General features: G+C 33.6%; 1 pseudogene; it reads left to right on the top strand.

Annotated features, from left to right (window-relative positions):
* Positions 1-55,815: 55,815 nt before the first annotated feature.
* Positions 55,816-65,670, top strand: LOC149578022 (cytosolic sulfotransferase 5-like; annotated as a pseudogene).
* Positions 65,671-72,089: the final 6,419 nt, after the last annotated feature.

Here is a 72,089-nt window from a genome sequence, read left to right as displayed (position 1 = left end):
TTTTCTATTTGGCTTCCAGTTCTTGCTCAGTCAAGCTTGCAATCACTTTTATTTACTTGATCTTTCTCAAGTCTTTTCTTGAGTAATCTTTCCTTATAGACTTTAAGTAGATAAATAATACATTATAGTATCAATGTCTTACTTGGTTTTAGTGCTCCTTTTATTCACCAAATAACTCAACATTTCTCTAGGTGCTCTTGTTATACTCTCTTTTCAAATCCTCTTCATCAATCAACCAAATGATAACACTGAGACCAAAAAGTAATAGTATCACCAACAAGAAGAAAGTTTGACATCATTAACAGAATATTTATTGTTCCATGATAGGTTCCACACTTCAAACAATCTCTTTTGAACAATCTCCCTCTTTAGCATTGATGGAAAACTGACACTGACAACACTACCAAAAAGAAAATTAATACTTTTGAAATTTCTCCCTCTATCATCATGTGTCCTTCCTTTGTATAGGGTAATTTAAGCTTTCTCAATCTCCTTCAATGTATTACCCCCTCTTTCCAATATCTCACTTAACCTTATATCTCCCTTCTTTAGACCATCTATCCCTGTCTATATCTCCCTCTTTGACCAAAATGCCAAAGACTTGTCATCTTTTTGTCCAGATATAATCAATTCAGGTTCTCCCTCTATAACCTTGCATGTGACTATAAATATCCTAATTTAGCTCCTTTATTACCTTAGGCAACTCCTAAAGTAAGATCCGCTGCACCAAATTTTAAAATATGGCATTCAACTTAGTTGATGCATGTCACTACTCTTACTTCTCAAATAGCTTTGGATAGGGGTATCCCCCTTATTTTACCTCTAATACATTCATGAGCATCCTTAGGTAAAGCTTTTGTGAATATATTAGCTATCTTTTCTTTCATATTCACATATCCCATTCTCACTTCTTTGTCTTGAAAAAACTCTCTCAGGTAATGATACTTGATTGCAATGTGTTTTGTCTTTGTATGCATCATAGGGTTCTTTGATATATTTATAGAACTTGTATTCTTACAATAAAGTATTGTAGGTTCATTAATTTCTTCCTTCATTATTTTGAGTGGTTGTTTGATCCATACAATATGTGTACAATTAATTGTAGTAGCCACATAATCCACTTTAGTAATAGATTGAGAAATGCAATTTTGTTTCTCACTAGTCTATGTCAGCAATCTCTTTCTTAAGACAAATTCTCCAACACTTGTACTCTTTCTGTCATCAATGTTTCTAGCCCAATCATAATTTGTGTAGACTCTCAAATCAAACTTATCATTCTTCTTATAGTATAGATAGTAATCTTCTATTTCTTTTAGATAACCCATAATTCTTTTAACTTCAATCAAATGATTCTCCTTAAGATTTTCAAAAATCCTTGCAACAATCCCAACAACTAATGTAATGTCAAGTCTTCTATGTACTACATATTGTAACTTTCCAATCATAAAAATGTACAATGTTTAATTCACTTCTGCAGAATCATCAATTTTTGAAAGTTTGTGACTTGTCACCATAGGGGTGCTAACTAGTTATGAAACCTCCATACAATTTTTTTCAATATTTCCTTAACATAATTAGAGTAAATGATGTAAATATAATATTTTATCTAATATAGTTGCAAACCAACAAAGAACTTTATCTCTTCAAACATAGACATCTCAAATTCTTTCTTATTTACCTCCAAATATGATATCATCAACAAAAATTTCAGCTATTAAAGTACCCTTATATCCTTTTGTCTTCAAGTGTAGATTCATGTTATCATCAATTCTCTCCAAACCAATCTTCACAAGATACTTATGAAGCCTCTCAAACAATGCTCATGGGGCTTGATTTAAACCATATAAAGCTTTGTGTAATCTACATACCATGCTCTTGTTGTTTGGATCAACAAATCCTTCTAGTTGTTCAATGTAAACTTCTTCTTCTAGTATACCATTCAAAAATGCTGACTTCACATCCATTTGATAAATTTTGAAGCCTTTGTATGTAGATTAAGAAAGAAATGTTCTCACTCCTTCCAATCTTGTAACTAGAGAAAATGTCGATCAATAAACAATTCCTTTTTATTTTGCATACTACTTGCAAACTAATCTTGTCTTATTCCTTACAACTTCACCATTCTCATACAATTTATTTTCGTAAACCTAATTTTTTCTAATCACATTCTAATGCATTCTTCATTGAATTAGGCACATCCATACTCAACAAACATGTATTACTTCTCAACTTATTTCATGTCATTTGTCTAGCTTCCTTATCTCTGATAATTTGTTCAGTAGGGTGATGTCTTCTGACATACTTTGACAATCTTGATTCTTCTCTTCATTCTTCAATGCATCTATCAACTTTAGAATCATTGTGTACTTCTCTATTAGGTAAATCAGCATTCCTTTCATTTACATTAATCTTAGAATCACAATGTACCTTGGGATCTATCTACAAATTTACTCCTTAATGCAACTTGGTTCCTAAATGCAACTTGACATTCATTGTATGTGACTTGGCAGTCACTGAAACTTGTTGTTATTAATTTACAACTTGGTTCATATCTCCATCATCAGCAAGCATATTTTCATAAAAGTACATAAAGGATTTTTATTATTTAGTTTCCTTCATAGGTTCAACTTCATATACCTCTATATATTCATCAAACTTCACATTTTCACTTCTCACAATTTTGTTAGCATTAGTATTTAAACACTTATAAGCTTTACTTATTATGGAATAGCCTAAGAATATACCTTCTTTACTTTTAGCAGTAAGCTTACCATTCTTAAGGTCCTTAAGAATGTAACACTTACTTCCAAATACCTTAAAATATTTTATATTGGGTGAGTATACATACCTTAGTTCAAAAGGTGTGGAATGTGCACCTTTCTTGACTTATACTTGGTTGCAAGGTATAGACAGCTATGCTTACAACTTCTCTCAAGTATTTCAAAGAAACATTCTTCTCCATCATCATTGTTCTAGCATAGTTTATTACTGATATGTTCCTCCTTTTACCAACCCATTTTGTGGAGGGGTCCTAGGTGCAGAAGTATACCTTTTGATTCCTCTATCATTAAATAATATCTCAAACTTATTTGATGTAAATTATCCATCTCTGTCAGATCTCAAACATTTCATGTCGTTTCTAGTCTACTTTTCAACTCTTTCCAAGTACCACTTAAATAATTGAAAATCATCATATTTTTTTTCAGAGCCATAATTGTCATCATCCTAGAATAATCATAAAAAAAGAGATAATGTACTTGTCACCTTTTTAGCTTTGCACATTAATTGGTCCACACAAATCACTATGAACTAATTCCATAATTTCTTTTGATGAATGACTCTTTCTTTTAAACCTAGATTTTGTCATTTTTTCTAATTGCCATTGTTTGCAAATCACATTATCAAGTTTCTTTAGTTTAGGAAAACCCATAACTCTTTTCATGTTAGTGATACTAACTAATTTATCAAAGTTAACATGACATAATCTCTTGTGCCATAGCCACCCATCATCAGATTTGATAACAAGACAAGTAGCATCATTCATGTCAAGATAAACTAGATTACTTCCAGTCTTATCTCAATTTCCAATTAGTTTTCCATCATTCATAGATATTTGTTTTCCAATTCTCAAATTTTAATTTGCAGCCTCAACCACTCAATTATTATTCAAATTAGATTGAAAATATCATTGTTGAGAGAGATTGTTGAACTAGATTGAAATAGTAAGGTTGTTGAAGAAGATTAGGCATTTTAGTTATTGTTTTGTCATTGATGTCAAACCTATTATTTTCTAGTAAGATAACTGCTTATAAATTTTAAGTACTATCACTTATTTGATTGATGAAGAGAATTTGATCAAAATATGTAACAACCTAGAGGAACGGTTGAGTTATGATTATGAAATGATGTACAAGAATCAATTAAGATAGTGATGACATAATGTATTAAAAATCTACTCAAGGTTACAAAGGTTGGTTACACTAAGAAAGTTTAAAAGAAAATGCTACACAAAGTTTGTCTACCAAGCTTGATTGAGTGGATAGTAGGTGCTAAGAAAAGTTAGTACAAGCTGAGTAGAAAATTAGTTGGAGCTAAGTAAAATTTTATTCTAGTGTATGTTGAGTAGAATAGTGGATGCTAAGTAAAGTTTACTTGATGACGAGCACTAGTAAACTTTAGTTCATGCTAAGTAATTTCACAATGGATGTCAAGAAATGCAATATGTGATGAGCATCTAGAGCTTGATCATGCTGAGTTTTTGTGTTATTTAAAAGATCATGGATTTGATGAATCTAAGCTAACAAGTTTGTTTTCTTAGATTGTGTAAACCAGGTGAAAGATAAGGTTGATGAGATGGTGGCAAAAAATTCAAGGTTAACCATTTTTAGGAAAATTTAAAGTAGATTCTAGGAGAAGTTTCTAAAAGAGATATGAGATATGAGGTAGATACATTATATTTTACCTAATCCATCCAAACCCTAAATTGAATGATGGAGAATGAGCAATAAAATATCTTAATTTCCAATTTATAGGAATGGTTCGTCATTAAACAATCTTTTCATGTGTGAGAACTTAATGAATACAATGATTCAAGGGTATTTTCTTCATCAAGTGACCTAAGAGAAGAGTCTACAATGGCATCTTAAGCAAGAAGGCTTAAGGAGATGGATTCTTGAAGGGTGAACAAGCTAACAGAGCTGCAAAGTATCAAGGAAAAGTAGATTTGAAGACTAAACAATGATCTATAATCTACAAATAAAGTTTTAAATTGTATCATGTCAAACCCTAATTGTTACTCTCTAACAATTGTATCAGTCTAGGGTAAATTCTATGGATTAAGATTGACTTAACAATCATTTGTAAATCCTTTAACTTCATGAAATTCTAAGTGAATGGTCTAAATTTTTCTAACAAGGGTCACTCCTAATAGGGTCACATTTAATAGTGTGTAGCGTAACCTTTAGTAGGGTTGGCCTTTCATAGGACATCACTTGAAAAGAGTGAAAAGAGTAGCATGTTACTGGTGGTTTTTTTCAAATTAGGTTTGCACAATAATCATTATGTCAAGTGTGTTGATGAATATGTTATGTTTCATGTTTTACATTTTTGCAAGTTGATTTGATAGTAACCTAAAAGTTTTTAGTGATTGCATAATCTTATGGATGCATGCATCAGTATAAATGTTTTATGGGTTCACTAATATATGAAATTTTTTATTTATACATCTCAACCTTGGATAACTAATTCTCTCTTAGTTATTCTAAAGTATTTCAATAATTTGTTTCAAAGACATCTGCTTAAGAGGAGTATTTTGAAGGTACTAGAAGTACAGATATCAAAATGTCAAAAAGAGAAATACCCAAGCTCAATAGAGATAAGTTTCTTACATGGAAAGGTTTGATGAAGCTACACCTTAGAGGACTTGGAGATCATGCACAGTCTACCATTTCTATAGAGAATGTTGATCCTGTTGGTGCCCCAGTTGCTAAGAATATGAGGAAGAAGAAAGAAAACAACTAGGCAATGCTAGACATTGCCTCTACCCTAAGTTATGCCACATTTTATGCTATCAAAGTTCTTGTCAGTACAAAGGAAATGTGGGATGCCCTAACCACTGTCTATGGATGAGATGCAAATGTCCTCAGAGCCAAACCTGAAAGTCTTAGAGGTAAATTTGATGATATGAGAATAAAATAAGGTGAGAATATTGCTCAATATGTTGAAAGGATAAAAGAAGTTGTGAATGGAATAAGAGGAGCTATTGGTAAATTAAATGATGATACCATGCTAAATAAAGCTTTAAGAATACTATTGCATATTTATGCTATTAGAGTTTCTACAATTCAAGTACTAAGATGTATTCTAGTGAATAAACTATCACTTAAAGGTTTGGTAGGTAGACTCACTACTTTTGAGCTATCTAACTTTGACAATTATAAACCTAAAAAGATTGAATTTGCTTTCAAAGCTACAGTATCATTAAAGGAACCTGATGAGAAGAAGAAAAAGAAAAAGAAGTATGTGTCTAGTGATAGTGATACAGATGAGGAGGATGTTGAACAACTTGAAGCACTACTGGCAAGAAGATTCCATAAAGGTAGAGGAAAGTTCAAAGGTAAGTTACCCCATTATTTGTTTCAATTGCAATGAATTTGCTTCTAGATGTCCAAAGAAGAAGAGCTATAGAGGTTATGACAAATGCAAAAGTAGAAGAGGTCAAGACAACAAAGATTAAAAAGACAAAGGAAAAAAGTCTAGCTACATTTTTGAAGAGGAAAAAAATGATGATTCTAATGAACATGATGATGAAGTGGTGTATGTTCCAATGGAGGATGACTCTAATGAGGATGAGGCAATTGCACTTGTGACTTGTGTTAACAAGAATGATACATGGATCATTAACATTGGATGTCCACTTCACATGATTGGAGACAAAAGTAAGTTCATTACCCTAAATTGTTATGATGGAAATAGTGTAAGATTTGGCAATGATGCACCATTTTTGATAAAAGGAAAAGGTTCTATCAAACTCATAGATAAGATTTTATGTTATAGTGCTTACTATGTTGAAGGAATTAACTATAACTTATTGAATATGTCACAACTAAATAATTTAGGATGTCATGTTGAGTTTGAAAACAACATTGCTAACATATATGACACAAATGGGAAACTAATTGGAAAGGGTGATCAAACTAGAAGTAATCTATTCTATCTTGATGTAGAGAATGCTACTTGACTTGTTGTAAAATTTGATGATGTATGGCTATGGTACAATAGTTTATGTCATGTTAACTTTGATAACTTGGTTTGTATTAGAAACATGAAGAAAGAGGTTTCCCTAAATTGAAGAAGCCTAATAATGTAATGTGCAAGCAATGTTAGCTACGTAAAATAATAAAGTCAAGTTTTAAGAGTAAAATTTATACCTCTAAATGAATACTATATATTGTTCACACTAACTTGTGTAGACAAATTGATGTGTAGAGCTACAAACAAGATAAGTACATTATGCTACTTGTTGATGATTATTCTAGAATGATGATAGTAATATTTTTTGAAATGGAAATTTGATGCTTTTCAAATGTTTAAGTGGTACTTAGTAAGAGTTGAGAAAGAAATAGGTAAAAATTTGAAATGTTTGAGATTTGACAAAGGAGGAGAATTCACATCAAATGAGTTTGAGATGTTTTGTAATTATAGAGGAATAAAAAGCTAAACATCTGCCCCTAGAACACCTCCACAAAATTAAATAGCTAAAATGAGGAACAAATCTATAATGGAGTATGCTAGAACACTCATGATGGAGTAGAATGTCACTTTGAAATACTAGAGAGAAGTTGTAAGTATAGTTGTCTATACCTTGAACCTGTCAGAAGTTTTTAGAATAACTTGGGGGGCGGGGGGGGGGGGGGGGGGGACGTGGGGGGGGGGGGGGGGGGGGGGGGGGTGAATCAATTATCCAAGGTCTAAATGCCCTAATAATACTTTTTCTCAAATTATAGTGAGCACATAAACTTTGTACCCATCCAAGCTTAAATCAATCATCTTAGCAAGTTACAAAAAATCAATATGTAGGGATAAAACATGCAAGATCAACACATGACATAGTGATTTACGTGGAAACCCAATTTGAGAAAAACCACCAGTAACATGCTACTTAATTCTCACTCTTCTAAAGTGATGCCCTATTAAAAGCCTACCTTGTTAAAGGCTTTCAACACACTATTAAATGTGCCCTTGTTAGAGGATTTTACCATACTATTAGGAATGGGCCTAGTCAAAGGACTTTAGAACATTCTCTTAGAATGTCACCTTGTTAAAGGATTTACAACATGGCTATTAAACCAAACTAAGTCCATAGGATTTAAACTAACTGTTACAATTGCTAGAGAGTAACAATAATATCATTTTGATCTGATACAACTTACAACATATCTTGTAGATTTTAGATCACACTTCAGTTCAATCCTTTGCTTGGCTTTTAATCACTTTAGCTCTAATAGCTTGTCATCTCAAGCTTCGTCTCCTTGAGTCTTCTTACTCATCATACCAATGCAACCATATCTATGGTCATCTATTGAAGTAGAGTAACTATATTCTCTTACTACTTAGCACCTCTTTCAGAACTTTATGCTTTCATGCTTGACCTCCTCCTATTTTTTCTTCGTAGCCTTATGACTCCTTAAATAGAAATCTAGATTTCCTTACTATTGGGTGATGCAATGTACTCCCCTACCCATAGGTGGTTAATTATGTGGTGTTCCATGTTCACTAACAGTCATGAATTTTGGTGCAATGACAAATGGGCCCAACAATTGGTATTATTATATTGTGGTGACTGATTAGGAAAGTACTATACATACTTCATAATTAGTGGGGTTCAGGGCATCGCCCCGAAAAAAAAAATTGTACTATTCGCCATTCGTAGATTCACCACTAAAGTTATGGCTAATTATGGCCAACATGTTATAACCCTAAAGCAATTTAATACTTGTATAAAAGGGTTTAGGGTTGGGTTTTTTTCATTATGTTGTGATGCAAAATTGGTTCTTGCGGTGGTATTGAGTTTTAAGGGATGATAGATTGTAATCAAGTTGTAATCACTAGATTGTAATAAGAATGGACTTGCTATTTGGTGGACATAGCCCAAGGATTGGGTGAACCATGTTAAATCTTGGTGCCTTGTGTTCATTTCTGTGTGATCTATTATTTTTTGTTATTGGTTATATTTGCATGTAGTTTTTATTTATGTCTATGGTTTATCCTAACACTTACCCGCTTGATTCTCCCTCTCCAACTTTAGGGTTTCAAATAGATTAGGTAGGATACAATCTATCCACCCCATATCTTTCTCTTATCTAGAGACTTCATCTAAATTCCAATTGTATTCTCCAAAAATGTTTTACATGGTGTTCTGTGCCACTAGCTCATTACTCTTATCTTCTATTTGATTCACAGAATTCTAGATAGCAACCTTGTCGTCTCAGATCTGGCAAATCTTCGATCTTTGAAATAATGTAGCAACTCGGCATTATTGGTTTACTGATGCTTGGCACCTTCTTTGTTACTCAACACTTGAATCCTTCTCAGCATCTGATCTTCACTTGGCACTTTCTTGACTCGACACTTGTTTCTTTACTTAGCACACACTGAAGTTGAACTTTCTCGGCTTCAACTAAGAATCTATTCGTCACTAAGTAGCTTTCTCGACTCTCTCTCTAATAAATTTAGTTAGGCTTTAAAATGACTTAGCTAAAATCTTACATCTTTGATGTGTTTTAGTGTGCCCATTCTCTGTGTCTTAGAGTATGTCATCAATACACTATTTTGTCAATGGCTTAGCTAATCTTTGTACTTCATTGCAACATCATAACTTCAACCTTTCTCTAGGTGTTCTAGTTACATCTTATTGATTGCCTCCTTCTTGTCAATCAACCAATTAATAGTATTTGGATCACTAAAGCAATTATCATTCCTACAAGTAGCAAGTTTGACATCAATGACAAAACAATGATTGAGAAAATTCTTTACCAATTCCATTACTTTTTATGTATGATCTCTTCAATAATTTCCAACAATCTCCCTCATGATATTTTCAATAATTTCCAATAGTCTCCCTCTTTGGCATTTATGGAAAACCAAACTGATCAATTCATCAACTTAGTTACCACCAAAATTATATATTTTTTCTACTTCTTTCTTGACTATTGCATTCTATCTACTAATCTCATATATGTCCCTCTTTCGTATATATCTCCCTCTTTCTTTGTATTGATCAGTTTTTGCATATATCTCCCTCTTTGACATAAATGCCAAAGATGTAGCATCTTTATCATGCAAAATATAAGCTTTGGCTCTAATGTCTTCTCCCTCTGTCACCATGTTTTTGACTGATTTGGAGTTTCTACTCCTATTGTCATCATTTGCATCATTCTTCTGATATTTCAATGATTTGTTCCTGTTGATATAGGGCAACTTCCTTTTTTCTTTACACTACTTGAGTTAGGGGCATTACTCCCAACTTGCCTCTAAGACATTCATAAGAATCCTTGGGCAATGTTTTGGTGAAGATATCTGCAGTTTGTTCCTTTGTATGAATGTATGCCAATTTCACTTGTTTGTCTTCTACCAATTCTCTGACATAGTGATACTTGATTGCAATATGCTTGGTTTTTGCATTCATTACTAGATTCTTGGATATGTTTATAGAACTTGTATTATCACAATTCAATATCACAGGTTTCATTACCTCTTCTTTAATTTCTTTCAATAGATGTGCGAGCCACACAATGTTTGTGCAATTGACTGCTACTACCACATATTCTGATTCTATAGTGGACTAGGATGTGCATGTTTGTTTTTTGCTAGTTCAAGTAACTAGCCTTTTACTTAAAAATAATGCACCTCCACTTGTGCTTTTTCTGTCATCAATGTTGCCTCCCTAATCTGTATCTATATATGCATTGAGGTCAAACTTCTCATTCTTTTTCTAATATAAACCAAAGTTATCAGTTCCCTTAAGATAGCTCATTATTATTTTTACTACTATGAGATTATTTTTCTTAGGATTAGCAAAGAATCTAGCCACTATTCCAACTGCTAATGCTATGTCTGGTCTACTATGTACAACATATTGTAGTTTTCCAATCATGGATCTATACATTGTTTGATTGACTTCAGCTGATACATCACTTTTGGATAGCTTATTTCCTATTGCCATTGGTGTGCTAACTAGTTTGGATTCCTCCAATCCAAATGTTTTAAGTATCTCTTTGATGTATTTTGATTGTGTCACAAATATACATGATTTAGTTAATGTACTTGCAATCCAAAAAAAAATTGATCTCTGCAAACATAGACATCTCAAACTCATGTTTCATTTTGTCAGCAAAGCCTTTGCAAAGCACTTCCTTTCCTCCAAAAACTATGTCATCCACAAAGATTTTAGATACAATAATATCCTTACCTTCTTCTGATTTGATGTACATGTTGTTGTTATCCTCAGTTCTTTCAAATCTTATTTGCACTAGATATTTGTGAAGTCTCTCATACCATGCTCTGGGTGCTTGTTTCAAACCATAGAGTGCTTTATGTAATTTACAAACCATATCCCTATTGTTATCATCAACAAATCCCTCTGGTTGTTCAATATAGATTTCCTCTTCCAATATACAATTTGAAAAAGAAGACTTTACATCCATCTAATAGACTTTAAAACCTTTATATGTAGCATATGCAAGTAAAGTTCTTACTCCTTTCATTCTAGCAACAGGAGCGAATGTTTCCCCATAGTCTAATCCTTCTTCTTGAGCATAACCCTTGCATACTAGTTTAGCTTTGTTTCTAGTAATCTCGCCATTCTCATCTAGCTTGTTTCTAAATACCCACTTGGTGCCAATCACATTCTTGTCAACTGGTCTGGTAACCAAACTCCAAGTTTTGTTCTTCTTTATTTGATCAATCTCTTCTTCCATAGCTTTATACCAGTCATCGTCTTGTAATGCACCATATACTATCTTACATTCAAATTTTTTGATCATACATGATTCATGTCTTAGTCTATTCCTTGCCATTGGTCTTGCATCTTTGTTACCAATTATCTGTTTAGTAGGGTGATGTCTTTTTACATATTTGGACAATTTTGGTTCTATCCTTGTTTCCATATTTTATCTTTCAGATTCAGGGTCACTATGCACTAATTTTTCAGGTTGTTCTTTATCTCTTTCATGTGTACTAACTCCAGGACCAGATTGTGCATTTTCTTCATTCTACAATTGAGCTTCTGAATGTAACTCAGCATTCACTAGTTGTGATTCGGCTGAAACTAAAATTTGTTGTTGAATCCCAATTTGATTGATAGCATCCTCATCAATAGGCATTCCTTCATAAGAATACACAAAGGTTTTGTATTCATTCATTCTCTTTGGTTCTTCAACTTGGACTTCTGTATGCTCATCAAAGTTTACATTTGCGCTTTCCACAATTTTGTTAGTGTTAGTATTCAAACACTTATATGCTTTACTTCTAGTGGAGTAACCAAAGAATATGCCTTCATCACTTTTTGCATCAAATTTTCCATTTCTAACATCTTTAAGCATACCATTATTCAAAAGGTGTTGTATTTGTACCTTTCTTGACTTGTAGTCAGTTCAGTGTATGAACAACTACACTTACAGCTTCTCTCCAGTATTTTAAAGTGACAGTCCTTTCCATCATTAATGTTTTGGCATAGTCAATCATAGATTTGTTTCTTCTTTCAACAATTCCATTATATGGGGGAGTTCTAGGAGCTGACATTTTTCTCTTAATTCCTTTGTCATTACAAAATATCTCAAATTTATTTGATGTGAATTCAACACCTCTGTCTGATCTCAGGCATTTCAAACTCTTTCCTATTTCCTTTTCAACTCTAGCCACATACCACATAAACATTTGAAAAGCATCAGATTTTTGCTTTAAGGACATAATAGTCATCATCCTGGAGTAGTCATCAACAAACAACATTATATATTTATCTCCTTTATAGCTTTGCACTTCCATTGGACCACATAAGTCAGTATGGACTAACTCAAGTACTTCTTTAGATGTATAGTTTTTACTTTTGAAACTTGACTTTGTTATCTTTCCTAGCTGACATTGTTTTCACATAATATTGTTAGGCTTCTTCAATTTAGGTAAACCTCTGACTTTCTTCATTTTATTGATATTGACCAGATTGTCAAAGTTGACATGTCATAGTCTTCTTTGCCATAACTATTCATCATCAAATTTTGCAACAAAACAAGAAACATCATCCATATTAAGGTAAAACAGGTTACTTCTTGTTTGATCTCCTTTTCCTATCAATTTACCATCAATATCATAGATTTTTGCAATTTTGTTTCCAAATTCTACTTTGCATCCTACATTGTCTAACTGTGAGACACTCAGCAAATTGTAGTTTAATCCTTCAACATATTATGCATTATCACATAAAATTTGCTCTGTAAGCTTAATGGAGCCTTTTCCTTTTATTTGACATGGAGCATCATTACCAAATCTAACACTATTTCCATCGTACTGTGTAAAGTTAACAAACTTACTTTTGTCTCCTATTATGTGATGTCAACATCCATTGTCTATGATCCATCTGTCATTCTTGTTCATACAGGTTACCAGTGCTATAGGTTCTTCTTCATTAGATTTTTCCTTCATGGCTACATAAACAACTTCATCATCATTATCATCAGAGTTCTCTTCAACAATATAACACTTCTTGCCTTTGTCTTTGTAATCTATCTTATCATCTTCTCTTCTACATTTGTACTTGTTGCCTTCCTTGTAATCCTTTTTCTGTATACATCTACCAGCAATATGTCCTACTTCATTAAAATTGAAACAAATTATAGGCATCTTACCTTTAAATTTCCCTTTGCCTCTATGAAATCTTATAGCTAGTAATGCTTCCAATTGTTCCACACCTTCCTCATCAGTGCTACTGTCACTGGATACATGTTTCATTTTTCTTCCTTTCTTTGATTTCACCTATTCAGCATCTTCCAATGATAGCTTGGCCTTGAAAGTAGATTCAACATTCTCAAGTTTGTAGTTGTCAAAGTTAGATAACTCAAATGCAGTGAGTCTACCCACTATACCTTCAAAACTTAGATTATTTCCTGGTACACATCTTAGTTCTTGTATTGCTAATACTCTAATAGCATAGATAGGGAGCAAGGTTCTTAAGAACTTACTATTAATAGTATCTACATCCAATTGACCACTCAAACATCTTATTGCACTTACCACTTCCTTTATTCTAGTGCTATACTAAGCAGCATTCTCACTTTCCTCCATTTTCATAACATCAAACTTTCCTCTGAGGCTTTCTCTTTTTGCTCTTTGGACATTCCGATATCCTCCATAGATGTCTGATAGGGCTTTTCACATATTGAATGCAGTGTCACATCCTTTGATATCATCAAATTTAGCATAGTTGAGTATTGAAGCAATCTGCAACATTGTCTGATTGTGTTTCTATTTGCTTTTCAAATCTTCTGCAGTAAGAGTACCAGTTGGATCAACATGTTTAGTAACAATTGAATTTTGGGCATAACCTTCTATGGATCCAAGATGTACCTTCATCAAACTTTTCCATGCAATAAAGTTTTCTTTGTTGAGCTTGGGAATTTCTCTCTTAGGTATTTTGATCTTTTTTTACTTCTAGCTCCTTTAAACTAAATCAGCAGCAAAGCTCTGATACCAATTGTTAGAATTCTTTAGAATAACTAAGAAGGGGGAGGCGCGGTGAATTAGTTATCCAAGGTCTAAATGCCCTAATAATACTTTTTCTCAAATTACAGTGAGCACATAAACTTCTCATCCATCCAAGCTTAAATCAATCATCTTAGCAAGTTACAGCAAATCAACATGCAGGGATAAAACATGCAAGATCAACACATGACACAGTGATTTATGTGAAAACCCAATTTGGGAAAAACCACCAGTAACATGCTACTTAATTCTCACTCTTCTAAAGTGATGCCATGTTAAAAGCCTGCCCCGTTAAAGGCTTACAACACACTGTTAAATGTGACCTTGTTAGAGGATTTCACCATACTATTAGGAATGGGCCTGGTCAAAGGACTTGAGAACATTCTCTTGGAATGTCACCTTGTTAAAGGATTTACAACATGGCTATTAAACCAACCTAAGTCCATAGGATTTAAACTAAATGTTATAATTGCTAGAGAGTAACAATAATATCTTTTTGATTTGATACAACTTACAACATATCTTGCAAATTTCAGATCACACTTCAATTCAATCCTTTGCTTGGCTTTTAATCACTTCAGCTTTGACAGCTTGTCATCTCAAGCTTCATCTCCTTGAGTCTTCTTACTCATCATACCAATGCAACCATATCTATGGTCATCTATTGAAGCAGAGTAACTATGCTCTCTTACTCCTTAGCACCTCTTTCAGTACTTTATGCTTTCATGCTTGACCTCCTCTTATTTTTGCTTCGTAGCCTTATGACTCCTTAAATAGAAATCTGGATTGCCTTACCCACTAGATTCTCCCTCTCTAACTTTAGGAATTCAAATAGATTAGGTAGGATACAATGTATCCACCCCATATCTTGCTCTTATATAGAGAATTCGTCTAAAGTCCAGTTGTATTCTCCAAAAATGTTTTACATGGTGTTTTGTGCCACCATCTCATTACTCTTATCTTATATTTGATTCACAAAATTCTAGATAACAACCTTGTCAGCTCAGATCTGGTGAATCTTTGATCTGTGAAATAATGCAGCAACTCAGCATTATTGGTTTACTAATGCTCGGCACCTTCTGTGTTACTCGGCACTTGAATCCTACTCAACATCTGATCTTCACTCGACATTTCTATGTTACTCGTCATACGATCTTCACTCAGCACTTTCTTGACTCGGAACTTGTTTGTTTACTCGGCACACACTGAAGTTGAACTTGCTTGGCTTCAACTAGGAATCTATTTGTCACTAACTAGCTTGCTCGTCTCTCTCTGTAATAAACTTAGTTAGGCTTTACAAATGACTTAGCTAAAATCTTACATCTTTGATGAGTTTTAGTGTGCCGATTCTCTATGTCTTAGAGTATGTCATCAATACACTATTTCATCAATAGCTTAGCTGATCTTTGTACTTCATTGCAACATCATAACTTCAACCTTTCTCTAGGTATTCTAGTTACATCTTATTGATTGCCTCCTTCTTGTCAATCAACCAATTGATAGTATTTGGATCACTAAAGAAAATGTCATTCCTACAAGTAGCAAGTTTGACATCAATGACAAAACAATGATTAAGAACATTCTTTACCAGTTCCATTACTTTTTATGTATGATCTCTTCAATCATTTCCAACAATCTTCCTCATGATCTTTTCAATCATTTCTAACAGAACTCTGTGCAAATAAAGAAAGGTACTCATTCAACACCTTTTGAACTATGGTATGGATAATCACCCAATGTAAAATACTTTAAGGTATTTGGAAGTAAGTGTTACATTCTTAAAGATGCCAGCAATGGTAAACTTGATGCAAAAAAGTCAAGAAGGTATATTCCTAGGATATTCCACAAGAAGTGAAGCTTATAATTGTTTTAATATTAACACTAACAAAATTGTGGAAATCACAATTTTAAATTTTGATGAATATATAGAAGTATATGAGGGTGAACCTATGAAAGAACTAGAAGAATACAAATCATTTGTATAATTTTATGAAGGTATGCCTATTGAAGAAGATGTTGTGAATCAAGCTACAAATGAACAAAAAGTTTTAGTGACTCCCAAGTCACACCCTATGAATGGCAAGTTGCATTTAGGAACTAAGATACATTTAGATGCTAAGTTACAAAATGAATTGGATGCATATTATAACTTTGAGATTAGTGAATAGGAAAGAAATGCTAAGCTACCTGACAAAGATATACATAGTGATTCTGAAGTTGAAAGAAAAAATAAAGAAACTAGAGCTGAAAATGAAGAAATTTTGACTATGCAAGCTAGTGAAAAGGCATGACTTAGGAAATGAATATGAAGTGGAGTTTCCTGCTAAGTTCAATATTTCACTAGTATTTAACATTTCAGATTTGATAGATTATTATGAAGGAGGTGATGGAGATGAAGTTGTAGAAGCACAGTGGAGTATTCTAGCAGCTAGTTCAACTATAAAGGAGATTGAGGAGATATTAGATGGTTGTGTTGGAAAAAGGTTAAGGAACATAACTCATGAAGAATACCTAGTCAAATAGAAAGGGATGCCAGTAGAAGATTCATCATGGTTAGAAAGGGAGGAGGTTAGCCATCTTGGTTTTCCTTTAAACACCTAAAATGTGATAGGCTCACTTCTCAAATTATGCCGAGTGTCTAATGCAGGAGCATCCTATGTGTAAGAGAAGGGAAAAAGTACAAAGTTTTGTCACCTTTTAGGCTGACTTATCAGAATGAACAAATTTGAGTATTTCTATCCAAAAATCAATTTTTCTCAAACATATGATCTAGATAAATTAATTCTAGCTATGTTATATATGGTCTCACACTTTTCCTATTGGAGATGTCTATTAAATGCATGTTTTATACTAGTTTATATTCAATTACTAAAAAAATAAAATTATTTTAGAAAATTGGCATTTCAATAACTCTTACTATTTTTTACTATATATTTTTAGTAAAATATAAAAACCCTTTTATAGATCTCAAAGTCAAGAATATTTTCATATAGAGTTTAGAGTATTTTACTTAGATATAGTATATTGTAATTAAAAAATTCTCTAAGTACATATTTTAACTCTTGAAAAGATGTAAATTTTGGGAAACAAAAAAATATTAAACCATATAAAAAAAAAAATTATTAGACATTCTAGAGGAGATAGGCCTCTTTTAGAATGTATAATTTTTCTTCTTGCTAGAGTATATTTGTTTTGAAAAATGTGGTGGGAGATGACAACTATTGATTTTAGGTGAGTTGAAATATGAATCACTATAAAAGAGAAAATATAGGTCTAAAGTAAATTTTTGTTTAGTGCAAGTTCAAATAAAAATAAGTTTATTTCCATATCATTTTTTGGTGGGAACTAAACCCCTAATTTTTAGTTTTTTTCAACAACTAAAAATTTTTCTATAAAATTAGGAAAATATATCATTTCTTATTCTAAATAATTAGAAAAATTATAATCTTAAACTTCAACCATTTATATGCATTTTGTTAATTTACTTCATTTTAAAATTCTCAATAATACTACTAGTTTTATGTCATTGAAGATGAATATTTATACTTTTGTTAGCCTTTTCCTTTACTAAAGGTTTGTGCTTTTACCCAGAAATCTTACATCACCCAAAAATATTTCCTTTTTTATTTCTTGAATAAGGGTTATCTTAGTGTAAAGTTATTTTTCTAGAGGCTTGGTACTTAGTAAGTTAGTCATACGAGCTCAAAGTCTTCTAATTTTAGAGATGGACATTCATCTTAGATATATAATCCTACTAGTTGAGTCTCAGTGCCATATCATGAGTGTTCATGTATTTATTGTACATTTTTATGTGCAATTTTGGTATAGAAACTTTAATCTCACCATTAGAGGCCTAAATGTCTAAATGTTCTTAGATGAGGCACAAAAACTTGACAAATGGGAAAATACATTGACTTGAGCTTGTAGATCAAGTACCAAGAATTCAAAAAAATGGAAAAGTTATGGCCTTCCAAAGTTGGGTTGAACAAAAAATCCAAAATAAATGTCAAAAATATATTTTCCCAACTCTATATGTATTTTTAGGACCTGTCATCCCTAGGTATTATGTTTGAGTGTCTAGAACCATCCCGAGCAGCATAAAATTTCCTATTTAAGAAATGCTTGTAGATTGTGTAGAAGAACTCTAGTGATAGTTTGTAGCTTTGTCTTGTAGGTTACTATAATGTAGGCACCCATGTTGATTAGCATAGTATAATTCTAAATTCTCTAATTCGACATTCATGAGGATAATAAGAAGTATATATTTTGTTTTCACAAATTGTTGTTATTTCTTTTTTTCTACTATGTATTTATTATATTAAGGGGAGCACCCTTCACTGATGCCAAGGAATTACCCCAAAGAAAACTCTTCAAATTGGAGGAGGACCATTAGGTTGGGAGGGAATAAGACTTTCCTTCTTTTTCTAGGATGCAAGAAGAGCATTGATAGTACCATTTTCCTCTTCTATTACTTTTTCTGTCCACACCTATTTTGGAAGAGACATTGATGAAGGAGGAATTGATGAGGAAGGATCCCCTATTGGGCTACTTTCTTCTTCTTTTATGATAGTTTCTTATCCAATGATTAGCTTTGTTATAAAAAAAAATAGGAGAAAGGAAAAAATTCAAACTCCACTTCCTACCTAAAAATACCTAAGTTTCAATTAATTTCTATAACTGAGGGAAGGTTCTCTAGTTTGCCAATATTCACATAAACCCTATAAAAAAATGTCTAGATTTAGTAGACATTCTTAGATCTACTAGAAGAAGCTCCCCAAATAACTTGCCAAACCTTTTAGAAATTTTAGATTTATAAATTCTAAAGGAACTCTTAGAAACTTAAGCTTCACTGGAACAATAGAGAAGAAAGAGTCATGATATAAGTTCTACTTGATTCAAATCATTTCCAAAAGAAAATAGCCATCTCTCCAAACATCCATGCACCATCACACACAACATAGTCATAGTCTACTTTATTAGCAAACTTAGAGGAAACAAAACCCTTAGGAGGGGTAGAAATCATAACATGACCTTTAAATTGTCATTTCCTTTTCACGATACTATGATTAGCTTCAATATTCAAGCGAGGATCATAGCATTTGATCCATGGCTTCTACCTTGATTGGAGAATTCCTGGGGCCTAGACCAAATATAGATGTTGTGAGGACTTTTATAAAGAAGAAAAGGGCTCTTAAATGTCATGTCTCAGTCACGACCATGGGAAAGGGCTTTCTATCTTGTGAATTCACATACATGGAAGACCTTTCTTCCATTCTTAGTGAAGGTCAATGGGCTATTGGTCATTCCACTTTGGTCCTCTAGAAGTGGACTTCCAAGCTAAATCTGAATAACACTTTTAATGGTCAAGCCCCTATGTGCATTAGACTACTCGAATTGCCTTTAGAATTCTAAAACGAAGACATCCTTGTGGGGCTAGCTAGTTCTTTTGGAGAAATTTTTTCTATTGATCCAATCATTGCCTCCATAAGATGACTCAACTATGCTCGCATTTGCATAGGGGTTAGAGAAGGAATAGACATGCCAAAAACTATGGCTTTTCACTCAAAACTCAGGGTGCTTATCCAAAAACTGATCTATGAAACATTTCATTATGCCTACTTCCTTTTCTTGAAGGTTGGCCATAAGGAAAATCAATGCCCAAGGGTTGAAAAGCAAAAAAGTTAGAAAAGTCAGGTTCCTATTAAATCAAACAAAGCAAAGAAGAAATTCAAGCCCACTAGAACCTCTGTTGAGGGAAAGAAAAAACTCATCTGGAGACATAAACTTGCTAAGAAACCCAAGAAACAGGTTGGCAAGTGGCCAAGGGTAACATTGCTAGTCAAGATGGAGTCCAAGGTGATAATTGTGGTAATAGTCCACACCTCCCTGACTCTATTATATAGGAAAATCTCTAAGGTAGTTCTCCAAAGGAGCCCTTAATGGATATCCCAATTTTTGTGGCATTAGCTATTGTAGAAGATAATGTGATCTCTGAGAAGGAGCAGAATGTAGGAAGGCAAGAGACCCCTTAGGTTGTGATTTCAAGGGTGTCTAACTCAGATCCCTCGAATAATGGTGTTGATGATTCTTCAAGGGTAGTGGATCACAATCAATGTGATGAAGTGGATAGTGATGGGTTTGGTTAGGTGGGAAGCCTTGATCTTCTAATGAACATGGTAGCATCCAATAGTCTAGAGACTAAGATCAGAGAGCTTATTAACAACTCTTCCCTAAAAATGATCTCATAATGGGAACATTGGATTGACATCTATTCTCAAGATAGTATCAATGGTTGGAGTCTTGTTAGAAAAAAAAAGAAGTGCCATGACCACCCTCCTCTACCACCAAGAATGACCAGAAGTAGGTTTAAGGCTGATGTCAAGGGTAAACTCAAGACTCCAAGAAGGAAAAACATGAACCAACTACTACAGGAAGAGACCAAAAAGAACTTGGTATATAGGAGCTAGAGAACCATTAAGGAATACTCTAGAAGTAATAAATGAAGATCATTTCTTGGAATATAAGGGGCCTAAATGGGGCTTTTCAAATAGGAGTTAGTTAGGAACATGATCAAAGACCAAAGACTATATTTTTTATTGATTTAGGAAACCAAAATGATAAAAGATGTGGTAGGCAAGATCTCCTTCAACAAAAACATGAGCAGTGAGGCCATAGACTCAGAGGGAGCTACATGAGGGGTGTTGATTCTCTATAATAACAAGGCTTATTAGATATTTACTATGTATAATGCAAGTAATGCCCTCCTATGCAAGGTGTCCCATATTCATAGTGATGAATCCTAGTTTATTTTAAACCTTTATGCTCCCAAATCCAAAAGGGAGAGAAGGGTATTTTGGGCTAAGCTAATAGAGGTTATTAACTCTAACAATATAAACAGAGGGATTATTATGGGGGACTTCAACTCCCCCCTATTCGATGATAATAAAAGTGGAGGGCTTGCCCCAAATAAGGAGAGTAAGTTAAACCTCTCAAACTTCATCAACTTTTCCTTAATGAATGTTGATCTCACGGGGGGTAGATTCACTTGGTCTAATAGGAGACTAGAGGGGGATTGTATCCAAGTCCATCTTGAAAGAGCCCCTATTTACCCGGTTTGGTTACAAATTCATTCCTATAGGCTTTGCTTCTTCCTAGAATGGGATCAGACCACTCCCCCATATCTCTTTCTATTTTTACTCTTATGTTCAAAAGGTCCTTCCCTTTCCATTTTGAGAAAATGTAGATTTCTGACTTAGCTTTGGAAACCAAGATTTCCTGATGGTGGAACATTGAGGTGGAAGGTACTGTAATGTTTAGGGTAGCTAAAAAATTTAAGAATGTGAAAAGAAATATTAAAATCTAAAATTAAAAAAAGTTTGGCCACATTTTCTAGGATAAAGATGAGAGGACTAATCTGCTCCACAAAATCCAAGAAGAGATTCAACAAGATCGATATAATGATCAAAATTGGTTGGAAGGAAAGGTCTATTCTCTCTCACCTTCATCGCATCATGTCAAGGGAAGAACACTTTTGGAAATAGAGATCAAGAGTTAATTGGCATAAAGAAGGGGAGCAGAACACCATGTTCTTCCACTTATCTACTTTAATACATACGGCCACTAATAGGATTTCTAGCATCAAAAAGGGTCATATTTTATTATCTAAAGAGAATGATAGTGGATGAAGTAGTGCATTTTTTCTCCTCTCCCCTCTCTAAGGATCACCCTCTCTTGATGCTTGATCAAAAGGACATTCTATCTACTCTTCCTTCTATTCTACAAGCCCACCACAACTCTATGTTGAAAGCTATCCTAATGCTAGAGGAAATTTTTCAAGCTCTCACTTCCCTTTTAGGTGATAAGGCCCTTGGCCTAGATGGTTTTCTGACTTTCCTTTTCCAAGTCTATAGAGAAGTGGACAAAGGGGACATTGTGAAGGCTATGTAGGAATTCTTTGGGGAAGAAAACCTTTTGAAAGAACTCAATGCCACCTTTTTGGTTCTCATTCTGAGAATCTTGTGGGCAGATTTGATGGATATGTTTAGGCCTATCAATCTTTGCAATTACTTTTACAAAATCATTTCCAAAGTCCTTACCTCTAGGCTTCTAAGAGTTCTTCATTTGATTATCTCCCCTCAACAAATTGGCTTTGTCCCAGGGAGACAAATTCTAGACTCTATCATCATAGTGCATGAGGTGATTCACTCTCTTGAACCTGGCAAGAGGGAAGGTTTCCTAGTCAAGCTTGATATGTCTAAAGCTTATGATAGGGTGGATTGAAATTTCTTGATTGTGGTCCTCTAAGCTTTTGGCTTTGATCCCCAAGTTTATAAAATTATTTTCTAGCTTATATCTTCCCCTTTCTTGTCTATTTTGATTAATGGTTCCCCTTCAAATTTACTTTTTTCTTCAAGAGGGCTTAGATAGGGCAATCCCCTATCCCCTGTTCTCTTCATCATTTTTGCTGACTGTTTGGGAAGGCTTATTTTAAGAAAAAAGATAGGATAGGAGTTTGCAAGGCCTCAGGCCTTCATCTAGTAATCTTTCTTTTACCCACTAGCAATTTGTGGACGCTATTATTCTAGGGGGTGAGGCCATGGTCTATGAGGCCAGAGTGTTTAAGGGCTTGCTGAATATTTATACTAGGGGTTCTAGCCAATCTATTAACTAGGAAAAGAGTTTAGTCTACTTCATCAATACTCCACTGAAGAGACAAAGGTCGTATTTTGGGAAGTGGCATTAGTACCCTTCCTACTAGTTATCTTGGTATGCCTTTGGGGTCCAAACCCCTAGAATCTTTTTTTAACAGTATCATTAATAGATTCAACAAGAAATTAGCTAGCTAGAAAGGTGCAACTCTCAACTAGGTTGGCAAATGTACTTTCATGAAATCAATTTTCCAAAACCTCCCCACATATGCCTTAAGCCTCTTTGGGATCCTATCTAAGCAAGGTGACAAAATGGAGAAGATTCAAAGGGACTTTCTATGGACTGGGATTGAAGAGCACAAAAGAAATCATCTTGTAGCCTGGGACCATGTTTTCCTTCCCTAATGCTATGGGGGCCTAGGTATTAGAAAAATCAGACATCTCAATAATTCCCTCTTAACCAAATAGATCTGCATCTTTTAGAGTTCACAAGAATGGAGAGAAATTATGATTGAAAAGTACCTAAGAAGGCATTCACTTAGCCTTTTGCTTCATGAGACTAAGATTCCTCGAGGATTTTAAATATGGAATGGGATCCTAAAGGCTAAGGCCTTAGTTAAGTCAAAAGCTAAATGGAAAATCAGTAAAGGTGTGAATATATTATTTTGGGAGGATGGCTGGATGATCTAGGGAACTCTTATTGACCACCCCATTTATGGTTTGAGAGTCAGTGATTATAGAACAAGCATTGCATGGTAGGACTTATCTATGATTTCCCCAGAACTTAATTCTTTGATGATTCACTTGAATGCTATCATTATGAATATCAAGGGGGATGAAGTCATCTAGGGAGGCAAATCGAATGGCCATTACTCTATTGCCTCAGGGTACTTTTCTTTCTTGAATAGAATGGAGAAACCCATTTGGGCTAAGGCATGGATCTCTGGCCTTACCCCAAAAATCAATACATTCTTCTTGGTTTTTCTCCAAGACAAAATCCTTACTCTGGATTTTTCTCCAAGACAACATCATTACTCAAGAAAATTTAGCTAAGAGAGGCTGGACTATCCCCAACATGTGTATTTTATGCAAGCATGCTTTGGAGATGGATAATCACTTATTTATTCATTGGTCCTACTCCTCCAAGGTTTGGAATCTCCTAACTAGGGACTTTGGCATCAGCTAGTGCCCCCTAGTCAACATTTAGGAATTATTTAGCCAATGGAGGAGTTCACACAAAGGTTTAATCACCCAACTAATTTTCTCCTAGTCCCTACCGCATTTCTACTGGGGTATTTGGCAAGAGTGGAATAGTCAAATTTTCAGAGACAGGGAATCCCCTGAGTTTGTCATTGTTGAGAAAATTGAAAGATTAATGAAGGATAACTTTCCCACCATAAAGGAAGGAAATATTGAAAAAGGTAGGAGCAACAGACAAAGGAAATTGGACAGGGAGATGAAAAGACAAGAGGCCAGGTGGTTTTTTTCCCCTAAAAATTGGAACAAGGCCAATTTTGATGGGGCTAATAAATAGAACCTAGGACCTACAAGCAATGGTGGCATCATTAGAAATAGCTATGGTGGTGGAGTGGCAGCTTTTTCCTTCCCACTCAGACACAAGATGAACCATTTTGATGAATTGAGTGCTACCAGTCACATTGCTAAATTGGCCTTGGCTTCTGGGATAAAGAACTTGTGGCTGGAGGGGGACTCACTAAACATCATAAATTGTCTCAAATATTTCTCTACACCCTCTTTGACCATTGCAATTATTATCAAGGAATTGAAATCTGACCTGGGAAAGTTCAACAAGACCTATATTAGCCACGTGTATAGGGAAGCCAATTCAGTAGCTGATTAGTTTGCTAACTAAATAGTCATCAATAATGTAGAGATGACATGGCATGTTGGTGACATATTTCCAATGGTAGTGGATCATTTAATCCTACAAGATCATATCCAAGGAAGTACTAGAAAAATCCAAAATTAATAATAGGAAGATTTGCTAGATTGCATGTTGGAGTGGGAGTTAATAAAAATCATGTGAAACTCTTTTCAAAATATAATAGTGTGTACATATGACATGCTTTAAGGGCTATTTTGAATACTACCATTAATACTAGTATTTTTGAAAATGTCTTCAAGTTCCACAGTTTGAAGGAGGCCTAGATCTATAAGAATTATGTGAGTAGAAGAGGGCAAATTGTATCAAAGAAAACCATGGTGGGGGAAAGAAGCAAGAGGGAGCCATCGGGAGAGGCAGACAACTAGAACAAGAAACTGAAGGTTTGGCATAAATTGGAAAAGGTTGAAATCACTAGATTCCTAGAGAAGCTACATGGATTTGATGTGGGGATCACCAAGATTATGGTGGATTCCTAGATAAATGGGAGAGTCAAAATTGATGGGGTCACCCGCCATGTCAATGTGGATTTGATAGCTCAGGTTGCAAAAATCCCTCTGGAAGGGAGTAATTTCTTCAGAGATAAGAAAATGTTGACGAATGTTGTCAAAGCTTTTGTGAAGGATGAAAAGGAGCTGAATAAGCTCGTCAAGGTGGAGACGTATTACGAGATGGAATCAATTAAAAAGCTATGGAGGTATGTTCTCAAGATTATCATTGAATATATTTCCCTAGACCCCAAATTTGAGAGGATAAGAATGCATCATTTTGTCTTGCTTAATCACTTTAGGCTTGGTACCAAAATTTCTTTTCCTTTTTATCTCTTCACCTCCATGAGCAAGGGCATCAAGAGTTTCAAGAAGAAACCAACTACTAACCTAGCTCTCCACAAGGGATTAATCCTCCTAGTTTATGAGTATCTAAAGTCCAAACTAGGGGAAAATCCCATGGTGATTCTAGGTGTGCATCTGAGGAAATGGTGACCTCAAACTTTGAGGATGTGCAAAGCATTAAATCAAAAGAAGAGGACATTGTTTCCTCTAAACCCAAGGAAGAAAGGAAACCTTCTACCTACATTCCCTGTGGAAAGTGTCCTAGAGGTCTTCCCCCCATCACCCTTAAGCTTGAGCCTTATTTGGAGGAGGAGGATAATGATGATAATGAGGATACGAACTTGGAGGAAGAGGAGAAGGGGGAGGAGGATTAGGAGGAGTATTTAGTTGACGTGTCAAGGAATCCTAAAAAAAGGAAAGCAGATGAGGCTTTCGAAACCAAAGACTAGATTCCTCAAATTCCTAGCCCTGGCCCCATTTCCTCCCCATTTGTTTTGGGTAAAGAGAGTGGTGAAGTGATAACAAAAAATAGGAGGTCTTGGAGGAATATTAACTCAAATGTAGTCAAATTAGAGATTGTCAAGGAGTCATTGAATATTCAAGTGATGGAGGACGTTGATGGAAATACCCACTATGATGATCTCATTGATCATGGTCTGGTCATGATCTCTGATAATGTGAGGGAAATAGGACTTAACCTATTGAACTCTAAGAACAACATAATAGACAAATTTCAATCTATCAAATGGTTATTCCATGAAACATAATAACTTAAGGGGAGAAGAAGCAAGGATGCAAACCAAAATATAAACCACAACTAGGGGCACAGTGAAGAGGATAGAATCCATGATGGAATCCAATAGCTCTTCAACATCCAAGAACACAGGATAGACCAGGAGGATAGAATCACCAAGGTTGAACAAAAAGTCCAAAGGATGGAATTCTTTCATCAGAACCTAGAAAGTTAGATTATCACCACTTTGAATACTCTAAATGAGAACATTAACAATCTAGGTGAATCATCGATTAGTGTTGGATTTTGTGGGGATAATATGGAGAAGACCAACTTTTGATATTGGGTAGGTAGAGGATGATTCGAAAGGAACTAGGGACTGGGTGGAGACTCAGAACCAAGACCAAGAGGATGTAGACACTAGGAAGATCAATGAAGCTATAAAGACCCTATAGGTTCTTGACAAAGAGAATTGATAGTTAGTGCTTTTTGGTTATCTTGTACTTTCCTTTTGTAACTAGTTTTTTCATGTTCTAGTTTAGCTAATTTTTTGTCCTAGTCGTGGGCCTGTTATTTAGGGTTGGCTTTTTCTAAGAAGTTTCACTTATGTTAGACTTTTCTAAATATTTCTATTTTTGATATGCTGTAAAAACTTTTAGATTGTAGGATCCCTGTAAAACCTATTTTACATAATCAAAAACATTACAATTTGAATTTTTTTGGGCAGATGAGGGTTTTCCTATTTGAATACATGTATTAAGGAATCAATCTTGAATTTTAGATGTAAATGTATGTTAAGGAAATAATATAAATATAAACCTTTCTTTTAAAAATCATTTTCAATAAGGACTTATGTTCCTTCCATGTTGTAAATGTTTAATTTTCTATGTATAATGTAGGATATCTCAAAAATTGTAATGGATCCACAAAAACAACATGATGGAGCTATTGATGTAAATGTTCATTGATGAAGAATATAATGCATGATTCATTATAGATCTCATCCCTTGATGGATAAAAAAATTAAATATCTTGGAAAGGAAATGCACACACATTTTCCTTGATATTTGAGTGCCTTGAATATTTCATAAAAAGATGCTTCTTGAATGCTTAAATTCCTTAAGTATGCATGAATCTCTCTTGATTTCATGATGTCAAAATAAGTCTATTCTAATCCCCCCTTTATAGTTTTCCATGTTGCTTGTGTTGTATTAATGAACTTAGGTATAGTGTGTAAGAATAAGTACATAATTAGTGATCCAAATCTAAAAGGTTTCTATGCATCATGCATAATCCTTTTAATGTTCTCTAGAAGCTACTATCTTAGACCCTATAGAAATTAATTGGCTCTCTTTCAATGAACATCCTATAGGCTATATGTATGAATCCTACTAACATGTATTCATGTATTGAAGTGTACTTCATCTTGTATCCAATAACTTTACTGATTAGTCTTACACCAATTTGCCTAATATTAGATGGGTGTATTTGTCTTCTATCCTATTTATCACTTGTTAGGATTTCAACTTCTTTCTTAACAAGTTATGTTGCCACATATATAGTTCTAATTTTAGTTTACTCTAGTCACTTTATCAATAATTTATTATTATTATTATTATTATTGGTTGATTTCCCATCCAAAACATGTTTTCATGTACTCTTCTCATATCCATCATAATTCAATATTGTTCCTAAAACTCCTCATAGATCATGAATTATAAAACATTTAGGTCTCCTAGATTTTAAATCTTAGCCTTAATGAGTTGTAATCCTAATAAAAAAAAATTAGGTCTCCATCAATGTCCCTATCTCTAATTGGCTCAAATTTTCATTATATGTACACTCTAATATGCTCTACATGAAATAATCCTTAAGGGATTTGCTAAAAAGAACCCATAGGATCAAATTCCATTTAAATAAAATAGTTTTTCTTAAACAAATACTGAGGCCCCTCATTGTCATTGCATATAGTCGAGTTTCTATAGAAAACGATCTTTCAAATAACTCAAATTCAAACATTTAGACTATCTCACATAAATGATAAATATCTTTAATCAACTCATTTTAGGGCATCAATTAATCCATTCTAAAACTCTCCAATTTTTCTTCAAATTTTTCTAATAGTTGTTTTCACAATCTCTTTTCTCGAATGGTGAGTGAAATGACTAATTTGCATCCTTAGAACTTTTCCAAAATGAATCTTCGCTTAACATTTTTAGTGAAGTATAAGAAAATATGATATTACTTATAGAATTCATGAGATCCTTAGAAACCTTCCATATGTCTCTATGAGCTTAAATTACAAACTTATATTTAACTTCAATGATGCATGTTGATACTAAATCTGACTAAGTAGAACTTAATTAAACAATTAAGGGTCAAGTTATTTACCAAATGGATTTCTCCTATTTACACTAAAAGGTGGACAATTATCAATGATGTAGAATGTTTAGTGTTGGCCATTACTTCCAATTCGTTCACTATGACTTTCTTAGACTTATGCTTCCACACTTACATGTATACTAAAGATCCTTCCCTCATAAATGCTTTGTCAATATTATCTACTTTTTTCATGTTCACATTCTAATTTTTTCTTCTATTTTCTATGTTCCTTCTTATATTAGATTCTCTCATGTTGTTATTGTATCCATTAAGTATACAAAATATTTATATATGACCTAATTTGTTTACAACTATAACATGAAATTTTTATAATTATTTAGAATAACTGAGAGGGGTGGTGGTGGAGGGTTGAATCAAGTATCCTCAAGTATATATTGACCAATTCAAATTTTCTTGACTTCACAAAACTCAATCAATCTCAAAAATAACTTGGTCCTTATAGCATATCATCAATAAATCAAAATTTCATGTAATTACTTAACTCTATATCTCCTATATGATTTTAATGCCTATAAATAAGCTACTATAAAATATATCACGTATAACAATAACATCCACACATAAAAATATTACTTTGACACTAGGACTTAATGTGGAAACCCAATTTGGGAAAAACAACCAAGTAACATGTTGCCAATTTTTCACTCTTCTAAAGAGAGTTTAGTTAAGATTCAACCCAATTAAATATTATATAAAACACTCTTTAATGTGACCCTATTAAGGGATTTAATCACCATATTAGGTGTGGCCTTGTTAGAGGACTTTAGATCATTCCATTAGAATGTCACCTTGTTAAAGGATTTACAAAATGACTGTTATGTCAGCTTTGATTAAAGGGTTTTGAATGATACAATAGTTCAAATGTAAAATAAATTTGATCTATAAAATAAAACTCACTTTATAAATTTAGATGTTCATTCGCTTATTTTTTGATTTATTAACTAGCCTCCATCCATATCTCCATCACTAATCTACTTGGTATATCCTCAAGGAATCACTCTTCACACTTCACTTCTTTTAATTTGTTCTTCACAACTTCTCCTTAATATCACCAATCAACTCTATTCACCATCCTTAGAGAAAATATCTTATGCGTCCTTAAATAGTAAATCTTGATCTTTTGTTTCTTAAACATCACCATTGATATAAGGGTTATGCCTCCATTATTTTGTTCTTCTTATTCTTGTAAAAATTTCTAATCAAATCCTTTCATTTGATTGCATAAAAAATTCTCCTCATGAATTAAATATGTGATCTCATCACTCCTTATCTTCCATTCTCTTTAAATAACTCAAAATTCCAACTATGTGAACCTCATATTTAGTTCTTTCTCAAACTATAACTTGTCTTGTCACTCAATAATCATTGTGTTCTTTGGCTTGCTCATCACTATGTAGGTCAACATACACTATAATATCTCACTTGACATCAATAGGATTACTTGGCCTTTACTATGTTTGGTTGATGTTAACACTTCACCATACATTTTTGCACCAATAACTAACACTTGGCTTGAATTTTTTTGTTTAGTGTTATCTTAAGTTCCTTAATATCCTACTTGATTGTCCTCATTGACCATCCAATATTGATACTTGTTCAAGCTTATCCTTTAGAGTTATTTTAACTCTAAGATTCATCGAATTTACTTCTCCACTTCATGTACTAATTTAACAACACATTATCTTGTCAAGAACTAACTTATCAAGTGTTCATTGTATTTCCATGATAAAGAACTTCTCATCACTCATAAATACCACTAGCTCACCTTGTTATCTCTTCTTTCCAAATGCTCTTCATTCGTAAAATAATATGGCACTCCATACTATTAGTAAATGTTCCTGAACTAGATTTTACATTTTTTCTTACCAATAGGTTTTTCATCAATTAAAACATAACAATTGTAGTTTAAAAAAAGCTCCCTCTTTGGCCATCATAACATGACACAAACTTCACTACTCACCAAGAAATACAAAATCTGCAATACTTGTACTATCAACTCTCTTTGTGTTTGTTTTCTCTCCTTCTTAGTTTCATTTTGATTCTCATCCATGCAAGATTTTTATGCTTCCTCTATCAATTTAATATATTCTCTTTCTCTTTACAAATACCTCAACATATACTTTTGTTCTTAACAATAATTACTTCATATATAATTTCCCACTCTTACTAATAGGTTGATAATCTTCTTTCCCTTTACATGTGTACTTCTATGGTAGCCTTACCATTATAATCTCTCCCTCTTTGAAAATAATGCCAAAGAAATTAGTCATTCACACACATCATCATATCACTACTCTAAGTGATATAGAAATGTCACATCAACATTAACTCTTTATAGCTTTAACTACTCAAATTTTAGTGTCTTTCTTTTCACATATTTAGGCAAGTCCAAAGGTGTGAACTCCTACATCAATACATAAAATATTCTTCTCATAATAATTGATGCAATGTAACATCTTTATTTTTTTTATTTAGGTAGGGGAATGACCCCTAACTTACCTATTGGATACTCAACATAATCCTTAGGTAGTGCCTTTGTGAATATGTCATCTAACTATTCTTTTGTGTTCAAATATTTCAATCTTACTTCTTTTTCTTGTATGAGCTCTCTCAACTAATGATACTTGATCAAAATATACTTAGTCTTTCTATAAATCACATGATTCTTTGATGTGTTTATAGAACTTATGTTAGCACACTATATCACAGTAGGTTCAATGATCTCTTCAATGTACACTTTTCCCTATAGAATTCTATTTAGTAATGCATATTTTACATCTATTTGGAAAAATTTGAATCCTTTGTAAGAATAATATATCTAGGAAATGTTCTCACTCCTTCCAACCTTGAAGCCGGGGTAGAAGTTTCACCATAGTCAATCCATCTTCCTGTGCATATCCCTTACAAACAAGTCTTTCCTTGTTACTTATGACTTCCCCTTTCCGATTCATCTTATTTCTAAACAACCACTTAGTTCTAATCACACTCTTCTCCTTTGGTCTTGGAACCAATGTCCAAGTCTTGTTCTTCTCAATTTTCTTAATTTCTTCATTAATTTCCTTGATCCAATCTCCATTTTCCAATACATCTTTAATAGATTAGGTTCAAAATCACATAATAGGCATGTATCATTTATCAACTTTCTTCTTATGATGACTCCTAAATATTTATCTCCAATGATTTGATCTGGTGCACAATGTCTTCTCACATACTTTGTCAATACATGTTCAAAACTTCTTTCTTCTTATTGTTGTTGATTGGATTCAGTATGTTCTTCTTCTTCAATTTTCTCAAGATGCAACTCAACTACCACAATCTAATGGTTGGCAATCTCTATCTATGACTCGACTCCTATGGCATGATGCTTGATAGTCTATTAATTCTAAGAAAAAATCTATTATAGAACCTTGGAAGTACCTAGTTGCAAATGCTTGATAGAAAAATTTCCTCATTCAAGAAAGGTGTTGGGTTCACCCTTCATAGATATATACAAAATTTCTATAGTGTTCAAGTTCTTTCTTGAATTTTTTTTTTTAACTTTTTTTAAAAAAACTAAAAATTCATCAACTCTAACATTTCCACTTTCCACAATCTTGTTAGTGCTAGAACTCAAACACTTATAAGTTTTTCTCTTAGTGGAATGACCTAGAAATATACTTTGATCACTTTTTTCGTCAAGTTTACATTTTCTTACATCTTTCAATATGTAACACTTGCTTCCAAAGACTTTAAAATAATTCACCTTTGGTTCATGTCAATACCAAAGTTCAAAAGGTGTTTCATTTGTTCCTTTCTTCACTTGAATTAGTTTAGAGTGTCAGCTACAATATTTCTAATTTCTCTCCATTAGTTCTAAGAAACATCCTTCTCCATCATCAAAGTTTTTGTACAATCTATAATTGATCTATTTCTTCTCTTTGGCTATAAAATTCCATGTGGAGTCCTTGGTGTACTTATTTGCTTCTTTATTCCTTTTTCTTTGCAAAATATGTTAAAATCATATGATATGAATTCACCACCTCTATCTAATCTCAATTGTTTCTAACTCTTTCCTATTTCTTTTTCAACTCTAGCAAGATACCACTTAAACTTTTGAAATGCATTAGATTTTTCCTAAAGAAAAATCACAATCATTATTCTAGAAAAATCATTAAAAAAAAGAATGAAATATTTGTCACCATAATAGATTTTTTCTCCAATAGGACCACATAGGTTAGTATGAACCAACTCCAAAATATTATTAGAATAATAGGTCTTTCTCTTAAAACTAGACTTTTTCATTTTACCCATTTTGACATTGTTGTCACATCACTTTAATAGGTGTTCTTAGTCTTGGTAACTATCTAACTCTTTTCATCTTAATAATGCCTATGAAATTCTCAAACTTCATATGACATGGCCTCTTATTCCAAAGCCACACATCTTCATATTGTGCAAATAGACAAGTATCTTTAGATAGGTCTAGATAGAACAAGTTACCTTTTGTTTGTTCTCCACTTCCAACTAGTTCACTAGTAATATCATAGATCTTTTCCTTCTTGCTCTGGAAGTCAACTCTATAGCTTGAACTTATCAATTATTTTAACAAGTTATATTTCAAAACATCAACCCAATATGCTTTATTGCATTTGATCTTATCATTTAGTTTAATTGATCCTTTACCTTTCACGTAATATGGTGCATCATTACCAAACTTAACACTACTTCCATTATAATGTTCTAGCTTTTCAAACTTACTTTTATAATTAGTCATATGATGTGAGAAACCACTATCAATTATTTATCTATTATTCTTACTCACATGTGAAATCAATGTAGTTTTCTCATCTTAATCAAAATCATCTTTCATTGCAAAATAAACATCTTCTTTATCATGATCATTGGAATTACTATCACAACTATCTTCTTAAGCAATATAACAAGATTTTTTACCATAATCTTTGTATTCTTTGTTACCTTTTTTTCCTTTATCATCTATCCTTCATTTTTACTTGAAGGATTTTCTTTACTCTTTCTCATCTCTATTAGGACATTTAGCAATAATATGACCAATTTTGTTACATGTAAACTAGATAATAGAAAGTTTACCTTTGTATTTTCCTTTTCCTTTAGGAAGTCTTCTTGTCAACAATGCTTCAATCTCATCAAGTTCATCATCAAATTTAGTGCCACTTTCCGCATACCTTCTTTTCCTCCTTTTCTTAGATCCATCAAGGGTTAGTTGTGATTTGAATGAAAATTTAATAGTAGTAAGGGTATAATTATAAAAAATTGATAATTCAAATGTAGTAAGTCTACCTATTAGACTATCCAAGGCCAAATCATTACCAGGTGTACATATCAATTCTTCAATTATAGATACTCTAATTACATAGATAGGAAATAAATTCCCCATACCTTACTTATCATAGTCTCATAGGTTATGTCTCCTTTAGCTCCTCTGATAGCACTCACTACTTCTTTGATTTTACCACAATACTATGCAACAGTTTCACCTTCTTTCATTTTAAGTTATCAAAGTTTCCTCCCAAGATTTATGCCTTGAATCTCAACACATTTTTGTCTCCTCCATGTATTTTTGCCAAAATTCCCCATATTTTCTTAGCAGTAGTACATTTCTTCACATCATTGAATCATACATAACTTGGGGCAAGTTCAATCATCATCTGGTTGTGCTCCTTCTTCTCTTTCATTTTTTCAATAATCATAGGTTTAGGCATCTCAATGTATTGATTGTCCAAGTAGTGTTATATAGAATCTCCAATACTAGCTAAGTCCAATCTCATTAACCTTTTCCATGCTTGGAAATTCTACTTATTTATCTTAGGTATCTATCTCTTGTACATCTTGATCTTTGGCTTGAGTCCTTCAAACTTTTCTTACAAGTGCCTATGCTCTAATACCAATTGTTATATTGATTTAGAATAATTAAGAGTAGTGTTCAATTAGTTATCTATAGGTTTAGATGTGTCTATATAGCATAAAACAACTGGTCTATATAGCATATCATCAGCAAATCAACTTTTCACGTAATTACTTAACTCTACATCTCCTATATGTGTTGACTACTAGTAAAAAGACTACTATAAATATAGCATGCACAACAATAACATCCACACATGAAAATAATACTTTGACACTAGGAGTCAACATGGAAAACAAATTTCAAAAAAAATACCAAGTAACATGCTACCATTTTTTATCTTCTAAACTAAACTTGGTTAAGAGCCAACCCTACTAAAGGTTATATAACACACTATTAAATGTGACCCTATTAGAGGATTTAATCACCCTGTTAGGACTAGCCTTCTTAGAGGACATTGAATCATTCTATTAGAATGTAACCTTGATTAAAGGATTTTGACAAATAAAAAAGTTAGAATCTAATAGTTTTTTTAAATCTAGAAAGTATAACTCACATAACTCAATCAATCTCAAAAAATTACTTGCTCTTTGTAGCATATCATCAACAAATTATTTTTTCATGTAATTACTTAACTCCTTGTCTCTTATATGTGTTGACTTGCAATAAATAAACTACTTTAAAACATATCATTCATAACAATCAGATCCACACATGAAAATAACATTTTGAGAAAAGGATTTAATGTGGAAATCCAATTTGGGAAAATCCACCACCATTTTTTCACTCTTCTGAAATGAGTTCAGTTAAGAGTAAACCATATTAAAGGTTATACAACACACTGTTAAATGTGACCCTGTTAAAGGATTTAATCACCCTATTAGGAGTGGACTTTTAAGAAGACTTTGGATCATTCCATTAGAATGTTAGCTTGATTAAATGATTTACAAAATGGCTATTAGGTAAAATTTGATTAAAGGGTTTTGATTAATACAATGGTTAAAATGTATCAATAGGTTTGATCTAGAAAGTAAAACTAACATTATAAATTCATATCTCCATTTTCTCATCTATTGATTCATTAACTAGCCTCCATTCATATCTTCATCACTAATATTCCTAGCATATACTCAAGAAATCACTCGTCACCAAACTCTTCACACTTCAATTGTTCTAGTTTTCTCTTCACAAATTCTGCTTATATTGCCAATCAACCATAAATTAATGTTAGAAAATATCTCCCATGCCTCCTTACATAGTTAATTTTGATCTTTTATCACTTAAACTAGTTACATTATAGTCATGTTTGTTATTAGTGACATACACTTATTCAAATTGTATGTATCTACCAAGCATTTTAGCTGCTGCCTAGTCCAAGGGACAATTTTCAATTTGTGCCAAGTAGTTGATCAGCAATATTAACTAAGCATCTTAGTGTATGTCGAGTTTGTTAGTGCAAACTGAGTTGTGCAGTGCTTAGGAAATTTGCAGTTAATGTGATGAGAGTCTAGTGTTAACTAAGCAGCTTAATGTTAACCAAGTGACTCATTTTATATTGAGCTCATAATAATAGCATTGAACAAGCTATGTAGTGTGAATCAAGTGATGCATTTTATATGCTGAGTTTCATAGTATTTTCCAAGTCACCAGTGTAGACTAAGTTCAAGAGTACTTGGAAGTGATTAGTATGGACCAAGCTTCTATGTCTACTGAGTGCATGATAATGTCGAGCATTGATAGTGGATGCAAAGTATCAGAACCTCATCAAGCTAGTCTTCAAAACTCAATTTCTTACAGTTGGGTTAAATTTGTGTTTTTGTGTAAACTTTTATTGTGGCTAACTTTGTAATTAGAATTCAATTATTATATATTTAATGTATTATATCACATCCAATATGATGATATGATGTAATGTAATAAGTAGAGAAGAGCATAAGAGTGAATTACAAAGGTTATAGTAGTATAAGGAGCAACAATGATTAATCTATCATAGCAAGGTGATTACTATACTCAAAGGAATCTCATTTAGCAAACCAAGTTGTAGATAAAAGATCAGCTACTATTTCATCTTAGTAGGTGAATCAGTCAAATCATTTCACAAGGTGGACTCAACAGTCTTATGTAAATCTCTTTAACGAGTGCATACTTCATTGTATATTTTTAAATCCTTTTACAAGGTGGACCTAGCAATCCTTATTGCTCCTAACAGGGCATATCATTAGAAGTGATCATTGTAAGCCTTAATAGTCAAACTTTATACAATAGTACTAAAGCTTGTGGGTATCATCCCCCTAGTTTTACTTTCTATTCGGATGGTTTTTGTGTCACCAAATTGTGTGTCAAAGTGTTATGAATGAATTAATGCTTTTAGTTTCTCATGCATGCAGTTAGATCAGAATACACATGAAGAATTAATTGCTAATTAAGGATTGAGTTTTATACATTATTGATTCACCCCTCCCCTCTCAGTAACTTAACCTATCATAATATTTCCAACAATTAGTATCAGAACATTTTTGTTCTGAGGAGAAAATTTTAATAGCTTGAGCAAAGATCAAAGACTATGGAGCTATTCAGACTTGACAAGGCTATTGATAATGAGAAACTAGATTTGGAATTGACTATTGGACAACTCAAGAAAGCAAAAGAGCAACTCTCTCAATTCCTAAAAAGAAGAAAAGATATTGCAGTCTAGATGAATGACCAACTCTACATTAAAGAAAGAATCAAAGACATCCATTCAAGAAATTCAAATGAAGCTAATGAAGCAATCAAAGAACTACTTGAAAAGAATATTACTCTTCAAGAAGAATAAAAATGAGAAGAGAGTAAGAAATTCAATCAATAAGATTGTGTGAAGTCATGGAAGAGAAAATTAAGATAAAAGAGGAGATAGAAGGAAAGAACAAAAAAATTCAACACCTATCCCTTTAATAGACAGACTTCATTAATCAACTCACCAATGCAAATGAAGAAATCATGAATCTATGATTAGAGAATGAAAGACTGCAAAATGATCTAAAAATTAAAAGGAAAACCAATAAGAGGATGATGAAATCTCAAGCAGATGTGAATCAATTAAATGGTCAAAGCCATTATGAAAAAAAAGTAAAAGCAAGAGTTGGATATACAGAAGAAGGTAAATCATCCAAGCAAAGAGCTCAAAAGAATCAAAGACCTACTTGTATTCACAATGGTAAGATAGGCCATACATCAAAAAAATGTTGGAGCAATGGAAAAGGTAAATACAATGTAAAGTGCTACAATTGCAATCACCATGGTCATAGGGAAAATGAATGCAAAGAGAAACCTAAGTTTGAGGGAAAATGTCATAAATTTAAGAAGCATGGGTAAAAATCCTTAGAATGCAAAACTTAGATATTGAATCTGGAAAAATAGACTGTGAAAGCTATATTTGGTTGGGACTATAACACTTGTTGTAGATGTCATTATCGTATAGAATTTGGACACATTGGAATAAATTGTGTGAAACATCACATGAGGACAATAGACACTACCAAAAGATGTTTTATTTATATACAACTTTGTCATCTTTCCAAGAACTATATGAATACTAGAAGAATTGAAGATGAAAACAAGGCAAAAGCTAATAACATCAGAAAGCAAATGAGACAGAAATAGATTCAAAAATCTTCTGAGAATACAAGTCTGAGCACTGATGACAATGTCACTCAAGAATTGGGTAACTCCACCATTTCCACCTAATCTCTCATAGGAGAATTGAAACTAGGATTCTAAATAGAATATCTAACATCAGTTCTAGTTAGCAAAACAAAAGATCCAAATCAGCATTCAAAATGCAAATGGATCACTAAGTAAAGATGCAATAATTACTAAGCATGTTTAGGTTACAAATATTACAAAGTGAGGTCGGGTTGCGAACCCTTCCAAGCAAGGTCAGGAGATTTTTTTTTTTTGTGTGGTTACTAAGTCATGGAAGACTTTGTCGAACATTCAATTGAAGTGACATGGATGATAGTGTTTCATTTGAGCAAAAAATTATACTAGGCATTTATGGAAAATTTTGATGAAAAAAATAAGGGCAAAATCAAAGTCATTTCTCACTGTGAATTTTTTACCGCTATCTATGCAAGGTGATTTTTAGAGCTTTCAAGTGATTTGAGTGAATTATTATTGAAGACTTTCATATTCTATCAAACCCTACCAAGTGAAGATGGCATCCACCAGCAGCAAGTCAAAGAAAGGTTTAGACATGTTAGTTCAAGGCATGGAGTGGAGGGTAGTAGACTTTAAGCTAAGTCCAATAGTTGCTCAAACCCTAGATTTGAGTGGAGTGCAATCGTAAATTCCACCAAAGGTACTATTAATCAATGATATCAATTTGCATTTTAGATTTTCTATTCACGATATTAGAACATTGGAGATGCATGAACCATTGAAGGAATTATGCATTAATGGTTTGTTGAAACTAGAACATCAACATCTTGAAACAAAAGTTTTAACTCACAATTCCACTTATGCCACAAGAAGTTCAAATAAAATGGATAAGGTATATTCTCAATCATGTACACAATGGTTAGCTATGGTTGGAACAACCTATTTTGAGAACTAAGAAGATGATCCATAGGATTATTGGTCTTCCCATGTTAACAAAAGTGAAAATGACCAAAACCCTAAGTTAGTTTCAACTGGAAAAGAAAACCCTTGCCAAGTGGGATGGAAGGGGAATGAAGATAAACTATGTTACTAAGATTGAACTCAAGTTTAGGATACATGTCATCACTGACAAGATTTATAGCATGATCAGATTGAATAGTGTGTCATGTGAAGTAGTGGATTTAGCATACAAAATGGTCAAGAACAATCTATCACTTGACCTTGCTAAGTTGATGTTGAATCAGTTCAAAAAGAACATGGAGATTATAAGAACTTCCAAGAAAAATCCATGTAGGTTTGGTTCTCTTTTGACTTGTCTATTTTTCTATGAGAAAAAGTTCTTCCCATCTAAAGGTACAATAGTTTGGAAAAAGGATGTACCTATGCTTTATTAGATTAATGAGTATATATTTGAAATAGAAGAGAACTATGTAAGTATTATGGATAACTAATTTGATGCATTCAAAGAGAAGATGGTTAATAGATTTAAGATTCCTAAGAAAATAGTTGAATATTACAAATGTGATGCTTTTTTCATGGTTGATAGTGACAAAGTATATGTTCAAGTAGTTAAACCAAGGATAGTATGGGTAAAACCTCTTGGTTATGAGGTAAATATAGATGAAACCAAGGACATTATTGAGGCATTGATTAATGAGCATGTTGACCCTAAAGCTACATACTTTGGCACTTATGATGAGGCAAAGGCATGAATAGAATTTGAAATCAAACTCCCTTATGCAGTCAACAAAGGAAAGAAGAGAATTGCTGAATTGAAAACTAGTTCTATTATTCTATTTAATGAAGGCAAAGGAGATGATATTGAAGATGAAGAAGAAAAAGATGAAGAAAAATTAGAGGATGAAGAGCTGCTGAAGAAGAAAGGTAAGGTAATTATTACCAAGCCTACCAAGGCATCTACTATTGTGTTTACAAAAGGATCATCTAGGAAGAAAGTAGATAAAGAAGGAGGAGATGTAATCTTTAAGAGGCCTCCACCTACTTTTAAGGAAAGACTGAAAGATATTGAATCAAGATTAGGAATTCAAAATTTCAAGGCATTAAAGTGTGAGACTAGGACTACAAATGAGAAAAGGAAAATAGAAGATGTGCTAATGACTCAAATGGGTAAATGGAAGTATTCCCTATACCAGCTTTCTCAATAGCTTCTGAGTGATCTAATGGAGAAGATCAAGCCAAGATGGGACAATACCATGAAAACTCCATTAGACATATATGAGAAGACCTTGAGGCAACTCATGTTGAGTTTAGATGACAAGGAGGTCAAGGAATCTCTAAAGAAACATGAAGAAAAGCTTACTTTTAGATTCAACACTTGTCTTATATTGTTGAATGACATTGAAAATGTGGTAAGGAATGCTAAATATGCATGGAAGAACATTTATCTTCTTCACAAGCCAAGTGATTTTTTTGTCAATGTTAGTGACAATGATAAAGTTGATGATGAATAAGAAAAAGATTAGAACATTGGCAATGAAGAAGCTACTCATTATGACAATGTAGATGACGATGAAGAGGAATAGGGGCAAGAAGCTATTGAGGAAGATCAACTAGATGTACAAGATATAGAGGAGACTGACCTAGTGAAAATTGTTGCAGCAGTCATAGCCTCACTTCCTCATTCTCCAAGCAAACCACTAAAAACATCAAGCCAAGAGAAAGCCTCAGGAGGATTGATTGTGACAAACATAGTTAGCACAAGCACTCAATCAATTTTTGCACCCATCCAACTTAGTACTTCATTAACTGAAGTGACAAGGACTTCATCTACGGAGCAGCCAACACTTCCCTCTACATCAATTTTTGTAAATATAGGTATTTCTACTATAGGTATTTTTGTAGTAAGTATAGTATCTATAGCTAGTCCTACCATGGATCTCAGGGATAGGTCAAATTCATTGAATCCTTCCATTATTTTTTCCTCATTCTTATAGAAAATTTTGATCAAATCCTTTCCTTTGATCACATAAAAAACTCTCCTCATGCATTAAATATGCCAAACATCATTTCTTATCTTCCATGCACTTTGACTAACTCAAAATTCCAACCATACCAACCTTGGACTCAATTATATCTCAAAAAATAACTCTTTTTGTCACTCTACAATCACTATATTCTTCTTCTCGGTCATCACTTTATAGATTAACATACACTATCTTGTCTCACTCTACATCAACAAGTTCACTTAGCAATTACTATTCTCACTTTCTACTAAAACTTCTTCATACTTTTGTTTGGTAGTAACTAATTCTAGGATTGAACAATTTTTTTTGGCTTCTACATAAGCTCATTAATCTCCTACTTCATCTCCTTCATTGACCAACAAATACTAATACCAAAGCAATCTTATCGTTTAAAATTGTTTCAACTCTAACCTTTATTTAACTATCTTCTCTACTTGATATATTGATTGAACAACACATTATCTTGTCAACAAATAAATTATCAAGTGCCCACTAAATTTCCATGATAAACAACTTCTCATGACTAATCAACACATCTAGCTCACCTTTTTGTCTCTTCATTTCAAGTCATCTTTATTAATCAAATGATATTGCACTCTACACTATTAGTTAATATCTCTTTAGTAGGTTTGAAATTATGTCTTACCAATAGGTTTGCAATTAATGACAACATTATAATTATTCCAAATGTAGTTTCTAATATAAATAACTCCATTCCATACCTTGGTCCAAATTGATTGATGTATAATCTATAATCCCTTTCAATATGTCCTTTTTTTTTGCATGCATAAAAGATGACTCTAGTGTTGATAACATTTTTCCTTTCCAAACATCAATTATCCATCATGTTAGACATTTCCTTCATCCTCATATTTGACCTTTGAATAGACATATTGCATTCATGTGATTTATGTCCATAAATAAAGCAATCATAATAATAAGTAAATGGCTTAGTATTTAGGTTACCTTTTTCAATTTGTTTGTATGTGTCTAAACTTGTTGCATGCAAAGTATTTACCATTGAATTATCTTTTATAATCTCTAGGTTTGTATAAATCATTTTGTTGTCTCATTAGCTTCCTTTTTAATTTCATTTTTAGTTGCTATTTCTAATTCCTTTGATGATTCTCCTTCAATGTAACCAATATTTCTAATATATCCATTTGGATTTTGTTCTATGATTTTCTCATTAAAAAAATTTATGCTTGAAAATAACTTCTTATGGTGTTTCATTTCCTATACAAGTTCTCCTTTCACTATGCAATTATACTTCTCAAGTTTAGAAAACAATAATATAGTTTTCTTAAATTTGATATTAGCCTCATATTTTGTGATTTTAGATTTGTCTTCTCAATCTTTAGATCTCCTTCTTCTCAGTGTTCATCTATCATCACACTAATCTTTAGTGATGTGATTTCAAGTCCATGCCCTACCATCTCATTTTCCTTTTTGAATTTGGTAGCTAGTTTGTAACCCTTTATTGTTCAACTTGTTCCTTTCTCTTGGAATTTGAATTCTAAATATTTTGTTTAATATTTTCAATAAAATCTTGTGAATCTCTCACCTTGATCTTTAATTTTTACCATAGCATAAAGTTCTCCAAATCAAATCATAAAGCTCCAGATAAAATAAAGAATAGTTCTTCTTATTTTGATTTGTATTTTTAATAAAGAAGGTTAAAGGTCCTCCTGACTTAGTACTACTCCAATAGAATCTCCACTAGCATATTCAATTGTAAATACCTTGTTCAAGTAAGGAAATCAAAAGATTGGGACTTTACCCCCTTTTGTTTGAGATATTGAAAACTTCTTTGTGCTTCATTAGTCCAGACAAACCTTACATTCCTATCTCCTTATATGGTCTCCAATATAGGAGTACAAACATCACTAAAATTATTGAAAAAAATCTTATTAAATTTTGCAAAGCCATGGAAGCTTCTAACCTCACTTGTAGTCCTAGGGTTTTTCCAATTATGTATGAGTTCCACCTTAGAAGGATCCAGTTGAAAGTCCCTTTTAGAAATCACCAACCCTAGACTTGTTAACTCTTGCTCCATCAACTCACTTTTTTCAATGTTTACTAACAACTTCTACTCTTGCAACATCCTCATTCACTCTTTAAGGTACTCAAGATTCTTTTAATTAGTCTTATTGTGTATTCTAATTTCATCAAGCTATACAAGCACAAACATCCTTATAAAATCCTAGAAAACATCATTCATCAACCTCATCAAGGTGCTAGGGACATTAGATAAGAAAATAAGGTATTACTAACCACTCATAGAGTCCCTCATTACTTCTTAAAGTTATCTTTCCCACAACCCCCTCTTTGATTCTAATTTGGTGGTACCTACTTTTCATATAAAGTTTTGAGAAATAAAATTCTCACTCCAAGTAGTCCATTTAGTCTTCTATTCTAGGGATAGGAATCCTTTACCTAATGGTTTTTCCATTGATGGCCCTAGAGTTAGTACATAACTTCTATTTCCAATACTTCTTAGTGGCTAAAATTATGGATGCAATACAAGAACTTGGACTTTTCCTTATCAAACCATTTTCAAGCCATTTATGCACCCATTTGGAACCATTTTCATTTTATTGTTAGGTTAAATTTAAATTAGCACCTTTATAAGCAAGTATTGATCATAGTATGAGGCATATTCGGTGGCTTATGTTAATAACTGGGGATATAGATTTGAATATATATCCTTCTATGGAATCTCTATAGTTCATAACCAAGTCCTTTACCTCTTAGAACCCATAGCAATGATTTTTCTTTTCCTACCTTCCTTAGCCATCAAGACTAAGGCATACCCAAAACCTTCCTCTATCAAAGTATCCAGGAACCCTTTACTTACATCACACTATAACCCATTTTTTTAGAATTTTCATCTTCTTACAATGACTAAACCTTATAGGTTGTTCCATTATTTTGAAATGTAGAGATTTATCTCACCATCTAGATGTTCCTTTCTATCAAATTGCCAAGCCCTACCAAGTGACAAGTAGAAAGCATCCATAGGGAGTATGTCACACAAAATCCTATCCTAATACCTTCCAATATTGAATTCGACACAAGCTTTCTCATTTTAAACTACATGTTGTCCACTATTGAGAAAAGATACCTTGTATAGATATTCATGAGGTAGGTTTTCCAAGATCAACTTATTTGTAGCTTTTGAAGAAACAATTTTATTAGTAAAAAGAGAATATATGATAACCTTTCATAACTCTCCCTCAATCTTCCAATTGATTTTGAATAATGCCTCCTCTTTGATAAATCTATCCTCATGGGTTCTTTCAATAGGGTTATTCTCATCACCAAATTTCCACCTTATTATGAATCCAATGGGATGTTAGCATAATTTTCTTTCCTTGCATTAGCATGTACCAATACATTCCTCCTATCATTTTCTTGAGAATTTTAGGCCTTTTGTGGACACCTAAATGCAGGGTCTCCAATCCATTAACTCTTGTAACACTTAAAGCTAGATAACTTGGATCCTCTCCTAATCCATTTGACATACCTCCACCATTGTTTTGTCTTCCATGATAGGCTCATCTTCTACTTGAGTTCCCCACTATCTCTCTAGCCATAAACTTTCCTTGAGACCCTTGGCCTTTTCATCCATGTCCGTAGATACCTCTTCCTTTGGAACTTCTTCCACCTCTAGCTTTGCTATTTTCCTTACTCTTCCACCTCAATTTATAATCCTTCCTAATTACCATTTTAAAAACTTCTACAATGTCTTAGGAGCTAGGTGAATAATATTGTACTGGATATTCATTGCTAGGTCATTAAGGTATCCTTCTACGTACCTCTTTTTCTTATTTCTTAGATCCAAGAGTCAATTATGGAACTATCGTGTATGTGAGATTATATCTTAATACCCTATCTATTAAATTCTACAACTTCTAATACATTTGGACCTCATAATCGAAGGAAAAGAATTGGGCCTTTATGTTGGACTTCATTTACTCTAATGAAGCTATCATCTCCTTACCTTCTTTGATCCTTTCTCCTTAAATATAATTCCACCATGATAGATATTATACCTTCAAATTTACTTTTTACATCCTAACTCTATCCTTCGTTTGCACATGGTTCACTTCAAAGTAATTTGAAATGGCCCCTACCCACTCAATAAGCACCTATACTTTTATGATATCTCAATAACTTGTTATTTTTTCAGTCCCATCTCCCTTCATTGCTTGTATAGAATATACAAATAGCTTTTACTCTTCTTGTGTGGGAGTGATTGCCTCATCCTCAAGTTCAGGATTGTCTTCCTCTTCTTCATTTTCTTCTCCTTTGGTGACACTCTTCTCCATATCATTTAATTCATCTTTAAATTTCTACAAATCCTCTCTTGAAATTTTTTTATTTTATTCCTAATGTTTTACCTTCTTCAAAAGTTCTACATTGATCACCATATTCCATGTTTATCATTCATACTCTTCAAGTGGTATAATCATCTCCTTCTACTAATCCCACATTCAATTGTTCTCTAATTCCACTATGGTGGGGACATAACTAGAATATTTCCTAAATACTTTTCTTATAGGTTATAATGAGTCCAAATAAACAAAAAACCACCTTCCCTTATGATGTGGATGGAACAAGTTTCAAGAGTGACATCAAGTTAGATTCTAGATGCCCAATGTGATTGTTTTGAAACTCCTAAGGATCCCTAACTCTTCCAACCTATTAATTGTCCTTGTAACTATACATTTACCTTAAGGTTTTGTTGAGCTATCATTTTGCATGATGTTGACTAACAAAGATCCTTTCTAATCTCTCTCTTGAAAACTTGATCAATGGCCAACTCCAAGGTTCTGAGTGGGTGCTTTTCAACCTACTAGGTAGCTCAATTGAAGATAATTATGTGTATTTTCATGAAGAGGCCTTTGTTGGTTCTAACAAATTTGCACAACCTATTGCTATTTATAAAGTAACCACAAAAGAGATATTTTATATATTTTTTAATGATGAATGTGGTCTATTAATGTAACTATATGAATTTCACTTTTAACCAAGTGTTTCAAAAGAAAATAATAGAGACAAAGTAACAAGAGATTTTAAGCAAATTGCTGAAAGTAAAATTCCTAACAGACATAAGCCAAAGTAACAACATGTCTAAGAATTAAATTACTAAAAGTATCTTGGTAGGGAACCAATAAAATTAGGAGCACCACTTCCTTAACCCTACTGATGTAATTGTACATGGGAAATTCAATCATAACTGAAAGATGTTTCACATTGCATCAAATTGTGAGGCTACAGAAAGTGAACTCATGCAAGAAAAAATGCTATTAAAAAAAAAAAGATGATCCTTTCCAAAATTTGTCACAACAATAGAATTCACTAACACAAGGAAAATACTAGAACTAAAAGATCACAGAACCATAGAAACACAATAATACCATTGGTTCCATTATTATTCATGAACATGCATTCACAAAAAAAAAAAAAAAACTCCTAGCAAGAATGTCTACACTTAGAATTAGAGCATGAATAGCATATATTATTGCATCAAAATAGAAGACTTGTGAACATATTAAATCCATGTATTTAAAAGAAATCATTTCTGTATTTTTGTTAGGAGTAAGAGCTCTTTAAATGCAAATTTATGCTGAAAACAAATAATATAAATCTAATTATATACAAACTAACTCTCTAAATGGTGCTAAGTAGGTCTCCACGATTTTTTATATCCATTAATAGTTGCATGATCATTTACATGACTTAAAAGAATAAAAGAATGAGTACAGGCAAGAAGAAGGAAGTTGAGAGATGGTCTAGAAGTCTCTAGATACTCTAAGATTAGAAGCTTGGCCTTCTTTAGGCATTTCCAAGAGTTGAACTGCCAGCAAAATGTATTTTTGGTGCATAGAATGATCTTAAAATAGAAACTAGAAGATAAATGTCAATGCATTTCTTCTTCTTTATAATTGGTGGCACACCTAGACACCTTGGTGACAGGATCCAAAAAGTCAAAAAAATCTTCTAATTGTCAAAACTAAATTTTTAGCATCTTGGTTTTCTTTTTCTTTATACCAAAATGATCTTTAGATGTTTATTCTTGAATTTCTCTATTATCTCTATCACTTCACTAGCTTTAGGTTAATCTAATGCATCATACAAGTATTATTTACTATTTGTTGGTAGTTGCTAAATTCTATCCTCATCTCTACAAAATCCTCAAGCTTGGTGTTGAGTTCTAACAACACCTCTTCAATTTTAAATGTTTGTCATACATCATCTTCTAATGACAGATTTTTTAAGGTATCTCTAAATTATTGAACTACTAATAGCACCAAAAAAATATTGGTCTTTGACTCATCTTCAAAAATCTCAAGGCTGGTAGTGTTATAGTACCTTTCTACTTCCAAAAATTGCTCTTGAGCTTTGTCATTTATTTTTCGGATTCCCTCATGTAATCCCTCCATAACTTTATTTCTTGAGGATATCTTCTCTATCCAATAATCTAGGTTATCTAGCTCTTTCGCTGAATTACTCCCATTAGAAACTAGTACCTTTGACCCTTTATCAATCTAAGTACTTGTAAATCATTGGCCTCGGTACATACTTCATCCATCATCCCAAAATCTTGATTTACAATAGAAACCAACTTGTTAGTATTTGATTGAATGATGTGAAATAGGTTCAAATTACCCTATATTAGCTATACTCCTCTTTCCTAAAAAATATCATGCCATTGGTTACATGCATCCAAAAATGAGTCCATAAATGGACTCATCTATTTCCTTCCTAATGCTACTCCAAGAGAAATCTATAGATTTTTTAGGTCAATGGGTCCCACTACTCTATTTAAGTAGCATCTAAGTAGCTAAGTCTACTTTTGCAGTGTTATCAATTTTGACTCATCATGATCCATGTGTTGAAATACTTCTTTTAGGCCTGTAGTAATCTACACTTTAGTTGTGTCCAATGTGGGCCTTCCCAATATGACCTACTTCATTTGGCAATCTTTAGGAGTTAGTACTTTAGCATCGACAGAAGGAGGAGGAATGGTGATATAGTCTAGAAGGTCCTGACCTTGATTCTTCATGATGAAGGAAAGTGTTCTAGCATCACCCTAAGGTGGCTCAAGATTCATTATTACTTTTATTATTTCCTTCATTTCCATCTTCTTCTCTTATCTCCAATTTTTTCTTCTATCAAAAGATGACCTCCTTCTTCAACCATGATGGTGTGGTCCCCATAAGTGACATATGCTTGGAAGAGGAAGTTTGTTTTGAAGCAAGCTCCTTTCCCTTATTAGTCATCTCCAAAGTCTTCTCATGATGAGGAAGATCTTATGGAGTTTATGTACTTTTCTAGGCTAAGGATCTAGCCTCCATATCTATGGGAGTTTGTTGAGTTTCTTCTAATATTTTTCCCTCTTTAGATACTTCATTGACATGAATTTTTTGATATTATCCTTCTTTAGTTTCCTTACTTTCTAGTTATTCTTATACTATTGGAGGAGGTGGAGCTATTGACCCTTTATCTAATATGGTTTCCATATCTTGTGGTGGTGGTGGTGGTGGTGGTGGAATCCCGAGAGGTGCTTGAGGAAGAGAAGGAAATTGATTATAATCCTCCCCTAATGACTTGTTCATGGGACTATCTCTTATCTTCTCGCCCACCATCTCAATTCCCAATAGCATAAAATCAAGGCAAAAAAACTGGTCCCCTCACTCTACATCTTAGTTATCTATTTTTTTTGTTCATCTTCTAAAGTTTCTACTTTGATAGGCTCCCTTGGAGAAAATGCAGGTGTTCGAGTAGAGCTTCTACTCCTCTCTTCATCTACTTCTATGGTCAAGTGGGTTTTGTGACTTAAGGGGATAAATTCTACGTGTTACCCTTCTTCCTCATTCTCTACTTCAAGGATGGTCTCTAGAACCTTTGTTGAGGGAGTACTTTTCTTCTTCAATCTCCTCCTTCAGACAGCTACCACAATTGTTTATTTTCTAGCTCTCTTTGGAATTGAAGGGAAGGCTTCTTCTTCTTCTTGTTACTATGGTTATGGATCTTGTGGTTTCTCTTTCTCATCTTGAGGCTTGTCAATTGGTACTAGTTATTGCCAGTCTTGTGTTGTTTTCTTCTTCCTTTTACCTTTTTCCTTTCCTGCCTCAAAATAGTCAACCTCCCACTCATGTTGATGCAACATTTCCTCCCTTAGTAGTGATTTAGTGGGGTAGGTTGATATGGTGACCTTAGCACCTTTTCCTTTTTGAGGCCTACTCATAGCTTGTAGAGGCAAGACCTAGGGAAATAGATCTATCAAAAATGGCTTCTAGATCCATTCCTATGCGAGTCATACTACATGTCTAGCCTGATGATCTAAGTCATCATTCTCCTGACATGCTATCTAGGAATTCATAGTTGGCCTATCATAGGTTTTATCCCTATTATACAAAGGATCCATAACTTCTGGGACATCCTTTTCTATGGCCTTTAGGAGAATCTTCATTTTTAGCACATTTTCTTCTAGATATAGAAACATCCTACAATAGTCCCTAATGAAAACATCATAGCCATCAATCACATTCATCCAATAATCTTCAAGGGCATTCTCATAGAAAAATGGTTTCCCCACAAGATGTTTTAGCCATCCCAATATTTTTAAAATATGCATGAGGAGCCTTATATTCTTCTAGAGGATATTGATAACATTTTGACTCAAAAGTATCAATATCTTTCTTTTTCTTTACCTTAAACAAACCATTGCTGATTGGCCAAACCTAGGCTTTCTTATGTTTTTTCCTCACACTATCATATGCAAAAGTGAGTTGGCAAGCTATCTCCAAAAGTATCAGCTCATCTGAAGGGTACTTTGGGAGCTTTTCATGGCACAAAAGAGTACCAACTACCAGGAGATATGTGAATGTCTTAAACTAAATGTAGTAGGCTCCTACTTAAGTTATTCTTTTGATTACCTCTATTGGCATTTGTTTAGCATAATTTCCTTCAATGAACCCAATGATGGAAATAATGAATCCATCATTGACTACCTTATATTCCACACTTTGTAGTGGGAGCTTCTTCTTTACACATTGTGGGTATAGCACATAAGGCCAATCATTTTCATCTTGCATGCTTGCTATCTTGTATAGGCCTTGGTCATTTGTGGTTTTGCCTACTAGTAGGTACACTATGCATGGTGTCATATAGAAGTGAGGGTATGTCTTGACATTGAATAACTACTCATCCAAGTAGTCAGTTGGGATGGTGGCTCAATCAATAAACATCTTTGTAGTCAAATGATGGTCTTAATCATATAATCCATCCATGTTTGTGAGTGACCTATTGTAAAGAGGCCCATTATTTTGCTAAGGAGAAAAATTCAATATTCAATGCCATCCTTTATGAACTCTTGGGTCATGTCTACCTTGCCTATCTTCAACCCATAGATGTCCTATCAATCAAAAATGAGGTTTGCACTAGTTACCTTTCCTCTTTCTCATTTTCCCTATAGCACCTATCTGCACCATAATAGGATATTTGGAGGTACTCTTCTTCTATTAGGAGGTGGAAAAATTTTTGTATGTTATGAGGTCAGAGGTCTTGGACTATGTCTCATGTGACACTCTTCATGACTTTCTCCTCTATGACATAGTGTTCTGCCAGTGTCATTATCAATTTAGAGGATTAAACTAATGTTGGGTGTGATGCAATATTCACCAACCCACTCTATAAAAAAGATGATATCATTGGTGAAATCTCCTTTGGTTTTTTTCATATTTTCAAGAAAGTGTTCCAATCGATGTGGCCAAGTTTGATAACTTGAATCTCTTTATGTCTGTATTGGAATCTAGATTTCTTGAGAGCTCCTTGGTATTTGAATGCAATGAGTTTAGCTATCATTTTCTCTACCACACAAGATAATGATTATGCCATTTTATTTGCACAAAAGAAGAAAACATTATTCCACTTATGTTGAAAGACCCAAACAAAACTCAATTAGGACTAGACTAACAATATAATTGGGTCAAAACCAATTATAACTACAAAAAATGTGGATCCCCTCAATATCAAGTTTTGTGCACTAGCATACCTAATGCACCTAAGCAGGTGCATTAGTGTACACCTTTTGCCTTAGAAATGTCTTAGTGAACATTTGCACACTAGTGCACCTACACACCTTCTCGAGGTGCATAGGTGTGCATGTGCACATCTTCCATTATGCTTTGATTGGGGGGACTTGACCTTAGTTGTCTTAAGTTTTGTGTTTTTGTATGGACATACACACATCTTGGTGTTTTCTTTACCTTAGAGTCTAGTGGGGAGGGAATTCAGAGTGTCACATTTGTGGAGCTCTTGGATATGCGGAGGTGAAATTGTAGATAGAGGTGAGAGATAAGTGAGGGAAGGCAGGGGAGGTTGGGGTCTATTTATAGACCCCAACAAACATACACCACATGAGGGGTGCACATGTGCACACCTTTGAGGGTGCACAAGTGTTCATCTCTGGAGGGTGTGCAATTGTACACCTCCAAAGGGTGTGAAACTCTTAAAGTTGCAGAAGTGTGCACCTAACTTGGAGATGTACATCTTTCCCCCTAAAAAATTGATTTTTAGCCTTCTGCTCCTAGTTGACAATGCCTAATTGAAGGTTGGGTACCCTACCTAGACTCAAGGGAGGGTCCTAAGTAATTGATGCTTTAGACTAGATGCCTCATAGACAATTATGAAACTAGGGGGTCCCCATTTTGAGTTAGAAAATGGGGAGTACATTGTGAGATCATAATAGGTTCAAGTCTGCATAAGCATGTAAATCCTACTTGATGGGATTATACCACTTAACATGGGTGAAATGGACCTCTTAAATCTTATTTATAGTAACTTTATCAATTTGGATGAGTTCTACTCATTATACTTCCTTAAACTCAAGCTATATATGGAAAACCTAGTTAGGAGGCCTAGTTCCTATTAGGTTTCTCCACTCTATTTTTGGGAACTATCTCCATTTTTATCCACACAACCACACAAAATAATTTAATTTTTAGATGCCCTTTTGGTATTTCTTTTTAGTGTCAAAAATATTAATCTCTAATTCTCCCAACAGATTACATAATGCTCATAGGGCTAGTTTGAGGATTAGACCTAATTACACCAAATTTCCAAAGAAAGTACTAGGTTTTCTACAACCAAAAATTGGTCAACATTTCAGATACTTTGAAGCATAAATACAAACACCAAACTCAACATTATATAAACCATAACCATTCCACACTTTCAACTAATAATCAATTTTGTGTACATTAATAACCTGTGCACATTGAGATGTACAGCCAGGGCATCATTTTTCTTGCAAATGTCCTGATATTTCTATCAAAAACCACTTTATTCATATGTTTCACTCTCATATATTTAATTCCACCTAAGGGCATATATTTCCTAGGGTGAGAATTCAAACTAGAGACACTTCTTAATGAAACCTTAGATTATATTGGTTGATTAGTCTACTAAATGAAATAAATTTGTAACTTCCTTCAAACTATTCAAAATGAATTCAATCCAAGTTAAAATGAGTGTTACACCATTCTAATTTCTAACCATGCCCCTTAGAGTATCATCTCATTCCAAATTTCACACATTTTCAAATTGACAAGAAAATCAAAATAATTTATTTCTTCCTTCACTTCAAAATCCTCTAACAACAAGCCTCATGCATTAAATGGACATATATGAAACTTTTACAACTAACCCAACCATATTGAACCAAATTTGTTGGTTACCCATTGGAGACATGTTATTTTAAAAGTTGTAACTTTTATGAAAATGTTTCACAACAATATTCTTGGCAATTAGCAATATTTTACAATTTTGGAAAACTAACAAATCTACTCAAAAGATTACAAATAGCAACATTAGGCCATATTAAATCATTTTAGGTCTCCTAGCATGATTACATCAATTGCAACTTTACACTTGGATCAATTTGAAGAATAGGGTCGTAAATGTTTGTAATAGCCATTTAGGTTCAACAACTTGATGCTTATCTTATCTTTCATATTACATGATTACAAGAGATGAACCATAGGGCCATATAGAGTCAATTGACACAAATCTAGAACATGCGTTACATTTTTCTTTATTGATGATTCTAGGTGCTCTTATACCACATTTTTATGTAATTTTTTGAATTATTAGATCATGACAAAAGGAAAATATCACATGTCATAAAATTCTCTAATCCATAGATATAAAACTTACATCTTTTTAATAAAGATAATAAAACTTATCACTTCACATATTTTAATAAAATACTTGAAGATGAATCAAATTCAAATTTGATTGGGGGATCCCTAGGCCTTATTGCTACTTAACCAGAACCACACTATCATACAATTCCATTACTAAATTACCCCACAAAACATTTTTACATAAATAGAAAAATAATAAAGAAAAAAAAATTTCGCACAATTATAAAGTTCATAAAGTTTTATTCTATTATGATGTAGATGACTCTCTCATTCCATTGGCATAATCTATCCCTAAACATCATCCACCATAGTTATATCCAATATAAGTATAGTTAAATCATAACTATTTTAAACTTATTTGCTAATTAATATTTATAAATTTAATTATGATTAATTAATTTATCTAATTTTGCATGATAATTCAATATAACCAATGGTTTATTCTTAATAAATTTGGAACAAAATCATAATTATAATGCACCCATCAATATTATTAGCGAAACCATTTGGTTATAGGTGATCAATATCTGATAAGCTTGGTTCCTTTGCAAGATCCTTCTCCTAGGACTTATAGTTATGGTAAAGGTAATACTAAATGTCCTAGATTATTCATGGTGTTATTAATTTCCATAAGAAATCTTTAGACAATATTATGGATATTATTAAGATTTTGAAAGAATTTTATTAGTTGTTTGTGCCAACTAACATTTTTATATTGTTCACTTTTTTATTCGTGTTTCTTGTTGGGATTCATAGGTTTATCCTTTGCTAATAATGATTACATGATATAAAGGTTTTTAGAGCCCTTTAGAAAATAATTCTTCCTTTTTAATAAATTGCATTGAGCTTCACAAAGCTAAAAGAAAAATTCAAGAACTACCATGGTCTTTGATAAATGATGATCAATTTCATATGCTACTTAAATATAATCACCTCATAGTATCGATGAGGGAAAAACTCAATACAAAAGGGAAAAGAAGGAAAGGAAACTGTTATTATCTAAAATAAGAATCTATTACATGCATCACAATGAAAATGGACTTAACTACATGCCCTATGGGCCACAATACTTTTAGATTCTTGAGAAAAACCCTACTCACGATACCTTCTCCCAAACTCCACCAACAACTACCTTTACACTTCAAGAATGGGTATCAAGTAGCATGTCTTAGGTTTAGGGTTAGGAATTCATTTTAAATTTTGATGCTTAGTGGCTAGTGCCAAAATAGAGATTCTAGAAGTCACATTAGGAGTTGGTGCAAATAGAGAAGGCTCTAGAAAAGGTAGTCTAGCTAAATAATTTTCTTTAATATTCTAGTAGAGTAAGAAAGTATGATTTACAGATTGAAAAGTGGCCTCCAAGAGAGTTTGAAAAATTATAGTAGTGCTTCTTCACTAGTAATGCTTAGCATGTGAGCTTTCTCAATCAGTACAAATTGGAGACTTTAACAATTAAAGATGTTATAATAAGGTATATAATAGTAATCACACCTTTGGGTGAAATATGTATGCCAAAGAAAAATTGAAGGTGAAATAGGGGAAATGGTGTATTATTTTGCATATATTTGTGCAACTAATAATATTATTGGCATATTATTTAATAATGTTTCATTACCATAATTGTTTACCTTAAACCTTCTCAAACATATGAAGTCATAATTGTAAACATGGTAAGAATCATATATAGTTCGTAATCTAGTTTGTCAACACAACCTTGACTGTAGTCATGACAAAAACCTACACCATTATCTTAAATCTAATGCCAGTAAAGGCCCTAACTCTTGTACTAACAAAATCGTAAATATATCCTCAATCCTAAGCTTAGTTCTAACTCTAAACAAAATCTTAACCCTAACATAGTATTAACCATGGTGTAGCTTCTTACCCTAAACATAATTCTTATACTAAACCCTATTGACAACTACCATCCCAACTTATTGATAGAGAGCTATGATTCTTTGAAATGAAATTAAATATATATTAACCATCTTTCAGACAAGTGATGTTGAAGCCATCAGAACATATTGGTAAACGATCTCTCACTAAAAAAAGTCAAATAGAATTATGTATAATAGAACTACTAACCATGACCACCTTTAAACATCACACACTAAAAGAACAATTAAGCTTGGAAAAAATAAGTCAACTTTGACCATTTAACACTTTTAGCCTAAGAATTAAACCTTAGGGTGTGATATTTAAACAATCTGTATAATTCAACATGTCTGCAGCCCTCACTTCATCTGGTGAAAAACCAGACTAGAATCCCTACGGAGTTGAACTCGTTGAGCATGACGCCTTCTTCTACAAGCCTGTGATTCTGGGAGGAGTGATGAAAATGTACGCAGATTTTAAAGGGAGGGAGTACGATGCGTTTGTGTGCTCTAGAGTGAAGACGGGAACCACGTGGGTCAAAGCTATTGTGGCCAGCATTACGAGTAAAAGAAAAGGTAACATATTGAACGGAGGGAATATTCATGATGAGTTAATTCCCCTCTTGGAAATAAACTACGACTTAAGGTCATTCCTCGATGCCTCTACTGCATTTGAACAAACACCCTCGCCAAGGTTGTTCGGAACTCATCTCCCTTTCTCCGCTCTGCCACCTCAAGTCAAGTCTTTGGGCTATCGAAATCTGAGGGACCCTTTCGTCTCCCGCTGGAAGTTCATGCCTGCGCTCAAAACTCTCTTCAGTGGGGAGACTACTTGTCTTGTTTCCAAGGAGGTATTTTTTGATTCATTTTGTAACGGTGTTTCTCTCTATGGTCCTTTTGCTGATCATGTCTAGGGATTTTGGAATGCCAGTAGGAACAAAAGTAACATCTTGTTTTTGACATATGAGGATATGAAGGCAGATTCTCTGTACCATGTCAAAAAGACTTCAGATTATTTGGGCCAATCTTCTCTCACAGAGGAAGACATTTGTTGCATAGGCAGACAGTGTAGCTTTCGATCTCTTTCCTTTCTAGATGTTAACACAGATGGAAAATTGAATTTTAAAAATGGGCTGGTTAACAATCGAGAGCTTTTTCCCAAAGCTGCGGTGGGAGATTGGAAGAATCATTTTACAGCAGAAATGAACGGTCGTCTGGACTTGGTAATGGAAAACAAGTTTCAAGAAGTGGGGGTGGTCTTTACCACAGGGGGAAAAAGTATTATAAAATCTACGTATATGTAGCCCTTTGTCTGTTTTCATTCCTCAAAGCTTGGTCGATCCCTCTAAGATACCAATGGACCAAAGTATAATATAAATATGCTTCCCCTTATGTAAGTAAAAGACTTTCATACCAGAGCTCCATATCTCCATTGGCGAAATTGTGTGATTTGAATTTTAAGATTCGAACATAATATAATTTTGTGTTGGCTTGTAAATATGATTTCAATTTAGTTGGCAATTTTTCAATAATGTAAGTTATATATACTTTTATCGGGTGTTTGTATGATGGTTCAACATTTCATAAAATTGGACTGTTATAAGAGTAGCGTGGCCGGGGAGTATCGATCTCTAATTTATTATTCCATTCCAGAACAACAAATTTGGCAAAGATGCTGCATTGGAAGATTACATTCAAGGATAATTTATATGTTTGTAAGCCTTCATTAAACTGATTAGTCAGTTTATTAGCTAGTATACTTATATTTTTGTTTGATTATTGATATATGACGATGTTTTTTATGATATTTCATTAGATTAGGAGTTCCATTTTAGTAACTAACATTATCATAATTTCATTCATTAGTATTGTAACATATTTAGTTTCTATTTAGATAAAAAAATATAATTGTGTTCAAGCAAGAATGGGCAAGAATCCCAAGGATTCAAGCTTTAAATTAAGCTCATCTACAACGGAAATATGAAAAAAATTAATATTTCTCCATACGAAACACCATTACTCAAGTAGGTGAAACATCCTTGGTTTATATCTATGAGATTTCCACAATCCATTAACATGAGTTAAAATTTTCTAGAATTGATTGTGTGAAGGTTTTTTACCATCAACATTTCAAATCATACTACATGATCCATCATTAGGATGCAAGTGCAAGAGAACATGAAGAACAAAAAATAATAAGTTGCAGATCTAGCAAACCACTAAAAAGGGTGATAAGAAAGGGCGGGGATGGGTGAGGAGAGAGAAAAAAGTACCGAGGTGACAAGACAAGACTTTGATCTAAGAATAAAAAATAGATAGAAAACACTCCAAATAAGTGGAACTAGTAAGTCAGACAAATAAAATACAAAAAATAATTTGAAAGAATGAGAAAAGATAACTTAACCAATGAATAAAAAGTGCATAAATGTATGATAATGATAATGATAATAAACATGAATAATAGTAATAATAATAATAGGAAATGAAATAGGATAAAAACAACAATAATAATAATAAATAATAATAAAAATAACAAAGATATGAATAATAATATTAGAACTAACAAATGATATAATTGAAAATAATAATAATTGGAAAATATATATATACACCCATACCACATGAAGATGTATATATATATATATATATATATATATATATATATATATATATATATATATATATATATATGCTTAGAAGACAACCAAATTTTGTATAGTGAGGACAATTTCTTCAAACGCAAGCTCAAAGAGGCCATCGAAATCAATAACAACCCCTCCAACCTCAATCGAGATGAGGGTTGGAGCTTAAGCACATCTTGGTAGCCATTATTATCCTCCCTTCATAGCAACAACCATGTACCCTGACCATTCCTTGGTTTTTTACCCACCCCCACCTTCCTTGTTCCTTGTCCACCCCCTTTTTCCCCTCTTTACTTTGTCTTCTTACCTCGGGTTGAGGCCTTTGCTCACTTCTCTCTATTTTAGTCTCGTGGTTCTTATCCCCTTCTCTCTTTATTATTGTTTATTTTTATTTATTTCAACATTTCTATTTTTCTCTTATGCTTTTATTTTCCTTCTTATTGGTTTGTATATCTCATAGTTTCTTACTTATCTTTTACTATCATTTTACATGTTCTTATACATGTTATTATTTTTATTTTTATTATTTATTATTATCATTATTCTGCACACATGCACATAAATATATGTATACATATACATATATATGATCTTATACCCCTTCTACTTATTTGTATTTTGGAGTGTATATATGTGTACACACACACACACACAGATATGTGTGTGTGTGTGTGTGTGTGTGTGTGTGTGTGTGTGTGTGTGTACATATATAGGTGTATATGCATGCACACACACACGTATATATATATATATATATATAATGACATACATATATATATTTGCTCCTTATTTGTATACACCTACATGTGTGTGTGTGTGTGTGTGTGTGTGTGTGTGTGTGTGTGTGTGTGTGTGTGTGTGTGTGTATATATATATATATATATATAATGACATACATGTATATATTTGCTCCTTATTTATAGACACCTACATATATATATATATTCGTCTTTCTGTGGTATGGGTGTATATATATTTTCCAATTATTATTATTTTCAATTATATTATTTGTTAGTTCTAATATTATTATTCATATCTTTGTTATTTTTATTATTATTATTATTTTTTATTATTATTATTATTATCCTATTTCAATTCTTATTATTATTATTACTATTATTCATGTTTATTATCATTACCATTTTCAGACATTTATGCACTTTTTATTCATTGGTTAAGTTATCTTTTCTCATTCGTTCAAATTATTTTTTGTATTTTATTTTTCTGACTTATTAGTTCCACTTATTTGGAGTGTTTTCAATTTGTTTTTTTATTCTTAGATCAAAGTCTTATCTTTTCACCTTGGTACTTTTTTCTCTCTCCTCACCCATCTCACCCCTCCCACCTTTTTTATCACCTTTTTTAGGGGTTTGCTAGATCTGCAACTTATTATTTTTTGTTCTTCATGTTCTCTTGCACTTGCATCCTGATGATGGATCATGTAGTATGATTCGAAACGTTGATGGTAAAAAGCTTCACACAATCAAATCTAGAAAATTTTAAATCATCCTTGGTTTAATTTTTTCTTTAGAGAGTATGTCTCTTCAACTCACTAATGCTCATGTAAAGTTATATAGAATTTTTTTTTTTAGAATTTCAAACTAGTGTAGATTGACATAGTTTATTAGGTCAAATTCTAGAACAAAAAACAACCTCTTTTTGGAAAATCCTAATATAAGATTTTGCACTCTGTCCAAAGTGGGAAATCACTTAGTCAAGAGGCTTTTAAGAAAATAAAAAATATTGCAACTCATTATTAGTCACATCACACCTTATTCTGGTTGCATAATATGTTTTTACCCAAAGATAGGAGCTTGACATGGCTAGTTCTTCATAAATGATTATTGACATACTAGTTTTGATACAAAGTATAGAACCTTCTGAATGCATCCTTTGCGAGATATAATCTAAAGATGTTGATCACTTTCTATCCAGTATTCCTTCACCAAATAGTGTTGGAACCATCAATTTTTTATAATCGAATTTTCTCTCTACCTTACAATATTCATCATAGGATATGTTTTAGTCATGGCTAATATTTTTTAACAACTCTTTGTTTCTTAGAATATAGCATATTACTCCAACCATGTATTGTGGTCCTTCTCCTAGGAATAAAAGACAAATATCAATAGGTCTTTAACAAGGTTCCAAACAAAACTTGAACAAGTCCTCTACAATTGTGGAACATAACATCAACCTTCCACCTCACAATAAAGGATTCAAGTCTTCACAAGCTCTCCAAGCTTAACAAAGATTAGATGAAGAACTATTAGAGCTAACCACTCTCTTAAAAGTAACTAACAAGATCAACCTCTCACTCTAATACTATATGATCCAGTACAAGCTAGGTGTGTCCCCAAAGGATATGATCAAACCCCCAATAAATAGAACACAATAGAAGCACCCAAAATATAATTGTGAGAAAAGAATTTTTTTTTCACAAGTCTTAAATTATATTAAATGTTCACCATACATTCTACTAACTCATAAGACAACTTGCATGATAAAATATACTACATGTCAAGTTGTAAGGGTTTCTTGGTTACACCAATGTACATTCCAAATTATAAACCAAAGTTCTCTATCCAAGCTTCTTCTAAGTATCTCTTTTAATGATACTCTCATGTTACTACTTTAATACTTGAGTACCACTTTATAAGACTATAAGATATTACATATATAGTCATCAAGAAAACATAGGTCATCTTAGAGTTCACAATCTCTAATAATAGGAAATATGCATTTAATTATATGACCAAATCTCAATGAATTAATTACTAGATACATAATACATGGGATAGAATTATGTATCCTTGAGTATAAGTCCACACATTAACCAATTGCCTAATTTCTAGAGCATGTAGGCTAACTCTTAAGTATAGAACCTTGCCAAATTAAATGTTAGGCATAGTGTAAAGAGAAACATAGGAAAACATCACCCAAAAAGATGAATAATAACTTCTACCAGCTATCACATACTTGATTATTTGTACTAAGGGTAATCATCCAAGATATTTCCCCAATGTAAAGCCAAGCTTGCAAAATCTAGAAATAACAAACAAGTGTTTGCCAATACAAATTGTTAGTTAAGTAACTCTAAAATAGAAAATAATAGATATATTTTTGAGTGGTACAAGATTACCAACAGCCCAAGGATTCTCCTACATTAATTTTTGAGTGGATATGGATTAGTTATTATGCATTTATGGGGTAGATCTAGTATTGAGTTTGGGTTATACCACAAAGTGATTTTGGATTTTAAATTTATTCATGGTTTTTATGGCAAGTTTCTTTTCTAGAGCGTTATTTATTTTTCCCCTATTTTTCTTTAAAATTTTCTCTTATTTGGATCCCTCCTAGATTCACTATTATTATGCTGGGTGTTATCCCTATTGAGGAGAGTAGGGGGGCATCTCACTTTTTGGCCTATTGGGAGTTGGTGGACTCACTTTTTCTTGTCTCTCATGATTAGTTTCTCTTCAGGTGGAAAAACCATTCGAGGTGGAGGAAAAACTTATTATGGTGGCTTGGTGTTTTTTTTTAAGGTGTAGAATGGGTTCTAATAGTCTTATTTCTCAATAGAGCTATTTATGTCCTCCTCGATTTTGAATGAAAGCTATTTTAAACTAGTCCTTCTCCCTGATTTCCATATTGATGTGGGTCTCTCTATTTCTAGAGTTTGGCAAGAATTCCTCTATTTCTTTGGGTTTTTGTTGGTGGATTTTGATTGACCAACCTTTGATTCCTAGATATAAACCCTATATTTTATATTGGGCTATAAATATGGTTACCATTCTTTTATATAGATTTAATAGTTATTGTTAGTATTATTTGTGGAAGTTGATGAAAGATCAACCCCATAGCTCCCAAGAATAACCTACATGCAAAAACCCATCACAAAAAGAGAGAAACAAAATCTATGGAGGCTAGAATTCCTAGATTCATAGATGAGACCATCTTGATGAGAAAAATGAGAAATTACTATTATCAAAAGTGAAGGAATCTTATAATTACAAAGAGAAATTGTCCTTAGCAAGGAGATCAAAAACCTAATAGACCTATAACCAACCTAGATTACATGATAATACTTAATAAAAAAATTAATTATTATATGCCTAAAGTTTAGCTTAAGTGAAATAGAGTAAATAAGTGTCTTAATAATCAAATCAATGTGATTTAATTAATAAGTAAGTACTCTATTACTCTAACCTCCCTTTAGATAAACTTAGGGAGTAGCTAAAAGTATAGAAACTACTACTGAAAGTAAATTTGGGTCCTCAAAACAAAGTGTGATGAGGTACTCAAGCACAACCAAATCTCTAAAAAGAGGAGAAATAGAGAAAACCACATGAGAAAAACCCTACTCCAAATAGAGATGGAAATAATGCTGAAAATAAATAGTGGACTAAAGAAGCCTCCAAACTAGGGAATGTCCAAGAAGATAGGAACAAAAGATGATCATGAAGAACATCGCTAAAGCATGTAGAAGCTACAAAGCTCTAGCAATAGTAATTGTTGATGTGAAGAACCTCCAATGAAATAGAACCTAACAAGGTAGAGAAGACTATAATGTACATCAAATCAAGAGGCATACAAATGAAAGTAATTAAACTCAAAGATATAGATGGCATGAAACACTAAAACTTGAAGAGCTTATCAATTGAACATGGAAGGTTGTAACCAAAGTAGGAATAAAAAGAAGAATGTCTATATGGTAAATGATCCATCTCACCAAAATGCATAGGTACTGAGCCATACCATCTTCCTACTACATAGGAACAAGAACTGAATACAAAGATCATTCTATTTAACCAAGGAAGCATGAGACACAATAGAGGAACTCCCCCTAATGCAAACAAGGTTGAGGTGATAGCAAATTGGAAAAAGTGGGCCAAGAGAACTACATGTCAAGCAACCACAATCAAGATGCACAAAAGAATACATATATCTATACTAAGGTGATCAATCTTAGACATGCAATGAGGTTAATTTCATGGATGGAATACTCACTAGACAAAGGAACATGACAAAAAAAGGAAAAACATCAACCCCCAATGGCATTTTAATTAGAGTAGTGCATGTACAATAATTCACAAGATATGTCGAATCCTAATAATACAATAATCTGCAGAAGTGTCATCAAGCGACACTACTCAAATTAGATGAAAAACAAGGAAAAAAAGTTGAAATGAAAATATGGATGATATATGGCACTCTATCTTAGTAGGTTTGCAAGAATTCATACAAATGATGTTGAAATCGACTAGAAGAGACATAGGGCTGATACAATAGATAGTAGAACACATGATGAATCATTTAAGCAACAAAATCAATTCATGGACCTTAAAGAACCAAGATATCCACTAGAATGCAAAAATGCAAAAGAGTGAATTTGATGTGCTTGGATCAGAATCTAAAAAAATAACCAACATCATTGAAAAGATCATAGAAAGATCTTTCCATTGATAAGAAGAATTCTAGAAGTGAAAATTTGATTCTCAAGATATGTCTCCTAGATTGCAAAACTATATCCCTAACTTTAATAGCAAAACAATCCATCCAAAAAGCCTCAAAAATAAAAGATACTTATACCACTATGATGGGCTCAAAACCAACATTTTGGTGATATCTTGTTTATAGAAAATTGAATTTGTATGCCTGAGTTATGAGAAAAAATAAAAGGTAGGCCCAAATATGGTCTGAAGGGAAAACAATAACACTGATGCAATGCTAACACTAGCAAGTGACAAGCATAAATTTGATGATCAAATGGCCATCGAGGCAAAAATGACTAAATAATGTCCCCAACCAAAAAAAATCCAATCTCCAGAAATAAGTGCTAGATCAAAGGGCTAGCATCAAAAGAAAAATTTGGTTGCCAAAATAGCTCATATTTTTTTGAAAAAAATAGTCAGATGCATTTTAAATTAATAAAAATAAAAAACCTTTAGCATAACCGATAGGAATGGTTAAGAAAACCACAAAAGCTCCAAAAAATTTCATGACATACATTCAAACCACCAAAACAATTTTGACACCTCAAAATAAAATGCTAATAGTGGTCCCACATAGGACAAGCTCCCCCTTATGTTGCAAATGTCATAATTTGAAGCCCCAAAAATAATTACACTGCATTTGTTAATGATAGTTGTTGACTGGGCATAGGAACTTAACTCTAATGTAGGTGTTGTATTTTAACTTTCTCGCCAAAATTCATAATTCATATTGCCCTTCCCGCCTTTGAAATATCCATAGTCGAATACCCATGAAATATTTAAAAATACCAAAGTTTTAAACCTTATGATATATTTTGTGGCCTGCAAGTTCTCTGCCGTCAGATTTGAGGAAGATCTACAGAGGGCGTTGTCTTGCTATGGTGAAGTTGTGCGAGATTTATGTTAGTGACATCGTGCCCTATTGACGCATGTCTGGTGGGTCCAGTTTGCAGGTCGTCCAAGACTCTTTGGTGGGTCAAAAAAGTTTTACGACAGACAGTTAGTTTTCATGGGCCAAAAAGTTCAAAAGGTGGCAAGGTGCCATGTCGCCATCGAAAAACCCACAAGTTTTTCGATAGTGACATAGTGCCTGACCGGCTAGAGGTTGTTTCTACAGTGAGTCCCAGTGTCAGAAGCAAGGTTCGCGGCAACGGAAAAGATCAACGGCAAGAGCTTCAGGCAAGTGGTTGGGTCCCGTCTTGTACCTCATCTGCCCAGTTGGTGGAGTCCAGTGCCACGGTGGAAAATCATTGGAAGACACGTGCAAATCAGAAGACATGTCATCAGCTGGGTGCTATGGTGCTATGGGGGATTGGCCTCGATTTCCTCATAGTGACATAGTGCCTTGTTGACACGTGGCCGCTCTGTGGGGTCAAGTCTTGGGTCTACCAAGTTGATGTTTCGAAGGCCAGTAGGGAGGTGCAAAGTGTATGAGTCAGAGCATATGCGGTTCATAGGCGCAGTGATTTTTAGGGGATGTGCAGAGTACGAGGTGGTTCTGACCGTCAGATTGAGATTGATCTAAGGTAGGCGCCATCGCGCTATGAGGAACTGCTCGAGAAATATCAACAGCGACATAGCGTCGAGGTGCCACGTGTCCTAGTGGGACCATATTTTCATGTAGCCAGCACAGTAAAGGGTTGGGGTCGCTCGTAACCACCAGATCAATTCAGATCGACGGATGATGTTATGTCACTATGGTGAAGTTGTACGATCTTTACCATAGTGACATGACGCCCATCCGCCACGTGGATCAGCAGGGGCAGGTCTCACCAAAGTACGCCAAGTGTCATTTGAGTGTGGTGCATTGTTGAGGTGGTGCTAGATATGATGGGCCTGGGGTAAAGTAGGCACGAAACTTGATGAGTCTTCACGATCATCAGATCAGAGCAGATCAACAGAAGGCGTTGTCTCGCTATGGCAAAGTTGTGCGATCTTTACCATAGCAACATAGCATCTTGCTGACACATGTCTCACTGGCTTGGCCAAGGTTGGTGGTTAGCGACTGGCGATTAGTGTGATCTTTATGGTTAATGATAACAGTCTGAAGGGTGGCGCGGTTAGTTCAATAAAAGGGTGGTCAACACAAAAAGACTTAGCAGGGTGGCAAAAGGATAAAAAGCTATTGGTCCACGCGGCTCATTCTGGTGCCAAGGATACATTGACTTGCCGGCTCTGCTGATTGATGCACCAAAAAGGGAAAATCGAGGGTTATCTTGCGGATCTGATTTCGGCGATCAATCCAAACCACCAAAAATGAATGCGAAACATAGAAAGATACTCCACCATCTCAATCGATTCATCTACCTGGTCAGAGTGTAGTTATGGCGCCATTCTATCTTCTCAGGCCCTTTCTAAGAGGAATATTAGATTTTGGTACTCAAGACCACTAGATCTTTGATTCGATTTTCAAGGTGAGAAGTTAATGCCAGTAGTTGAGAAGTAATTGTAATGCAAAAAATCTTCAATTATGCCTGAGCTATAAAGGCAATTTTGTGATCTTTTCTTAGGAGGACTCCTTTTCTAATTTCTCTGCTACTGCTCGCAGATCTGCAGTGTAAAATTCCCTTTGTCTCTAAGCTCTATAACATTCTGTATCATCTCCTTCAGCCATCAATGTGTGTGTGTATTGGTCTTGCCTCTCATTGGTGTATTGTTGAGATTTGTGGCTTGCATACTGTGTCTATTTTCGGCCTATTGGATAATATATAAGTGAAATCCTTTTCCTTGTGTTATTCTATTAGGTTTCCTGATCTATATGTGGTTATTGATTGACATAAGTCTAGGTGTGTATGTCTTTTGAATGTTATCTTGGTTTTGTAGTGCATATATGAGCAGAAATGAGTCCGAACACTCTATTTTGGTGCATCACCTCCTTAGATTAGACTAGGTAGATTTTCTTCCGTGCTCTTCTTCTCCCTTTTCCTCTCCGAGAGTAGATAGGTGTGCCTTGATAGTAAGAGGAAGCCGGCCTTCTCCGGAGACTCAACCTCGCAGTTCAAGTCCCACAGCTTGGAGGTTGTTTCCATGTTTCACTAGGTTGTCCTTGCGCATAGGCCTTGGACAAGGGTGCAAACCTAAGTGACAACAGTAGGCTTTGAGGTTAATGATGACATGTGTGTGGAGATGCAAAAAAATTCCATGCCAATAGTTGAGTGCAACCTATGATTGGAGGCTAGGCATAAAATGGAGCCACCAAAGTTAGTTGTATGGAAACATGTCAAACCAAAAAACACACCCAACAAAAAAGGAAATGCACCCTCTTGCGCTACTCTCTCCATTAATAGGGGGAGATAAAGAAAGGGGCCCATGGATATTGAAGAGGTTTCTTCACCAATTTAAGTGGCATTAACCAAGGAATCAAGCATGTAGAGGAGCTGGGAATAAATCACTAACACTCTCAATTTGCCAGAAATAATAGGCTAGAATAGCATGGTAGATGAGGGAGAACTAATAAGAACATCCCACAAAGGACATAGCCAATTGGGAGGTTGATATTTAAAACAAGAGCCTCCACATAAGAATAAGCATTGAACATTGTACTAGATTGAGAATCAAATTATCTCTGTGAATATCACCAAACACATGTAGATGGTGTCAAAAAAAAAAAATTATCTCTCCTTGAAAAACATGCAAACCAAACTTCCCTCATGTCCACCAAAAAACCAAACCTCCTCCAACATTAGAAATTAACCATAAAGTGTGAAAACCACTATTAAGCAAAAATTTGTCCAATTAAAGGGTCTATCGCATGGCCAAAAAATATCAATGAAATGCCCAATAATGGGGCAGAAATCCAAACAAGTCTTGACACTGACTATATCCAATCACTAAGATGACCTAGTTAGTGGAGGGTAGGATAGAAAAGGGGCCCACTTTAATTTTTTTTTTGAAAAATGCACAGATCTCCAAAACCAAATTGACATGCGCCTCCTTGCTTTTTCAAATTGCATGCATAGCACGAAAGCATATGCATTTGGGATTGAAAACATTTTTTCTAATTTTTTTTGTTTTGTCAAGAAAGAACATTTTAACATAGTCATCTTGATTTTTGAGCCTAAGCAAAAATAGGTTGGGTGTAAAAAAAGAAATGGCTCTAATTTCAATAGCATTCAAACTAGATGTATTTTAAATGGAAATGTGGGTTTTTGAGTGCTGTGAGGTCAGTGGTGATGTCTATTGGTGCTCAAAGTCCCTTGAAAAAAGGTGACCCCTAGTTCCAATACAAAACACCTTTAAAAGTTGAAACACTTTGGAAGTAAAATGATAGATCTGTAAACCAAGCCAAACCTCTCACAAATAGAACATGGGCATGAAGATCTATAGCTTTGTTACTATGTTGAAGTTGATGAAAGATCAACTTTACAACTCCCAAGAATCACTTGCATGCAAACACCAATCACAAAAAGAGAGAACCAAAAGGTATGGAGGGTAGAATTCTTAGATCCACAGTTGAGACATACTTGATTAGCAAAAAGAGAAATTGCTATTATCAATAGTAAACTAATCTTACAATCACAAAGAGAGGTTGCCCTTATAAAGGAGATGAAAACTCTAACAAGTAACTAACCTAGGTTGTATGATAATAATTAATAAAAGAACTAATTATTATATATCTAAAGTTTAGCTTAAGTGAAATAGAGTTAATAAGTGACTTAATAATTAAATCAATATGATTTATTTAATAAGTAAATACTCTATTACTCTAACATTATGTTAGTGAATAGATTGTTCTTCAAGAAAATGTATATAACTATAACTCTGAATGCCCAAGTGAGAGGACTAATCGACGCCAACAATTGGACAGGTTATCATTAGATTGATAACCTTCCTCTAAATTTTATTAGGTATTGCTCCCCATGTAAGATATACAACAAATTAATTGTGGATGCTTTTAAACAAAAAACACAAAAGGATTTCAAGCATCTAACTGTAAACAAAAAGTAGATGTGGAAAGCTAAATGACTACAAGACAATAAGTAACAAATGGCACAAAGTCCATTTGCATGTAGCATTACAAAGAGAATAAAGCCTAAGAAAGCAAAGAATTGGAGATTTAAAGACACTTTGGAATCAAATATATTTAGAAAGCCACCACACAAATGCATTTAGAGAAAACTAAAGTCATACAAAGATAATGATTGGTGAAAAAAAAATTGCCCATACTCAAAGTTCTAATATGCAACAAACACCTAAGTCTCCCTCCTCTAAAAATGCAGAAACAACAAAGTTTTCATTACATTATGCATCTAAAACAATAACTAAAAAGGAAAATTGAATTCCCTCCCCATGCTTACATTCAAAAATCAAAATATCCCTTGTTTTCCAACTCATAGTTTGGAAAATTGAACAAAACTCCACTCTTTCTCTCTCAGCAAACACAGAATAAAACTTTCCATCTAACTCCTATGTTCTGCAGCCCAAAGTCTCCAGCTCAGAAAAGAAAGTGGAATTCCCTCTTCTCCTAATATTTTGCAATTAATAGGTATGGATAGATGTTCTTTGGCTTCCCTCTTCCCATGGCTTTTCAGTTATGTAACTAATTCTTGGGAGTGTGTGTTATTTGAAATCATCCCCTTTTTTCTTTTAATATTTCAATCTCCCGTAATTGTAATGCTTAATTCCTTATTGAATATTAGGTAGTTACTTTTAATGATGTATGTCATTAAAGTTCTAGTATAATATATAATCCTTTCATATTCTGAGTAAAGGTCTAAAGACACCTGGAAAGATTATATAAGGGATATGTTTATAACCCATAATTGATGATTATGCATCAAGATTTGTTTGACAATCTATGTACACCTCTTGCTATAGCCTCAAAGACAGAATTAGATCTCAGAAACACAATAAGAATTGCCTCAAAAAGGGTGCTCGCTGGCTTCCAGCAAGCTTGCTGCTCCAAAGGATTATATATAAGGGGTTTCAATTTCTTGTTGAATTCCTCACTAATCTGCTCCAATTCTATCATATTTGGATTGCCTTCATATTATTGTTCAAATATTCGACAAAGCCACAGGCACATTATTTTTTAATGCTATGTAGAATCCTTGATACCAATCCAATATTCAAGAAATAGAGAGAGTACTTTAAGACCATCGGGATAGAGTGCTTTCAAAACAGACAAATAACATGCGATAGTATCTGTTTAGAATGAATTACATAGACATTGGAAGTGACTAATTCTGGCTCCATGCGATTGAGATACTGAGGATATCTTCTTCCAGAAACTTCTCAAATGAAAGAGTCTTATGAGGGATTCCTTTGATCATATCCAATTGATCAACTCCTGACATGACCTTTTGACCTGCAAACCTTTCTTTTAGCTCTTTAACATGCTCTTTGACTTTAGGCAATTCTAGTGCTTTTATGAACCTATATGAATAGATGTCAATACGAAACACAACAATACGAGTGGTAATGTGAATACACAACACCAGCAAACATCTTATTAGCTTTCTTATATGCATTGAAGGGAGATTGGAAGCTACGTGTGGTAGCAATTCGATCCTCGTCTCTACTGCGCATTACCAAGCGATCAAACACAATATGCATAGTAACCCGTGGCTTTCTTTTCATGTGCATGTCGATTGAACACTCTTAATCCACCCGCAGGCATTCTAAGCTTGAAAAGTTATCGGGTATGATTAAAATATCTATTTTCAAGCCTTTGAGTCTGAAATATGGAGATGGCTATTGTATTGTCGATTCACCATACACCCTGCGTATAACCATGGAGGATTATAAGGCGTTGGTTTGAAAGATGTCTAAGATATTTATGAAATACTAATCATTTGAGTCACCTCCTTGCAACTAAATAAGAAGCACACTCGGCTTATTCGGTGATGCACACGTGATGGAGTACTACCCGCAATACCCATTGGGCATATATGCAGATAGCTCGGGGGTCACGAATATATATTTAGAATGGCGCCAATCCATTATGGTAATACTACTGTTTGCTTGGTCTCCATGTGAGAGAGTTCCTTGAGTGTAATGATATGCAAACCTGCTTTGGATGATTTGGCTTCATTGCTCACTCTATGACTAAAACAACTTTGTATCTAACCATCAGCATTTGGTCCACAACTGTGTAGGATTCAAACAACAGCAGCAACACAAAAAAATAAAAAATGATAATATTCAAAACAAGAAAGGCTCTGTTTTACTGCAGAGAAAAAAACTGATATATTATTCCAACTACTAATTGCTATTCAGCCAATACATTTATTCAAATAAAAATTGTTATAACTCATCCCTAACACATAGATCAAAATATAGATCAGGAGTTCTGACAGTAGTTTTAGCATTATTCCATGCCTATGATTAAGGATGTGAGAAGAAGTAACTAAGACTAGACAAAAAATGCATCCAAAAATATCATCTAATGCATGCCATATGTACAGCATGCTTCTTGTTTAAACCACTCCTAAACTGAAGTATTCTAAAAATTATTTATAGAATGGTGGAAATGGAACAGTGGAGATGGAGTTTGAAGTAAAGATCTCAGCATCAATCTTCATACTCCCCCTTGATGCTGAGAGGACTCACAATCTGATCTCTGAGTACCAAAAACTGATCTTTTGTAACTGCCTTTGTGAAGATGTCTGCAATTTGCTCCTTTGTGCTGATGTACTTCAACTCAACCGCTTTATTTTGTACCAAATCTCTAATAAAATGTTGTTTAAGATCAAAGTGTTTAGTCCTGTTGTGATGAACCGGATTCTTGGCCAATTTAATGGCACTTATGTTGTCACAAAAAATCACAGTAGGTTGAACCTGTATCTCTCCAATTTCTTCAAGAAGCTTTCTAAGCCATAAAGCTTGTGTGCCAGCTGAAGTGACCACAACATATTCCGCTTCTGTAGAAGAGAGAGCAACCATACTTTGCTTCTTTGAACTCCATGTAATTAAACCGGAACCCAAAGAAAAACAATTGCCAGATGTAGATTTTCGGTCATCCAAACAACCTCCCCAATCTGAATCACTAAAGCCAACAAGCTCAAACTTATTAGAAGAATAGTGAATGCCAAAATCTACCGTGCTTTTCACATACCTCAAAATTCTCTTGGCTGCCTTCATATGTTCCTTTGATGGATTTGTCATATACCTTGAAATCAATGAAACTCTATAAGCAATATCAGGCCTTGTGTGAGTTAAAAACATCAAACTCCCCACAATGCTTCTGTATAATGTCTCATCAACAATTTTAGCACCATCATCTCTACATAATGTAACTCCATGAGCAATTGGAGTGGAAAGAGGTTTACAATCAGCCATATCAAATTTTTTCAACATATCTTTTGCATACTTTTCTTGACAAATAAAAATTTCATCTTTACCTTGATAAACCTCCATGCCAAGAAAGTACTTCATGAGACCTAAATCTTTCATCTCAAACTCATTCATCATAGCAACTTTAAATTCATCTTTCATCTTTGAACTACTACCCATATATAACAAATCATCAACATACAAACTCACAATGAGAATATCATTACCTTCTTGTTTGTAGTAAAGGGTAGGTTCACTCTTACTTCTTTGAAAGCCATTCTGCTGAAAATATCCATCAATTCTTGCATACCATGCACGCGGTGCTTG

The sequence above is a fragment of the Cupressus sempervirens genome, chromosome 1 (genome assembly GCF_028749045.1).
Source record: "Cupressus sempervirens isolate cs-2001-9-10 chromosome 1, ASM2874904v1, whole genome shotgun sequence".
NCBI lineage: Eukaryota > Viridiplantae > Streptophyta > Pinopsida > Cupressales > Cupressaceae > Cupressus > Cupressus sempervirens.
The sequence above is the reverse complement of the archived record's forward strand: the minus strand, read 5'-3'. Positions and strand labels throughout refer to the sequence as shown.